The sequence below is a fragment of the Durio zibethinus genome, chromosome 18 (assembly GCF_047325235.1).
Source record: "Durio zibethinus cultivar Kanyao isolate XHJ-2024 chromosome 18, ASM4732523v1, whole genome shotgun sequence".
In the NCBI taxonomy this organism is placed as follows: Eukaryota; Viridiplantae; Streptophyta; class Magnoliopsida; order Malvales; family Malvaceae; genus Durio; species Durio zibethinus.
Window position 1 is genome coordinate 1631906 of NC_143179.1, and position 66221 is coordinate 1698126.

The 66221-nt window shown below is 28.3% G+C and overlaps 4 protein-coding genes across 6 annotated transcripts; 2 read left to right on the top strand and 2 right to left on the bottom strand.

Moving 5' to 3' along the window:
* Positions 1–6122: 6122 nt before the first annotated feature.
* Positions 6123–8487, bottom strand: LOC111300173 (uncharacterized). Its single transcript, XM_022895827.2, has 3 exons — positions 8369–8487; positions 6447–6724; positions 6123–6333 (listed from the first exon to the last, which is right to left on the bottom strand). The coding sequence occupies exons 1-3, from the start codon at positions 8450–8452 to the stop codon at positions 6264–6266; spliced, it is 432 nt and encodes a 143-aa protein (XP_022751562.2). The 5' UTR covers positions 8453–8487; the 3' UTR covers positions 6123–6263.
* Positions 8488–25464: 16977 nt separating this feature from the next.
* LOC149513598 (uncharacterized) lies at positions 25465–25878 on the bottom strand. The gene has a single exon (XM_089747807.1). The coding sequence runs from the start codon at positions 25876–25878 to the stop codon at positions 25465–25467; it is 414 nt and encodes a 137-aa protein (XP_089603933.1).
* A 1801-nt stretch (positions 25879–27679) lies between these two features.
* LOC111298912 (Alkaline-phosphatase-like family protein) lies at positions 27680–35091 on the top strand. Of its 3 annotated transcripts, none has more exons than XM_022893668.2 (18): positions 27680–28265; positions 28355–28444; positions 28816–28935; positions 29053–29136; positions 29470–29547; positions 29908–30033; positions 30120–30197; positions 30566–30607; positions 30704–30759; positions 31588–31735; positions 31999–32440; positions 32538–32629; positions 32781–33330; positions 33513–33648; positions 33873–33914; positions 34158–34323; positions 34593–34676; positions 34771–35091. In XM_022893668.2, the coding sequence occupies exons 1-18, from the start codon at positions 27888–27890 to the stop codon at positions 34864–34866; spliced, it is 2808 nt and encodes a 935-aa protein (XP_022749403.1). In that variant the 5' UTR covers positions 27680–27887; the 3' UTR covers positions 34867–35091. The 3 variants fall into 3 exon arrangements, with proteins under 3 accessions (XP_022749403.1, XP_022749404.1, XP_089603074.1); XM_022893669.2 differs by having other exon boundaries at positions 30572–30607; XM_089746948.1 differs by lacking the exon at positions 27680–28265 and having other exon boundaries at positions 28373–28446.
* Positions 35092–57965: 22874 nt separating this feature from the next.
* On the top strand, positions 57966–58784 carry LOC111300234 (auxin-responsive protein SAUR71-like). The gene has a single exon (XM_022895874.2). It carries the CDS (start codon positions 58192–58194, stop codon positions 58615–58617), a length of 426 nt encoding a protein of 141 aa, XP_022751609.2. The 5' UTR covers positions 57966–58191; the 3' UTR covers positions 58618–58784.
* Positions 58785–66221: the final 7437 nt, after the last annotated feature.

Consider the following 66221-nt stretch of genomic DNA (forward strand, 5'->3'; position numbering starts at 1 on the left):
AACCAAGATCACTATGAACAAATTAAATATTTTTATGGCTGCAAAGCTAGAATGATAGACTCTCTATAATCAGAAACTTGTTAGAATCAATGAAAAGTTCTATTGTTTGAGATATGTCTTGGTGCAAATACCTCTCAATGCATTCATACATTTTGCATATTTTACCTCATTAAAATGATGTTTTCAAATTAAAATAAAAATTCTTTTGGTTTCACAAAAATAATATGGTGTCTTAATTTTTTTTAAAATTATGGTTCAGAGGTTTAAAGATAGCTCAACCATTGAAACTTCGAAATCAATTTGCTTGCCACATGTATAATACACAGTTACAAGTTAGAGTTATGAAAAACGAGCAGGCAAGCAAGATAGAGAGAATGGAAAAAGCTCAGGAAGATATGTGAAAATGAATGGTTTAAATGCAATAGGAGATGCGAAGACAAATGAAGGAGTTAAGAGAGTTAATGGGAGGCATGGCCAAAGGGAAAGGTGTTGTTGAGGCCTTTACTGCAAGAGAGAAAAATCGACCCCAAGAAAATAACAATGTCAGAGAATAGCCACTTTATCCACTCGGGTATACACCACCCCATGCTCAAGTTCCTCAAGTGATGTATCCACCGCCTATAGGTAGGCTGTCTTATCCCTTTGTGACTAACCAACAACCAAACCAAGGGCAATTTAAACATAACCTAGAAGGTAATCCAATTGATCCAATTCTCATTCCTAATTTAGACGATCCTGGGGAACGAGAAAAATTAAGGGTCCAAGATAGATTGGTTGCGACTCCATTTTTTTTATTTTTCCAAATTCGTCTAGCGGTCCCCAAAATCATTATAACAAATAGGGCTAGGTAAAGCACAATACACATATGTGTATTGTGCTAAGCTAGAAGTTTTTAAGCCATGGGTTAACATAGCACAACCCGTTAAGGGTCAATGCCAACACATGACACGTGGGTTAGTATGACACAATACACAAGTTCAAATGTGTCGTGCCATACTAGCACACAACTATTATAAATGGACTTTTAGCCTTTGAGTGTATTTATGTTATTTTTTATATTCTAACAAAATTATATTTATTTTTTTGATAATTTATATAATAAAATTATATTAAATAAATTTACTTATTAAATATTTAAATTATTGATAGATAGATTATATCTAACTAATTTACGAATCATTCAATGTATGGATTATTTTTATTTATTTAAATTTATGTATAAAAACAAATTAAGATTTTTTCAAAGTTATTTGATCAAAATCTTCAAACTTATAACATATATAAAATATTTTAGTTGTAAAACAAAATGAGGGGCTGGTCATTTGAAAAGATATAAGGAAAAACATGAGGTTGCATCTACCGTTTCTAATAACCCCATATGGACTTTTACCTATCATTTCAAATAAAAATGTAGAAAAACCTAGAATATAAATTTAAACTTAGAAAATTAGAAAAAATTCAAGAAATTCTCCAAATTCTTAGAATAAGCCCAAATAGAAATTAAAATAAAATCCAAACCTAAAAAACCTAAAAGATCAAATAAAAAAATCTTTCAATAATTTCTAGAACTCCTCAGAAGCCAAAATTGAACCAAAAATCCAAATTTAAAATTTAAGTTCAACAATCAATCGGGGACTCAGAAAATTAAAATCCAAAATTTTCAAAACCAAATTCCAGAACATAATGATTCCTCCAAAATAATCAGTAAAATATTGACCCAAAACCCATAATCAAAACCCAAAACTTTCAACATTGAATTCATAGAGAAAAACCCATAAATTAAAACCACCAAATCTCAAAATAAATAAATAAAAAAAACCAAAGCCAAAAAGCTATGATTTTTGGAATTTGTTGGTTTTTCTTCTTACTTTTTGTATATGTTTTGCTGTTTGTTTTTCCCCATGATCACAAATTTGAATCCTTTATATAAGGATTCATACTTCTTTACTTTGAAAAATATCAATTTCACTAAATCTATGATTTCATTGTGATTTTATTTTTTATGAATTGATTCTCTATGATTTGATTTTGCATGAATGAATCCCCAAAATTTCCAAAGATTGAATTCAGAATCAAAGCTGGGTGAAAAATCCCACGTTTTCATTATTTTTTTTAGGTTTTCTTTTTTTTTTTCCTAACCTTGACTTTAACTATTTATTTTTTTACTAAAATAGACCACAAAATTTAAAAAAAAAATCTAAATCTAAATTAAAATTAAAATTAAAAATTAAAATTAAAATCAAATTACAACTCAAAATTAAAATTTTTGTGCTTTTATCCTATTAGGCCCAAAGCTATCCAATCGGGTCCAATTTACAATCGAAGGCTCATTTGAATTCCAAACAATTTTCCTAGACAAAATAAGGTGCTTACAATAAGTATTACTTTATTATATGCATTATAAATATTGATTTTAAAAATAAATATGAACTGTTAATGATGGGATTCTTGAAAAATTCGAGTAATGATTCTTAAATGATCATTAGGTGAAAAAGTTCCTCTTAATATTGTCAAATATTGGAATATTTTTGGGAATATTTTTGGGAATATTTCAATATACAAGGTTCTTATTTATTTTTCAAGCAAAAGATTTTTAAAATAAAATAAAATTAAAAAATGTTTTCATTGCAATAAGAAAATAATGAAAATTATTTTTAAATATCAAAAGTAAGACCACTTTTATCAAAATTATGAGATAACATATGGTTAATTGGTATTATTTTTAAAACGAGCGCTATATGAGTATTAATCCTTCCCTGTACGTAACTGTACTCTCGAACCCATCTTTGATTTTAAAAATCAAAATTCTTTTTTTGACAAACTCTAAACTAGTTTTAGGATTTTATTAAAAACATAAATTTTTTTAATGGCCAATCACACCTAACAAAAAATATTAGTGGTGACTCCTCTGTTTTGAGATTTTTTAAATTTTCATCTAATGGTCCCAAAACTTGTTAGACAATACTGTTAAATCATATGTGTCATAACATATAGATCTAAAAATCTATAGTTAGACTTAACAAATGGATTGAGTCACCACAAATCTTTTTTAACTAGGTGTGATTGACCACTTAAGGAATCTATTGTTTTAAGAAGTTCCTAAGCTTGACGAATTATCCCTAAAAGAATAGGTTCGGGTCTACAAACCAGAACATGGTTCGAAATTTTGGTTACATGTGAGGAAGGTTATAGCACCCCCACATGCCCATCCAAAGGATGGTACCATATTATTTTAAATTTATCCTATGGCCTTGAGTCTAATGGTTTTCAAACTTTTATGCTAAATATTGGAAATAATTCACAAGATTCTTTCAACAATTTAGTAGAATTCTTAAAAATATTTTTTCACCTCAAAAGTATTCAAGGATCCCATTTGTTTCCTTGAAAAGACTTCTTCGTTGGAAAAAAGTTTATTTATTATTCTTTTTTGTTGAAAATATATCTAATTATTCCACCATTTGGGCCAAATTAGAAATATTTTTCTCTTTTTGAATTTCTAAATTTTTCACCATTTGAGTTTATTTAGAAATTCTTTTTTTTTGAAAGAAAATAATATGACAATTATTTTTATTGAAATTTCATTTAAATTACTCCACAATTTGGGACAAATTTAACGAAAATTTCTCACCTAGAAATTTTTTAAAAATTTACTATTTGAAATTTCTAAAAGTCTCATCCTTGGATAATTATCAAATATTTTCAATCCAAATTTTTATTTTTAATTTTTTAATTTTTTTTGTTTGAAAATAATATTAATTATTATTATTGAAACTTTATATAAATTATTTCACAATTTGGGACAAATTTAGACAAAATTTTTCACCTAAGAATTTTATAAAAATTTATCATTTGAAATTTCTATAAATTCCATCATTAGATAATTAAGATTTATTTCCAAAATTTATTTTATTAAGTTTTACACTTTTTATTTTTTCAAAATTTAATCATGTAAAAATACTATAAGAATAAATAAAATAAATTAATAAAAAATACCAAACAGGAAAACGACTTAGCTTAGCGATTAAAAGGCTTAACTCAACTGCAGGAAGAAAAGCTGGAATAGCTTAAAAAACGACTCGGCTTAGCTCAGCTTGAAACAAAAATTAGAAAAAATCATCGAAATTTGAGAATTTTTCAGATATTTTCGAAAAAAATTTTTTTTTTAGAACCCCAAAAAATCTTTGAAAAATCTTTTTGACTGCTTTATCTAATTTCTGTCTCTCTCCTTGATTTTTTTTGTTTGTTTGTGTAATCTGTGTGGGTATGTATTTATAAGGTTCTGAATCTGAGAATTCCAATCCAAAAAAGAATCTCAATTTTCTTTGAATTTCAAATTTAAATCCAACTCCAACTTTACAAACTAATTCCAACAATTTCATACAAACTCAACTACCTTTTTTTTATTTTTTATTTTTTTTATTAGCAAAAATCAAAAGTAGATCAGATTTGGGTGTCTACAATATGTTTTTAAAATATTTCTTTTTATAAAAATATTTTAATATCTAGTTTATCAAAATTTTCTTTTAGAATTTCGCTTACTTCTCATAATGAACTAGTTGGCAAAATCTTAGTCATATGTGTATTACTTAGCATTGGATAAATGATATGTTTGTATTTTTTTAAAATTAAGATTGTAATTTTAATATCTTTATTCAGTGGATTCTATTATCCATCTACGTGAATGTAGACCTTTTATTGAATCACATAAATTATGCGTTTTTTATTTCATTTTGTGTTTATTATCTCTTACTTGTTATTTTTAATAATAATAAATGAATTTTTAAAAAAAAAATTAAAATTTCTAAAATATATTAATAGACTTTTGTTTGACCCATCTCGACAAGAAAATAATAACCCATAAAGATTATAGGTTACTATATGCTCTGCTAGATCATACTCTTAGTTTTTATGAACCATGTCAACATAGCACATGAAAAATTAATACTGAATAAATATGATTTATTAATATATAAATTAATATTTAAATGGGCCCATTTCACACCTCTCAGTACTAATAATATAAAAATGTGAAGTAATTTCCTACAATAGCTACCAGAGTGAATTAAAGTTGATGAATAAAGTAGTGAACATAAAATGCAAATTCTTTTTTTTTTTTTTAGAATTAAACTTTCCAAACCATTTAATTCACTATTCACTACCTGAAACTAAACACACCATCAGAAAATTTTCTCTCTAATTCTTGCTTTTTTTTTTCTTTAATCAATTGTTGTCTGCTTATTGTGTTCTATGGATGGATTTATATAAGGATTAAGTCCCGAATATAATAGGATTGCAATTTTGAAAGGAGTTAAATTTTGCATTTGAAAAAAAAATTATCTTATCAATCCAAATTTCAATTAAAAAAAGTGTTTAATTCGAAACTCTTTCTTTCAAAATTTAAAAGCTATCTAATTCGATTTCTTTTAATTTTTGAATTTTAATTTTAATTTCTTTTTGTTTATCTGTTCTGTTTTTCTATTTTTGTTTTCTTTTAAATAATAACAATATTCAATCAAAATGGTAAAACAAACAAAATAAATAATTAAAATAAAATATAAAAAGAAAAGAAGGATAAATGGGTTTTGGGTTGCAAACCCAAACCAAGATCCATTAATAAGCGAGGGCCATACCAAGCTCAATATAGTATGACCCAAATAATTTAAAAAAACCCCAAAATAAATGGAGTGTATATAGTCCATTACTGTAAATGTAACGTTACTGCAAATGTGATGAAATTGAACTTGTGGCCGTCGCTACAACTCTTTTTAACTCAAAAAAAGATAAAAAAAAAAAAAAAAGAAGGACCCATATTGTTGCGATCAAAAAGAGTTACCACGAAATTTACAAAAGTTATTTTTATTTGAAATTGTCATAGATCGAATTATGGACTTTGAAACATCTAACAGTTTAGCACTTTTCTCAAAATCCATATGGCTGTTGGCAAATTTGCAAAAAACTCTTTTCTTCTACGCTATAGAACTTGGATTCTCAAAACCACCAAAAATGGTATTAGGGTTCAATACATTTCTACCATTAATTAGTTATATGGCAACATATATATAGTAAAACACTCAGTTAATTTATACAATATTTTTTAAAGAAAACATCCAAAAAATTTAAAATTCAAATTACGACATCCGTAACATTTTCTCATATCTTCGAATTGTAGCATTCTTTATATAAAAACCCACACACATAAAGTTCATCGTTGTTATATGTAGAGTGCACATTCACTTTATTTATAGGGCATCAAACACGAGCCCTTATTTATGAGAACTTGCTCCACAATTTTCCACTGAAGCTTCTATCTTGTTTTGCATTATTATAAGTTCACTGCAATAAGAGCAAATTAAGACAAAGAAAAAGAAAAGAAAATGTATTTTTATTAGTAACCAAAAGTTTCAAAATTAATATGTAAAGGAGAAAGAAATTAATTATAAACCAACCGCAATGCTTGAGTGAGCTTCGCTGCTATAGTGAAGTCTTGGTCTTCTCTTGCCTTGAAGATCTGAAACATGAGAACAAGGCGGCTTTGGGTGTTGGCACTTTGTTGTATTATGAGGTTAGTCTCATTTCGAAGTTGCTCGCATTCCAATTCAATTGCTTCACATTGTTCTTTGACATGCCTTTGTCCCTCTTTGATCTCTTTTTGTTCTTCACTCCTCTTTTCCATCTCTACTCTTAACTTTCTCATGATGGCATTTAGTTTTTTCATTCTTTTTCTCTTATAATTTCAATACAAAACAAAATAGCATGTAAGAATAAAAACAATACCTAAATTTCTCTTTTACATGATAACAAATAACAATATTCTTGAAGCTCGTTGTTGTAACTTGGAAGTTCTTAAATTTTCACAGGTTCAATTGGTCTGTTTCTCAAACTAATATTAAAAGTCGTTCCCACATGAAGATAAAATGAAGGATTATAAAATAATCTAACTGCCCCTTCTCCAAGCACAAGTTTTTGACCTTGTAAGTGCAGGTCAGTCTACACATAAACTGAATTATTATTTCGATAGGCATAAGTTATTTTTTATACATTAAGTTTTTAATTATTTGTAAATATATCCTCAACAGGGTATGTTTTAATTCTTTAATTTCCTTGTATAAAAACTGTATTAGATAAATTTTCAAATAAAATTACTAATCAAATTACAAACGAACAAATAATTGGAGCTACAGAAGTAAATAGGACGTGCTATCTGCCAGGCCGATAGGGTTGACACGACTCTTGCCGAGGCATGGATATGTTTTTTCTTTTCTTTTTAAAGCTCCAGGTAGACTTGAAAATATTATTATATTAATAAATAATTTATATTTATTAAATTAAATTAAATATATATTAAAAAATTATTTTAATATTTTAATAATAAACTTAATTCAAACGAAACAAAACTAGGTTAAGTAGGATTCAAGCTCAGATTTGAATTTTTAAAATGTTAACCGGATCCAATTCAATATCCGATTCATAAGTACCTTTGCATTAGCTTATTAACACTCCTAACCTGAGCCTGTTTTAAATTAAAAGTTTAAATTTGTAATGAATTATACGCGTGTACGTTTAGTTTCATTGGTCCTCTTGACATTCAAAGCTGGAATTATGTTGAGATTTTTGCGAATTAAAGAAGCTCCTTTAATGTTCTGTAAATCACCTTGGACAAAACTCAAAGCTCTAGTGATTGAGTCCGAGTCAAAAGTGGCATTATCTTGGGTTTTTAATGTTGATTCTTGGCCTTGGAAGGAGTGGCATAACTTCAATGAAATGGAGAAGACTTAGTGTGAAATTGGAAGGATCAAGTTTGTACATATTTCAGGGAAGCACACTCTTTTGCATAGAGGTGTTAACAGAACTTATATGTTTTATCAAAAATGGATTTAAATATAAAGTTATAATGTTTATTTACACTTTAAAAGTTGAAAAATAAGAAAATTTTAAAAAAATTTATCTGAATACTCTCAATTTTTTTTATACATCTTTTTTATTGGTAAAATTAGTAAATTCATTGACATTTTTTCATTTATATTATAAGTAAGCATTTCTGAAAAAAATTCTAAAGCAACTGCAGTATTTTTTGCTTGGTTTTAGATGTTTTACTCGCTTGTTATGCGTCCCAATTATATTGTTTCTAATATCAAATCTGATCATAACCCGAGAAGAGTTGAATCACCACTAGTTCCGTAACATGGAACTTAAACCAGTTATTCTCGAAAACTTGAACTGAAGTTTTTAGTAATAATAAGAAACTTTAAACCTGATTTCATATAATCTTTTGTCGATCAAGTTTATCTTTGATATGAAATGGGATACTGTAAATAACTTCAACAAAACCTATAAAAATAAAATAACATAACAGCTAAGTTTGAAATACCTGATGTTTTCTCTGTGACAAGCTATGATGCACTTTTGCAGTTGCCAAAGGAGATTTTCTCTTGCTCAATGCCATAGCATTCATTTTATTTCTTTTTCCCACTGTTACTTTACCTTGCGCACTGGGAAATAAGTATATAATTTATCAAGCATTTGCCAATATATATAGAATTCAATGTTTATATGGATCGGATTACACTTGGTTGGTGGTCATTCAAATGTCTTGTTCAGAACGATTAGATCTGTCAGATATTCAAGAGACTTGAAATTTTAGAAATATATATTAAAGTCTTTAAAAATGCATGAAAATTTTATTATTTTTAAATAATTTTAAAATTAAAATTGAATAAAAATAATTTTTATTAATAAAAGTCATGTTTAGGGCTCGGCTTACGTACAGGTCTAGTTCAATCCGATTATCTCCTTATTAGCTAATTTCTTTTATTTTATATTTGAAACTATGAAAAATTAAATCTTAATTATTAAAATTTAAAATTCAAATTTTGCCAGATCAAATACTGTTGGTAAAAAAATCAACAGCAACAAAAAAAAAAAAAAAACCATGTATTAATACTCTTGGCTAACATTAAAAAAGCTAATTGATTGGCCTAAATTTGAAAAGAAAAATGTTAATCAGTGCTTATTAAGATGATATTTATAGAAAAGATTTATCAATGTTGTATTGGTTTTTTTAATTTAGTCATAATAATATATTAAATAAAAAAACTTAACAATTAAACATTTGATTCAATATTTAATAAAAAATTTAATTCAATAATAAATGCACATATTTCGTTAATCAACAAGCAAGTTTGAATTCTTATTCCTCCTAATTCTTAAATAAATTATATAAAAAAAAATCTTAGGATAAAGCTTCCAACACGGGCACCACGACCCAATTGAAAAGGTAAAGCTTCCAACACGGACATCATCATTAATTTTTTTTCAACTTGGCTTGCTACCATCCAGAGAACAATGTCGAAAGACATCGTAAGACTTTCGGTTCGACATCGTAAGTTTTGCTGTTGTTAATGCAAGTCAACTAAGAGAAACGCTCGATTCTTAATTCGTTCTATGAATGAAACCTTTTTTTTTTTTTTTTTTTTTTAATTTTAAACCTTATCTTTATGTCGTATCTTCAGACCTAATTTGCAATAATTTTTTTATGTATTCAGTCACTTTTATTTGAAAAATATTTAATTGTATTAACTTTATGTCTTTTAAAATTTTTAATTTTTTTTTATGAAAATTTTTTTAAATAGATTTTCTTTTAAAAAAAATTATCAAATGCATAAAAAATTTTAATTTTTTTTTATAAAAAAAATTTGGAGATAAATATACTATTTAGTCCTTTCAATCAAGATAAAATATACTGTACCTGACAGCATAAGATAAATGACTACAAATTGTGCATTTAAAATGATCTCAATAAGTTACCACCGATAAAACTCAAATTCAAGATCTTTTTATTGAGAAAAATAATCTTAACCAATTAATTCAATCATTTATTGATAAAATTTTAATTTTCAATAATTTATCAAATATATTCTCAAATTAACCTTACTCTGTTACGTGTACCAAACATATAAAGATATAAAATTTGATATTTTAATTTTAAAGTTCGAATTATAAAATCATAGCAATAAGATTTAGGAGGAAAAAGATAACTACATGTCATTATAACCTCCCACTTTTATTTTTAATTTATGGAAATTTACAATAGACATTAATATATCAATTTTGTTAGTGCGAAACAAATTTTTATTAAAAATATTTATTTAAAAAAAACTTACATATTTAATTTATCTAATAAGAATTTTCATTTTATAGATTTTAATTTCAATTTTGGTTTTTATTTAATCAATTTTAATAAAAAATTTTATAAAGTTTATCTAAAAAATTTCATGTAATTTTTTTCCCGTCAACTTAATTTTTTTATATTTCTAACAGTAAAAAAACGTTGGTATATTAAATCTCTTTGAAACAGTGTGCTATAGGCCCCATAACTTTCTCCACAATTTTCTTTGATTTTTTTTTAAAAATTTTTATTTTATCCTTTAACTCTCCCATCTCTATTTACCAACCTTATGTTAAAAGTAAATTACACGATTAATCATCTCGATCCTACAAATTTTAACAATCTGTTTAATATTCATAATATCTGATCTAATTAAAAGCAAATTCTTTCTTTTCATGTTCCTTTATTTTTCTTAGCAAGATCAATGTGAAATCAATGAAGGGACAAATAGTCTTCATGGAGATACCTAATTTTCTGAATTTAATATGTTTAAATTAAAATATCTTCTGTCAACCATGTGCAAGAACGAACACTTCAAAGGTTAAATTTTAAATTTCTATTTATTTAAAATTCTATTTTGAAAGTGTTCGATTTGAATATTAAAATGTTGTGGAATTTATGTGACCAAAAAATTAATAAAAAGTCTGGAAATTTAATTTAAAAAATAAAAATTATGAACTGAGAGAGAGAGAGAGAGCGTTAATTATAAGTTTTAGTAACTAAAAAAAAAAAAAAAAGTTTCGACATCTAGAATTTAAAAAATACGCAGATAGTACAAGGATATAAATTTATTTTCAACTTAAGGGAAAAAAAAAAAAACCTGAAAACTTAGGTACTGTTTTTACTCATTATGATTAGATTACAATGTTTCGTCAGGCACAACAAACATGCATAGCAATACTTTTAAATAAGTAATTATAATTATTGTCTTTAATGACGATCTAAATCCCGCTAACAAAGAGATTAAACTGAAAATTGTCATTATATCATGATTCAATATTAAATTTTGCCTTTATATTTCAATTTTATTTAATTTTATCACTGTAATCAATATTGAATTTCGTTGATTTTTAAACCGAATTGAAATATTTCATGAAATACTTGTTAATAAAAATGAAAATTTTGCCATTTCAGTTTCTTTAAATTAAAAAAAAAAAAAACGGAATTGGAATATTCACGAAATATTCTATTAATGTAAATAGTAAATTTTCTACAATTCAGTTATTTTATCTAAAATAAATAAAATTAAAAATAATGACTCATTATACAATAATAGCAAACTATGTTTTTTATTCCGTAAGTCTGAGGTCAATTGTATGAAAGGTCAAAAAAAAATTATATTAGATCATAGTTTTAAATTTTTTTGTGCCAATCTTTTTTATAAAAAATAATTTTTTAATCTATTTTTTGAACTTTTACATCTTTTTTCATTACTTGCATTCATGTCGTTCGTGGTCTACCTCAAAAAGTTTTAGTCTTTCTCAAATTCAAAAACTTATTTCTCTTAACTGATGCATAGATAGACCTATATTTCACTTGTCCCAACAACCTCAAACAGTCTTCTCTCATCTTTTCCTCAATTTGGACTAACCCTAATTTTTCTCGAATTTTTTCATTTCTAATTTTATTTCTTCTAGTTTTACCACACATCTATCTAAGCATTCTTATCTTAATTACGCTTATTTTCTTCTCATGTTGTTTCTTAATAGCCCAACACTTAGTCTCATATAATAATGCAGACTTAATAGCCCAACACTTAATCTCATATAATAATGCAGACTTTACAGTTATTTTATACAACTTTGCCTTTAACTTTAAAAGCATGTTATGATTACATAACAAACCTGACACACTTTGCTACCTCACTCATCTTACTTGAATTTTATAATTTTACATCCCTTTCTTTCTCAGCATTACTATGAATAATTGATCCCAAATATAAAAAATAATTACTTTTTGGTACTACCTCACCACCTAACTTAATCACATTAGCAGTCATTTTCATATTACTTCTAAACTTACATTACATATATTTAGCTTTAAATCTACTCATCTCTTTTTCTTTTTTTATTTTTTTTATTTTATTTTGTTTTTTTTTTAAATCAAACAAAGCTCTTCTAAACATAGGCTCAACGACTTTGAGAAAAATAAATGCTTCTTGAAATAGAGGCACCACAACTTCGAAAAATAAAATTCTCCTTTAAACAGAGGCACCATAACTTTTGAAAAATAAAATGTTCCTCTAAATAGAGGTACCACAACTTTGGAAAATAAATTGCTCATCTAAACAGAGACACTATAACTTTTGAAAAATAAATTGCTCCTCTAAACAGAGGCACCACAACTTTCGAAAAATAAATTGCTTCTTGACGATCATATCCAGAGGAGTCGTAGATAAGATTTGAAGGATTCACAATTTAAGTTTGAAAATGAAAGGTTCAGATTCGTAAGTACCTTTTAGCTTCACAAGAATTCACTGAAATTTGATTATCAAATTTTTAGTTTATCAAGATTCACATTTGTAAATTACAAGATTTGCATCCAACATTTAAAGATTCTTATTTGAATTTTGAAGATTCACATCCAAAAATTAAAAGCTTCTTATTCGAGTCCAAAGGCTCACATTTGACAAATTTTAGGGTTCACATCCAAAAAGTTTAAAGCTTTTCGTTTGAATTTTGGATATTCACATCCAAAAGTTTAAAACTTTTCATTCTAGTTTGAAGATTCACATTTGACGAACTTTAGGATTTCACATCTCAAAAATTCTCATTTGAGTTTGAAGATTCACATTTGACAAATTTTAGGTTTCACACCTTAAAGATTCTCATATGAAATTTAAATATTCTTTTTTGAGAACTCAAAAATTCTCATCAAAAGATTTTCAGTGACTCAAAATTATGCATACAATGAATGTCATGATCAATGATGCAAATGCAACAATCTAGATTCTCACAATACCATATTATTAACCATGATTTACATGCAAATGCATAGCCAAACCAAAATTTCAAATATTCTCTACAATGCAAACGTAATGCATGTAATACGGGTGTCCATATCATGAAATTCTAATATGGTAACATGGTTCTTAAGACTCCACCATCTCATATTTTTTCCTTGTTCAGTTTTTTAATACTTTGGAATAAGCTTCATTAGCTGATCATTATTATTTTCATCACTTGAACACCATCTATAGGCTTATCAGTACTAACAATTTCAGCATAAGTCTCATCCATTGCCCCATGTCATTTAATCACAACTCACAAACTCTTCAGTACTAGTAATTTCAAAATAAATTTTATCCATTAACCCACATTATTTTCACCACCATTCATGGGCTTCTCAGGATTAGCCATTTTAGAATAAATTTTATCCCCTGATCCATATTATGTTAATCACCTGATCATTATTGACAGGCTATGTCGATCAATTCATCCATATATTCATCATTTGGTCATATCATCTTTTTAAATTTTGTCTTTTTTTCATCACCAGATTCATCATTTAGCCACATCACGTGCCTTTTTAAATCATTTTTTTTAAGTTTATACCATCTCTTCATTTTTTTCCTTATTATCTTGGATTTCTTTTCAAAAGAATGTAAGAATCTTTTAAGCACATCATCATTTTTTAAATTATGATAAATATAATGCATTCATACATTTTTTCGATTTATTTTGGAGATGCAACAATAAGAGAACACAAGGTGAATTACGAGAGAGGTAATCAATAAAAAGTGAGTCTGGTACAAAAATAATTAGGCAAAGGAGCAAATTCAAAGCATGACTTTGGGAATGGTATTGAACAAATAGAGTAATAATATCCAAATAATGAATACTCAAATAATTCTTAACATTAATCCATAATTTTTTTTCAAAAACTCATTCCATTGACTTTTAAGATCATTTTTGAGCTTATTGAATTTTATTTTAGCTTTGAAAGATCTTTAGATGTCTTTGACCTCCTTCCATATTAGAGCTGTCCGTCAAACTTTCAACTTTTCTACCCAAATCACCCTTTCTTTCTTTTTTTTCTTTTTTTATTTTTTTTTATTTTTTATTTTTTTATTTTTTTATTTTTTTTTATTTTTTTCATCTTTTTTCATCTATTAGTGATATCTCTCACACTTCAATCTTTAAAGCAATACAGCACGATTCCATTGTTTCATCACGAACATGCCTTAATCCAACATATGATCATTCAATTCGAGTATCCACACTTGATCCAAATGAACTTTTAAAGGTTATAATGTAGGTCATGGTGAGGGATCATGAAAGAAATGGATAGAATAGGCTCAAAACATATGTTTAAAGGGTTCAAAACCAAAAGATCAGTTTTATCATTCGAAACAACTCGACATTTTACCCCATATCATTTCACTATTTTTTCTTTTTTCACTAATCTTATTCTTCACACAAAGACTCTCATTACTTTGTCCAAATCATGTATGGCATTCATTTTTTTCTCTTTTTTTTTTTCATTTTGCTTTTCTTTTTTTTAGACCTTTTGTGATCTTTTACCATTTTTTTTTCAAAAATTGTTTCTCAGTGTGAAGGATGATCATTGGTCGGGATTCTTTTAGAAAAAAAAAATCATAAAAAGCTCAAAAGAGTAGCAATGATGGTTTTTCAAATTGTGAAAAAAGATGACCATTTTTTATCTCAAATGTGAATGCTTTCCTTAAAGATCATCTATTGAACAAAAATATGCTTATAGATCTTCGTATATCTTCAAGATATATCTATTTCACATATGCTAGTAGCTGACTTTTTTTTGCTTAAATAATCTCTTCAAATCAATGTGAATGAGTTCTCAAAATTACATTCCAGGATTATTGTTATCATTGTCTAAACATTCACCATATGAAATTTGAAAATGGGAATGAAAAGTTATGAAAGGTGACAAAGCATAAAACAATGGTTGAATGAAAGAGAAAATGTAATGAAATGCATTGACTTGTCTTTTATTAAAATGATAACAAATGAAATCTTATTGCCTAAAAAAAATCATAGCATTACTCTAAAAGAAATTCTAAAATGACAAGCAACTTTCAACCAGCCTAAACATCTTTTTCAAAATTATGCCCTTGTGCAATCAGGTGAAGGATCTTTATCAACATATTACCCCCTGATTCATTGTAGCTCTCCAGGCCCTTTTGGATCAACGTGTTCTTAATTCTCACTCAGAGTATTGACATTATAATTAGGCAATAGATTACCACTAACATTAAGTGTTGTTGCTCTTCTTTTATCAAAACTTATTATTCCATCCTTGATCAACCATTGCACCTTATGCTTTAAAATAGTATAATTTTTAGTGGAATTACTAGTAATTTCATAGTGGTAGTCACAGTGAGCTATAGAATCATACCATTTAGGATAAGATGGCTTGAGTGATTCCAAATGACTAGGGGTAATTAAGTGATTATTGTAGAGCTCTCGGTATAACTCCGTATAAGTCATGAGAATTGGATCAAATACGAGTTTTTCTCGAGTTGTTCATTGCTTTCGTGAGTCACTTATTGAGTTAGCAGGACGAATCTGAGGTTTTGTAAGAGGTTAGATGTTAAGGTTGTATATAAGAGCTTGGGGCCTAAAAATGGGCTATTAAGTTAATAGATAAGGTGGTTGTGGGGCTAACTGGTATGGGTAGGATGAGGCATTATTCACAGCCAAATAGTATGAGGAGTAACCTTGTGGATATGATTGATATCCCTTGAACTGTCTGTCAAAGCTCATAGCTTAAACTTTAGTCTTTTTTTTCTCTGATGCCTTCTTGGTTTCTCTTTCTTTTAACTTATCATTTTTAATGGCATTCTTAATGATTTCACCTGAGATCACCATATCAACAAAATTCTTTGTTGTATTCCCTATCATCTTTTCATAATAGAGAGATTTTAGGGTACTGACGAACAACACTGTAATCTCTTTCTTAATAAAAAAAGACCGCATCTGAAAAGCAATATCTCTTCACCTTTGGGCATATTCTTTAAAGGATTCATTTATCTTTTTTTTCATATTTTGTAAAGATAAATGATCAGAAGCTAAATCCATGATATGTCGATATTGACTAATAAAGTCATAGGTTATATCGTTATAAGAACGGATGTGGGTTCTATCTAGCTGGACATACCATCTAGCAACAGAGCTCGTAAAGCTGTCTTGAAACACATGCATCAATAATTTCTCATTATTAGCATGGACAGTCATCTTTCGATAATACATGATAACGTGAGTCTTTGGGCATTTTGTCTCATCGTACTTTTCAAACTTTGGAACCTTGAATTTTTTAGGATAATCATATCTAGGACTAAATAGAGCCCAACAGCATCCATAGAGCCATAAAAACTAATTCCTTCCACTGCTCGCAGCTTCTTTTTCAGCATACTAATCTTTTTGTCAACTTTTGATTCCCTTAGTGACTCACACCCTTTTGATTTTAACTTTTTGTTCTCTTTTGGATCGTCCAAATTAGGGACCTGAACTAGTTCTACTGCCTTTTTCTATAAAGATATGATTTACATAACTCTGATGTTAGCCAGAGTTTGAAGCTGATGGCATTCTAGGGTATGTGTGCCCTACAAGATAAGTAAACTACTATGGTAGTGGACCTTGTGTGGACTGAGCTTGAAGCAACCCAAAACCAAAAGGGTATAGCAAGTCATCCACCTTTTGTGATAGATGGTCTTATTGACAGTACTTTTTTCTATACCTTTCCCCTTGTTTATTTTGTTCAAAGCCTCCAAAATCCTATTCAACTCTCATTCTAGCTTCTCTTGAGCTTTTTCTATCCTCTCAAGATGATTGAAATTTTTTTATTTCATTTATTTGGCTCGAGCCCTTGTATTATATTAGTGAGTAAGGTTGCTTGGTGGAGCTATCATTGAACCTTTAGCATCATGATTAAAAATGCTATGCTATGCTTTTATGTATGATATGTTGATGCATAAATGAAATCTACATTTTCATGGATGAAATCTAATATGACAATGATGCAGATGCACAATGTTACATATGACAATAAAAATGATGCATGACATGATAATGTAAATGCACAAAGTCAAACAATCAAAATGATTATATAAACACAACTTATTTTTTCTTGTGTTCTAGCTTCGGGGTATATCTATCATTGGATAGGAATGGTTCTATCTTAGGGTTGGCCTCTTAAATGTACACTATATGTTGGGTTAGGTGATTTTGACCACTAAAGGTTCTCAAATTATTCCTTACATCATCATCCATCACAGACTGGTACGACAATCCAAACTTCACCCATCACAGGCTACCAACAGAAAGGATTCAATTTGAGTTAGAGTATTTCGCTAGCAACTGTGGAGGCATTAGAACCTCATGAAAGCAAAGGTACTTTACTCCCTCCTAGAGGGACGAAACTCGGGTGTAGAGCTCATGTTATGCATATGCATATGAATGATATAGTTTGTAACATAAATAAATAAAATGAATGAAAAAGAAAGAAAAAGAAAAAATTCTTACAAAGAATTCAATTTTATTAAGTTTTTTGGATAACACAAATTTATTTGTTAGCCTGACTCTTTACTATCCCCAATGGAGTTGTCAAACTATCATAACATTTAGATTCGAAGACCTATCGCTAAACATTAACTTAAGGAGTCGCCACCAATCTTTTTGTTAAAGTGTGATTGGCCACCTAACTGAATCTGTCTTTTTTTTAAAGAGAAATCTTAAGTTTGGCTTAAGTATCTTTAAAAGGTAGATTCAATGTCTACGAAACTAGAACTAGGTTCGGGAGTACGGTTACGTGTAAGAAAGGTTATAGTACCCTCACATCGCCTATAAAAAATGGTACCAACTTGATTTCGTATTATCCATTAGCCTTAAAAACTTTACCGAGTAATTAATTATTAAAAATTATTTTTAATTGACTCCAATACTTTTGGTAGAAAATTAAAAAAAATTTCTCACCTCAAAAGTATATAAGAAAACTACTGTTTCACTTGTAGAGGATCCATCATCGGATTATTTTAAAAAATAAAAAATAAAAAAAAAATGATATTCGACTTTTGATATAGATCTTTTTTTTATTTTTTTAAGAAACAAACTCATGCTTTTATACAAGAAAAATCGATACTTTCAACTTTTTCTTAAAAATATATTTTTTAAAATTTTTTATTTTTAAAGAAAATTGATAGTTTTAACTTTTCTTTAAAAATATTTTGTTTTGAAAATTTTATTTTCAAGAAAAATTGATACTTTCAACTTTTTCTTAAAAATATTTCTTTTGAAAATTTTATTTTCAAGAAAAAATGATACTTTCAAGTTTTCTTTAAAAATATATTTTTTTAATATTTTATTTTCAAGAAAAATTGATACTTTCAATTTTTCCTTAAAAATATTTTTTTTTGAAAATTTTATTTTTAAGAAAAATTGATACTTTCAATTTTTCCTTAAAAATATTTTTTTTTGAAAATTTTATTTTTAAGAAAAATTGATACTTTCAACTTTTCCTTAAAAATATTTTTTTTGAAAATTTTATTTTGAAAGAAAATTGATACTTTCAACTTTTCCTTAAAAATAATTTTTTTTACAATTTTTTATTTTCAAGAAAAATTGATGCTATCAACTTTTTCTTAAAAATATTTTTTTTTTTGAAAGTTTTATTTTAAGAAAATCATTGAAAAATTAAGGAATGCTCACTTGAATAAATAAATAATCTCAATTTAATCAATAAATAAATAAGCAATAATAATAATAATAATAATAATAATAATAATAATAATAATAAATGAAAAGAAAAAACCTTGACGCGGCTCAAGTCCGCAACTAAATCGGCTTGGCTGCAGGCACAAACAATGGTTCGAAGGTGTTGCTTAGGGATGCAAATCAGCTCGATTAAAGGGTTGGCTGGAAGCGGGTCAGTCAAACGAGTTGGCGCTCGGGTCGGATCACCAGCTAGAAAATACGCGGATCCTGAGATTTACTTAGATGAAAAATTATGTCGTTTTCGATGGGTATATAAGGTTAACTCTCAGCTTTTTCAGTAGAATTCTTCTTTCCCCTCTCTCTTTTCCCCCTTCTTTTCTCTTCCTCTCTCTCTACCTGAATGAACTTTGGTTGAATCTTTCACCGAATTTTGAAAAACATCGTTGAAATTTGGGTTGGGTCGTCGAAAGTTTGTCAAAAAATTTAATCGATGCTGGAATCTGTGTCGAATTTTGGGAAGCTTGCCGAAAAGTTCAATCGATGTCGAAAAAATAGCTAGGAAATTCAACCAATGTCAAAAAATTTTGTCAAAATCTGGAAATTTTTCAAAAAAAAAATTTCTAAAAAAAATCTGCCAAAAAAAAATCCTAAAATTTTTAAATTGCCTTTGCTCTCATAAACACCTTTTTTAGCTTCTGTTTTTTACGTTTTCCTCTGTTTGCTTTCTGTGTTTTTTTTTTGTGTGCTTTCAAGCCTATATTTATAGGGTCTCAAATTCAAGAACCCTAAACAGAATGGGATTTTAATCTTTTTTGGGTTTTACTTTTGAGTTTTAATCCAACTTAAAATTCCTCAACCTAGTCCTACCTAAATTTAACCCCCTATTTTTTTTTATTTTTCCCATTTTTTCTTTTTTTATTATTTTTTATTTTTAACAAAAATCAAATGTAGGCCCCGGACAAATTGAGTTGTCTACAACAGTTTTGAAATAATAAAAACTTTAAATGTATTTTTAAATTAAATTTTTCCTCAATTTTTATGTATCTCAAATCAAAAGATTGTTTCAAAAATTATTTATTTGAGTTTAAATACAAGTCCATTTGATATTTAAAGAAAATTTATTTTTTTTGGACTTAATGAAATTCTAACTTTATTGGGTTTTAGAAAAAAATTTCCTATTTGTTTTACTTGAAAACGCAAGTTCAAATTGATATTCAAAGAAAATTTATTTTCTTTGCACTCTATACAATTTTAGAATTGCTTTTAAGAAAAAAAAAATATTCAATGTACTTTGCTTGACTAGAGATTTCGTTCTTGAAAAAAATGAACTGAGCTCTAATATTTTGTCTAAGAAATCAAATTTTGGAGAAAATAAAATTAAAAAATATATATTTCCAACATTAAACTATATTTTAACAAGGTTCATTTAATACAAACTTTTCAAGTTCATTTTTTTATTAAATAAAACCTATTCTTTTGTATTGATTTTGAAATTAAAATGAATTAATCCAACATTTTAGTTACAAATAGTCATTCTTGTACTTCAAAATTATTTAAATTTCCAATATTTTTGTCAATATTTTGTACTAAATTCCTTTCTTAAAAATACAAAGTTTCAAGTGAACAATATTGGGCAAATGATTTTTAGACAAAACTCAACCATTTCCAAGGATTAAATTTGTTTTTGAAAAAGGATTATTAATCTTCTCATAGAAAGAATCAATCCTTTTGAAGATAGAAAGGTCCTAAGTGCTACTAAGGGATCAATCCCTTAAAATGTTATATACTTAAAATTAGTCCATAGCTCAAAGGGATCAATTACCTTAAGAAATGAATCAATCATTTTTCTAATAGAATGTTCGATTTGGTTATAAAGTTGAAAGTGATCAATCACTACATAAAACAAATTGATACGTTAGCCTTCTAACATTCAAAAAATTGAATCGCAATTTGAAGGGATTGATTCTATCTCCTTATTTCATACATCCTAAAACAACTAGTTTCTTAAAAGCAACTAATGAATCTTTTCTCCAATAATTCAATCCCAACGACTTCAAAATGTTTTTAACTATAAAATAGGTCCTTCCAACATTATTAAGAGAACACGACACGATCCCAAGAGCATTTATTCAATTTCTTTAAACAATTTAATAGCTTTTGAAGTGTTTAGTGCTTCAATTTTTTCAATTTTTGTATCCAATCATTATTCATTTTTCCTTTGTCTCTTATTGTACTAAATTAGCAAATACTCAAACTTTGGAGAGGTATTTTTAACTTGCAAAAATCACTTGTAAAATGTAAAGCTTATTTGGTATCTAGGAGTGAGGTATCCTCTTGAATATTTTTATGAGTTTTGGTAAAAACTCACATTAGGGTTTAAAGGTAAGATTTAGGAGTTATACTTTAGCTTTTGGAAGTTAGAGATTATGAATGTTACAACTTAGCCTCCAAAATGTACTTTGTAAGATTGAAGTTATAGTGGATTGAACTCTTTGGTAAAAAAAAGCTAAATGTATGTTTGGATAGATATTAGTAAATGAAAGGAAAAGAAAGAAAAGGAAAGAAAAGAAAGATTTTTTAAAGAAAAAAAATACATGCACACTTTGCTTGAATAGCTAAAATTAATAAATGAAATGAATCTTAAGAACCATTGTTTGGTTAAGAAGTGGAAAGGAAAAAAATGATTCATTATAATTTTTTTATTTATAACTTTTTGTAAAATATTATATAATATATCAAATTAATTTTTTAATATTAAGCTGAACAATAAAATAATGTATAATGATTTTAATTATAAGAAACCAAATATCTTTTAAAAACTTATTATAAGATTAATTTTATAGAATATACTACTTGACTTGACAAATGATAAGGCAAACAATATTGATTATGTGACTTAAGACACTAATTTGATCTTTTTTATTGGTACATTAGTTTTTTTTTTATGATTATATGTATTGATTTATGGGGTGAAATACACAAACCCCTATATAAAATAGAATAAGATACAAATCACCTTCTGGTTTCAAAATGTTATTTTACCCCATTTGACAGTTAAATGGAGTTAGTCTATTAATCTAATTAGTCTCAATGCCACATCAGCTACATTTTGCCACTTTAACCCAATTTTCTTTTATTAAACCTTTTATTTATTTAGCTTAATCATTAAAATAAGAAAAGATAGAACCGAAAAATCTAATACCCTTACTAGTTTCACTGCCATAACGATTTTTCATCCATGGGAAACTCGATCACTAAACTTGGAAAAAATTTTCAAAGTTGCCACAAATCTTTTTTCTTATAGGATATGATTAGCCACCCAAAAATATCATCTTTTAATAAAAATCTTAAACTTAATTAAGATTTACTAAAAGAAGTTTAGATTTGTGAAATCAAGGTTGGGTTTGAAAGTACGATTTCAAGTGAAGAAGGTATTAACACTCTCACGTTGCTCATTCAAAAAATGGTACCAATTAAACATGTGTAATCCTTTAATTTTGAATATATGGTCTTTTTATATTTAAATTTAATTTTCTTAAATTTATTTATAAAAAACATTTTTTGTTGTGAAATTAATGTTACTATTATTATTTTGTATTCTATAAATTTTTTAACACTTTGATGGAATTTATAGAAAATTTTTATTTAAAAAATATTTCGAGAAAATTGACTATTCACAAAATTCTCAAAATCTTGCCATAAGATATTTTAGTTATTTAATAAAATGATTTTATGAACATCTCGACTCTTTGATAAGTTTTCAAAATTTATTAAATAAATTTTAACATTATCCTGATTCTTCGACGAAATCCTAAAAATTTTAAATAAATTTTAGAATTATCCTAACTTTCTAACAAGATCCTAAATAAAATATTTTTTTATGATAATTAAGGGATTTGATTAACTAATTATTTAATTTTTATTATGATTATTTTTTGTTATTATTTATTGTTTGTTGTTTTTATCTTTTTATTATATTATTTTAAAAAACTTTTAGATTATCTCAACTCACGGTAAAATCTAAAAATATTAATCTTTTACTTGTATTAAAGAAAATCAAATTCTTTTAATTTTTTTTAAAATTATATATTTTTTTAAAAAAAATCAAAATATCAATTATTATTATTGTTTCATTTTAATTTTTTATTATTTTATATTGTTTAAATAAACCTTTATTCTAGTAAAAATAATTTTGGATTATTCCAACTCTATGGTGAAATCTAAAAAATTATTTTTATTTGCAATAATTAAAGTAAACCAAACTTTTTAAAAATTATATTTAACAGATTCATTTAAATAAGTTATCATTTTTTATTTTATTTATCTTTTTTATAATTTTATTATTATTTTCTAGCAAAAATTATTTTTAAATTATCCCAACACCTTGGTGAAATTTAAATAACATTTTTTCTTGTGATAAATTTTTTTAAATAGTTATTATTATTATTAATTTTTTTTCATATTATATTTTTTAGGTCCATATTTTATTTTAGTTCTGTTTTTCATTTTATTTATTTATTTCTAAAAGAATTATTACTAGTAATAATATAAAATAACAATAATATCATAAAAATAAAATAAAAATCAACACAAAATTAAAAAAATCAAAATCAAAACAGAAAATAAAAAGAAAAGGAAAGGAAAAACCTACCAAATGTGTCGGGTTGGAGCGCAGGTTAATGTGTGAATCCTACACAAGTTTAGGCGCTAGTTAGACACCCAAAACAGTTATTTTGGAGGCCTATAAATAGGCCTTTTTCTTTTTTTTAAAAAAAATTTTCCTTTATTCCCTTTCTCTTTACCCTTCAAAGCCTCTCTCTCTAAAAATTTATCTTTTTCACCGACTGTCGTGGCAACCCAAATTTTGATAGCTCGTCATCGTATATCGGTGGTCGGAATCTTCAATGGTCTCAAAAAATTTAAAATTTCTCAAATTCCAACGATGTACTCAGATTTTGGTCATCGAAAACTTCAAAGGTCACTAAAAGATTCAAAGCTTTTTAGAATCTGATGAACCAAAATTTTTTAAAAAAATTTTTAAAAAATCCCAAATTAATCCTTTTTGTTTTAAACACTTTTTCAAAACTAGAGTTGTAAAAAAAAAAAAAAAAACTCCAACCTCCTAGATTGAGAATTCCATTCTTAGAAGGTCTTTTCTTGTTTTTAAATTTTTTTTTTGTGTTTACTGTTGATTCCTCTGTCAAAGAGGATTGTGATTTTTGATATTTTTTGCTTGTGTGTGTTTCTTGTCTTTTTTTTTTTTTTTTTGGGGAAAAACCCCTAGACTTCCTTTGGTGTTGTTTTTTTCAATTTTTCCTTTTTCCTTTTTATTGTATTTCCCTCTTTTTTCTCTCTTTTTATGTTTTACAAAAATTAGTTCTATTTATGGAGCTTTTGGAATTCAAATTCCAGATTCCTTAAGATCTTTTTGTGAAAAAATTTGAAGATCTATCTGATGACTTTGATGATCAATTTTATACTACCAAGTTAAGTAATGTCTAAAAAAACAAAAAAAATTTTGGTAGCTTGATTTCAGCTACTAAAGTTGAAACCAAAAATTTTCTTTGACTTTTTTTTTACTTTTTTATTTTTTTAAAAGATTAATTAATTAATTAATTAATTAATAATAATAATAATAATAATAATAATAATAAAATTATATTTAAGTTAAAATAAAATTAGACAAAATTAGTACCTACACTCACTACAAGTTAAAACCCTTCTTTTTCTCTCTCATTAAATTCAATCTTTCTCTTTTAAAAACAAAATCTGGAAATCTATTCCTTCTCTTACTTGCTAGGGTTGAAGGAGTAAAATTTCATTAATAAGATTTCAGCATTAACATAACATCGAGGTACTGCTATATTTCTTTTTTTTTTAATTTAAAAAATTATTGATGAATTCTAACAAACATAGAAAAAAAATCACTACAAGTATTATGTAAATATTGTATTCATGGTGTTTACTCTATCTTTTTATGGGATGGGAATTAACTTAAATACAAAAAACATGTTGTTCATGGTGGCATCAACGAGATGGGGAACAAAACCAAAGTAGTGTGACAAATATGCAATTTTTAAACCAAATATATTTTAAAATCCAAAAGTTTTTGTCAATTTTTTAGATTTATATCAATCCCTAATCCAAATATGCAGTTTTGTAAAGGGTTTTGATTTGGATATGCTTTGTTATGTTATAATTTTTTCTTAGTTTGTTTTAGGAACACACATGATGAAGTTGGTGCTAGTTAATTCTAAAGATAACAGAACAAGAAAAAAATATAGTAGAAGAAGGGGGAAAAAGAAGAAGAACAAGAGATGAGCAGTAAAGAGAAGGGATGTTAATTCAGTTCTCCAGAATAACAGTATCTCTTTCCTCATTCTGTTTTTTAGCTAGTAACCAGGCAGTTGCTACATTCTTGGAATCTCTGATGACACGGTACATTCTCTTTCCTCCTCCTAACGGTATTGATGGCTATGCATAATAGATGGGCCAAGCTCAACTTAAGCCTTACAAAAAAAAAAGTCCAATGGTAATAAAAAGTAACCCAAATCCATATTCAATTATTTTTGGTCTACAACAGTACTCCTTCCATGGAGATGATCCTGGTCCTCAAGGTTCAAATGCAAGAAACTTCTTTTGCAATTCAAACAACATCTCCCAAGTAGCATCTTCAGGAAAAGAATTGGTCCATTCAACTAAGACTTCAGTAACGGCTCTGTTTCCCCTCTTAACCATTCTTCTAGCCAAGATCTTAGTTGGCTCCTTCATCATTGATCCATCATCATCCACAGCAGGTAAACTGGATTGCACCATTAATCTGCCAACATGTTTCTTTAATTGTGAAACATGAAATGTGAGGTGGATTTTGGAATTACTAGGCAACTGTAACCTATATGCAATCTGACCGATCTTCTCCAAGACACTATAGGGTCCAAAATATTTATCAACAAGTTTGTTACAGCTCCCGTTCTTCACTGTTTGCTGTCTATAAGGCTGTAACTTGACATGTACCAGATCTCCCATCTCGAACTCCCTATCACTCTTTTTTTTTTAGCCATGCTCTTCATCCTTATTTGAGCTCTGGACAAGTAGAACTTCATCATTTAAATTACAAACTATCTAGCTTGCAAGCTCCTATCTACTGTTTTTACAATTGAATCTCCTGCTAAGTATGGCAAATAGAATGGAGGAGGTTACCCATACACCACTTCATAAGGAATGGAGTTAATAGCTGAATGATGGCTGGTATTATACCACCATTTTGCCAAAGACAGCCATGTAGTCCATTCTCTAGGAGTTTCACCCACCATGCATATCAAGTAAGCATTAGAACAACAGGTGTGAGGTAAACATCAGAACAAAAGAGTTGGGTGTAAAGTTTGCTATCTCAAAGGCAAAGAATGCCATTTTTTAGTTCAGTCAAAATGTGGAAGAGGAGGAGACAATAAAAAGGAATACGTTCTTAAACATAGACAATCAAGTAAAGTAGTTATGCCCAGAGGAAGGTTGGCTGAAAGTGAACTGTGATGGAGCCTTTTGTCAAAAAACTGGAAACCTAGGTATTGGGATGGTTATAAGGAATGATAGGGGTTAGTTTGTTGGAGGTGCAGGGAAGATTCTACTCTCTCAACAGAAGCAATAACGCTTAAAACAGGGGTGGAAATGATTGTTGAAAATAAGTTTCAAAAGGTAATAATAGAGATAGATTCAAAAGTTCTATTTAAAAACTTAAACATGGTAAAGGAAATGCAAAATTTGAGGCTTAGGCCTATACTACAGGATGTTATGCAGTTATGAGAAGATATACAGGAAAAGAAGTTTGCATTGATTAAGGGACAAGCCAATAAGGCTGCAAATTAGGTAGCCAGACAGTCAAAAATAGGTTGGCTTAGGCAACCTTCATCACCATTGGTTGGGATTTTGAGTAGAGATGGGCTACCAACGCCTCATTAACTAATATAGAAGAGATAATTGGTGGATTAAAGTTTCTTTAAGCAGATCTTATGTTCACAATTGTCTACTGTTGCTTGTATAAAGGATGTTTGTAAACAGTTGCTATCCATAATATCGTTACTTTCACGGAAAAAAAATTTGAAGGAATTTGAGGGAACGGAATCCCTTTTTCAAATTTTTATGATACCCAAACAAGGAAAAAGTTTCTCCATTTTCTTTCTTTAATTTTCTTTCCCACCCATTATCCTAATCTAAATATAGTGTAAAGAAGATGATATAAGTGTCTTTGGAGAAGTATGTATTTTTATAAATTATTGTATTTGATTTTTTTATTTTTTTTATTTAATCTCAAATTTAGTTATGTTTAAATTTTCATAAATATTTTTTATAGTTTTATTTTCCTATAAATATTTATTGAAATTTAATTTAAAAAATTATGGAATCAAAACAATTCATTAACTTTTTAATTATTTTTTTGAGCTAACAAATATCATATTTATCGAGAGTATTTCAATTATGATTCTGTGTATTACAATATTATAATTAATCAACCGTAAAAAAAAAATTATATAAAATTTTATCATTTAAAAATATGAATATTACATAATTTTTTATAAACTTTATATAATATTAAATTATAATTAATTAACTATACTATAATAATTATAAATTATATCCTCGCTATATTCAATTATTTAATCTTCATTTCTCAAAACATAAACATGGTTAATTTGACAAGAAGAGTAAAGTTCTAATTTAAAAAAAAAAAAAGGTAATCATAAAAAAGTTTCGAATAGAGTAGGCTACGACAGGTTCAACAGGTCACAAGAACCAAAACCTAAACCCCAACTTACACAAACTAAAAACATCCGAAAGATTTAGCCCAAACAACGAAAAGCTGAAAGAACTTCTAGCCGCTGCCAGCTACCGCTACTGCCGTCGTCATCACCAACCTCCTTTCTTCTCATCGCAGTTTCCCTCAGCCGCCGCCGGCCTTTTTTCCATCATCGTTTCCTCCTCTTTTTATTCCCAGCATTACTTTCTTTTCAAATCAGCTGCGTCAAAAGTAAAAAGGAACAATGCGGGGATGGTGGAGACTAGGAAAATGGACGGTCCTGATTATGTTCCTTCACATCATAGCCATTTTAATCTTTACCAAAGGCTTTCTCTTAACCCGAACTGAACTTCCCCATTCCAGCAACTGCTCCGATCTTTCTGAATCTCCTTGCCTTTCTTCTTCTTCTTGTTGGACCAAGCCTGTCGTTGACCGTCTCATCATCATCGTTCTCGACGCGCTGCGTTTTGATTTCGTAGCTCCAAGTTCCTTTTTTGAACAAAAACACCCTTGGATGGACAAATTGAAAGTGTTACAGAGAGTGGCTTTAGAGAAGCCTTCCTCAGCTAAGATTTTTAAAGCTGTTGCTGATCCCCCAACTACCAGTTTGCAACGTTTGAAGGTTTCTTCTTCTTCTTTTTTTTTTTTACATTGTTATTTTTTTTCTTCTGGAAATAGCCATTAATGAATTTTCTTTTATTGATGGTTCAGGGATTGACAACAGGGGCACTCCCTACTTTTATTGATGTTGGGAATAGCTTTGGTGCTCCTGCAATTGTTGAAGATAATTTCATTAATCAGGTGTGCGTTTTCCAATTCCTCTCTCTCTTTATTTTATGCCCATTTGTTTCATCGTTACTCTTTTTGCTTATGAAAGTAAAAAACAAAAGGTGGGCTTTGAATATAAATGCGCATTTCTTTCTTTTTTTTTTTTTTTAATTATATGATTCTGCCTTTATATAGAACAATTATGTTGGAACAGTCTTGGATTTTAGTTTTTTTTTTTCTTCAACTTAATTAGTCGATTATTGTTTTACACTTTGACTTTCTACCTTTTTCCTTTCCTTTTAGGGAGGCAAAATTTAAGTAGCAAAAGTAATAACCAAATGAAATACTAAATATGTTAATGTTGTTTGTCATTCTAATGTTGGTTTTGTTTATTCTTTATTCAGTTGATTCAAAATGGGAAGAGAGTAGTAATGATGGGAGACGACACATGGACACAATTGTTTCCAAATCATTTTAACAAATCTTATCCTTACCCTTCTTTTAATGTTAAAGATCTTGATACGGTATGCAATGTTTTTAAATGGTCAATTCATTATGACACACTCTATTTGTATTCTAATTGCTGTGATATATTGTATTCTAATTGCTGCGATATATGACACCTTTTTTCTTTTATTCAGGTAGATAATGGATGCATTGAGCACCTTCTTCCGTCACTGGATGAACAAGACTGGGATGTCCTTATTGCGCATTTTCTTGGTGTGGTATGATTAAATGCTTTATTTGAATTGATATTAGATAGTCGTATACTTGCACTTTTTTTTTTCTAATTCTTTGTGCGGAGCTATTTTCCTCTACCTTATTGCCTGCTCGAGCTAAGTGTTATGTTATTCTTACTGAAATCTAAGTCAATATTAAAATTGATATTAAAATTGGAATATATCAAGTGTTGCCAAATGATATGTTCTCATTGTTTGATTCAACTTTTGATTCAAATGTCTTGATTGAAAGCTGCTGTAGATGCTTCTCATGTTTCTAAAATTACAGTTTAAGTGGCTATGTTGCAAATTTGGATTTTATGAACTTTTATGTGTCAGGATCATGCAGGGCACATCTATGGTGTTGATTCCACTCCAATGATTGAAAAGTTGGAGCAGTACAATGCAATTTTAGAGGTAATTTCTTGAAGTAATAGAACTGAGTGCTGCGTTCAAATTATTTACTATTATTGGCATCTTGCTTCCGTGAATTATCCATCCTTCTTTATTCTATAAAGTCTTTTGACTTCACTTCTACGAGATTTTTTTGATAATAAACATTCCCAACCCAAACCTACCTGTTGTGCAAAATTTTCTATTGAGAACTTATTTTTGCAATTATTATGCTTGTTTTATTTTTCAAGATGCTTGACGTGGAACATATTTTTGTAGGCAAGAAACTTATGTTTACTTTCATTTTTATCCCTCTGTTGTTTCCTAAGAGTCCATTTATTTTTTAATCTTATATGTTTCTGCCTGACGTCTTGTTGGCTTCAGAAAGTAATTGAAGTACTCCAAAAGCAGTCTGGACCTGGCAAGTTACATGAGAATACTTTACTTCTTGTAATGGGTGACCATGGGCAAACCTTAAATGGGGATCATGGAGGAGGAAGTGCTGAGGAGGTCTGATGCTTATCCTGATCTGTACTAGATAGAAATTTTATTTTATTATTTGGTTTTTCAGTCTTTTAACTCGAACCATCATGCAGGTTGAAACATCAATATTTGCTATGAGTTTTAAAGATTTGCCTTCTGTGCCATCTGAATTTGATTCTTCATCTTGTAAGGTAGATTTTGGTATTTCCTGTCTCTTTCAATTTTGCGTATATATATATATATATATATATATATATTGTTAGCTTCTAGGTAGAGTTGAGATGTTATCCTTTTTCTTAGGCTGCTTTTCTCTGGCTTGTTGATAACCATGGAAAAAGGGAAGGAGAAAATGACATAAGACATTAACATTAGAGAAAGCCTTAGCTGTAATTTTTTATCAGGGGTCTTGACTATAATTTTATATTAGGATTCTGCAAACCTCATCATTTATTAAGAGACAAAACTTTGTGAGGTGTTAACAATTTTATAAAGTTTTAGACCATTTATGTATCATTCTAATGAGCCAGAGTTTTTTTCTTTTCTCATTTTCATCCTTCAGTTGCAGGCTAACAATAATATATGCATCAGCTCCATTCAACAGGTTAGAATGGTCTTTTATTACTTTTTGCAGTCTCTGATCACTTGCCTTTGATTCTTTTCTTTTAAAACAAAATTTAAGTCACGTCGCCTCTTGCAGCTGGATTTTGCAGTAACAGTGTCGTCACTGCTTGGTGTCCCCTTTCCTTTTGGAAGGTGCCGTGTAAGCATTCTTTCAATTATCCTCTATATTTTTTAGATTTTTTCCCTGTTTTTGTCAGCATTTGTTGTTTTATTATGTTTTAACATTTAATTTCTTGGACTTCTTTTAGAGTCATTTTATGACCCCTAAATATATGAATCTTGTCCGTTGTGTTGGAATAATATTATGTAAAATACCCTCGGGATTGACCTTCTATATATGTCCCAAAAAGGCAAGGTATTTTTCTTTCTGCTGTTTTCCTCTGATACATTGTCTTTATTGCTACCTCAGCATGTTAGTGGAATGCCCCTGATGTTTAATTTTCTATTGGCTAATTAACTAAATGCAATTATCAATTTTTTGTACAGAAAATTTCAGGAAAAAGCTGTTACTCATCTCTTCATAAAAATTAGGCAAAAAACTTACGCATCTTTTTCCGAAGACAGTCTTTTTTTCTTTTGCATCCTCGGGATTTTATCATTGCAGGAGACAGTGGCTATGAGTGGAACAAAAGAAGGCTTCCAGTGCAACAAACTTCTATTTCACATGAAGTTGCCTTCTGTCAACACATTTTTGTTGTTTTTTTTTTTCCCTTAAAAGATAGATTGCGGAAACTGATTGTTTTTGACAATGGCTTTTCATCTTGCTTATGCTTTATGATATTTGGGAGCTGTGAAGTCTCTGTATACTTAAATGCATGTCTTGATTTATGGTTACATCCTATTGACATCAAGTATGCTCATCTGCATTGGGTTGTAATGTTCTTTTTACTTTTCATAGTTCCAACAAATTTTCCATCAAAAGTGCCATGCTATTGATTCACTTCCCCACTCTTTTTGCAGCATTGGACGTGTTAATCCTGAGTTATATGCTCTAGCTGTGGGTACATGGAACTTGGAGGACAATGAAATGGGTAAGGCTCAGGATCAAATAAAGTTGGAAGAATGGATGCAAAATTATGTTAATGTCCTCTGCATCAATTCATGGCAGGTATTGTTTTTTTTCTTGGGTCTTGGTCTTGGGCTTATGGGCATCAACCTAAATGAGAAGTTTGTACACTATATTTTTCTTTAAAAAAACAAGTACAATTTTTTATTAACTATACATTGCTTGATAAGATAACAGTAGCAATCAGAAATATAGGGATTATGATAAGACATAGCTGAAGGTACAACATGATATATTATTTGTTAGAGGCACTCTTCTTGGTCACTCTATTCGTTTCCACTCTCATATAAATTCTTCTTGTGCAGGTGAAAAGATATATTGATGTCTATTCGGCTTTATCAGTTATTGGATTTTCCTCTGAAGACATATTCCACATATCAGATTTATATGCCAAAGCAGAGGAGAATTGGTTATATACTAAGAATTTATTGTTGTACAAAAATGAAAGTTACAATGCATCATTGCCAGATCTTAAAAGGCAAATAGTTGCCTATTTTAATTTTCTTTCTTATGTTGCTGAGCTAGCTCGCTCAAAGTGGACTGAGTTTAATTTAAAGATGATGGGCACTGGTATTGGGATTATGTTATTATCATTATATATTCATTTCCTTGCCATTAAGAAGGTGAATAAGTCATATGGTGTCTCTCTTCTTTCATCCAAAGGTTCTGGAATTTCCTTTGGGTTAATGTTTGCTTCCTTTATAGTGGTGATACGTGCATGCAGCCTACTTTCAAATAGTTTCATTTGTAAGTTCCTGAATCTAATATTTGGTTATTACATGCAAGCACTTTTCATTCTTGTTGCTGACATTCACACTATCTTTTCTTTCTTACTTGAGATCAGTGGGAGAGGGGAAAGTTGCAAATTTCCTTTTGGCCACAACTGGCATCATAACATTACGTTATTCTTTCATAAAGAAGGAGATGCTACTTGAAGTGAGTATTGCACTCCTTGAATGTTAAATAAGTTTTAAGTACACACTCATATCCCTCTTTTCTCTCCCTCTTTTCCCTGTGCTGTAAATCTGTAAGAAATCAATTTAAGAAAATTACTTTCATGTTGCTAATTTGTCTTGAATGTACCCAGGCAACTATTTTTCTTCTTTCCACATTCATTCTTAGGATTGCCATTGAAGCTGGGCTGTCTAAGCAAGCTGCCACTTCTCAGTTCCTGAATGTATCCTCTGCATGGATGCTTGGGATTTCTATAAGCCAACCGGTGTGGACATATATGGCTGAAACTGTTCCAATTCTTGCATTAATAATATTAGGATACTTTCTTTACAAGGCCATTTCTAGCTGCTGTTGTTGGGGAATTCCGGAGTATGTTATCATGGGAACAATTTTATGCTATTTGCTCATAGCATTGCATTGGGCCACTGAAAGCAACGTACTGGATCTGGCCCTTCTGCTTAAAGGAATTGAAAAAAATTACATCCCTCGGACAATTTATGCTATTGGACTTATTCAGCTGTCATTGTTGGCATTTGTTCTGCTCTTCAGCAATAAGGAAACGTCGAACTACAAGGGAAGCTTGTTTGTTAAAATGATACCTATTTTATCTGCATGCAGTTCAACCGTTATTATTCTCCTGGGAAAACAAGGTCCCTTGGTTGCATTAGGATCCATAGTAGCAGGTGCTTTTTGCTTGCTGTAGTATTTACCTGGGCTGCACATTTGGTTTTGATTTATTTTTTGCCTTGCCAGACTATGGAGTTCTATTTGACTGGATAAAGATTATCAGATTTTTTATTTTCATGACCTTGTACCAGTGCATGCTTCTAAATGATGACTTACATTTTAGCATTCCTTTTTACAGGTTATTGCATAATGAGGCTTGAAGGAATAGAGCAGCATACTGTTGATGGAGCTCCAGGAATTTCAATTTTGGATCCTCTACCTATTGTGCAGTGGAATCTGTTAGCTGTGTGTCTGTTTTTTGCAACTGGTCACTGGTAAGATGAATGTAACTCCATGTGTGCCAAACATGTTTGGTATTGACATTCTTGGGTTCATTAGTTGGCTAATTCTGTTCTTATGTTAGAGGTAGATCCTTCTTCGAGTGGTCGATTTACTTTTTCCCTAATTTTATTGTTACTGTGTGTGTGATGTGTATCCATGTAAAGAACTTTACTAGTAGAAGCAACTGTTCCTGAATCTGTAATAAATCTTTCTTCAGGTGTGCTTTTGATGGCCTGCGATATGGTGCTGCATTTATTGGGTGAGTCTTTTATTATGTGTGAATTTTTTGCATCTTCCATCCCAGAACTAACCTGCCAACAAAATTCTTTAAAGAATAAGCAACTTGGCTTCGATGATCGCTTTTATATCTTTCTTGGTCACAAAATTCATAGGTGGCTGATTTCCCATTATAGTATGCGGCATTCTTTTTAATAGAATCATGCAACGATGTATAGCTTTTTTACCAAAGAGATGTATTTATTGACCCTCCTTACATTTTCAGGTTTGATGAGTTCATTCTTGTACGACAAGCTATCCTTCTTGCAATTGATACATTTGGATTTTCTCATATCCTTTCTGTATTTGGGCTGCCACTTTTTGTTGCATGCCCATCTCTGTTCAATCAGACCGGCCGCAGTCGAAGTGTCTCTTCTATGAAGTTATTTCGGGTAAGTCTTTTTACTAAGGTTACTATATTCCTAAAGATGTGTCTGGTATATAGGGATGCAATGAGACAAAGATGAGTAAATTGTCTTTATTTTTAGCACATGATTTTGATGTATGCACTCAATTCTCATCTTATTTTAGGAAATTATATCTATGCGAAATTATTAAATCTTACTCCTTTGTACAGAATTGGGTATATCTGATTGCTATCCCAATTAATTCTTTATGCTGATCAGAAGCAAATGATAATGATTGTTCGTTCTTGTTTTAGATACTTATGATGTACGGACTCATTACGGCTACTACAGCCACTGCCACTATACTTTGCGTCGCCGTCCAAAGGCGGCATCTAATGGTACAAAAGACTTTTCGTTGTAACGTTGTTCCTATTAATACCAATCTGACCATATTTGACACCCAAGAAAATCTGCCTTTTTCTTTCCATGCAGGTGTGGGGATTATTTGCTCCCAAGTTTGTTTTTGATGTGGTGGGGCTTATTCTTACTGATGTCCTCATTTTTTGGGCATTCATTTACTATTTTTAGTGCCGAGGATCGTATTGGTACGCAAGGTTCAGAAACGAAGTGCAGCATTTTGACGCATCCCTTCTGTACTATTCAGTTTCTTATAAACTTTTTTCAATTTTTTTTTTTTTTTATACAAAGAGATCGTAGTTTGATGATGGTAGTACTGAAATTTAAATTTTAGACTTTGAGGTCACATCTTTCAACTTCTGATCAACAATCAATCAATCTAGCAAACTTATCAAAGCATACTACCCAATTTTTCATTATATCTTCTCCACACAGGATGACTCAAAATGACATAAATCATTGACAAAACATAGGGCATTCCAGTTTCCCTTGTGGAAGCTTCCAAGCTTCTAGAAGCTCCAATAAGGAAGGAGAAGTTCGGACATAGAGATGAAGCAAATTCAACTACGTCATCAGTTTTGAGCAACTTGACAAGCTCTTTGGTAGCATCTGAAAACAATTTGATTTCAATAGAATTAATCTTAATGCAATAATTATTTCAGTTTTAGTTTCACGGGACGATTTGAAAACAGTTTTAGAAACTCTTCCTTCCCCTCGAACTCAGTTCGAGTATCATTATCACCTTCGATTACTGCAACTAAATAATACCAAAATAAATAAATAATGAAAATTATTCAATCCAAATTTCATTATTAGGGTTTAAAGGGTTTGATGTGTAACATCCTATGGAGCTAAGGAAGAATGCTCGTAGGTATAAATGTTTGGTTTTAGATTATTAAAAATTAAGTAAGAATGCTTATAGTTAGATATGTTTGAATTGTAATTGTTTGAGTTTGAGAATATTTGTTAAAATTGATATAATTGTAATTTTTTATAATAGATGAATATTTTCTCTCATTTATAAAGACATGTAAAGGTATTTAACCATATTAATTCTCGGTTTTTATGTGTATAATTTTTTATTTTTTTTATTTTTTTTTCTTTAGATGATGATTGTGGGTTTGATTTAACAATCGTTTCACTAAATTCAATTAAATCTTGAATAATTCAATTATTTTTAGAATATTAAATAAAATTATTCAATAATCAAATATTTAAATAATCTCTTTTGATAATAAGCAAAAATACTTTTTTATCACCAACTAAATTATCCAATAAATTCATATCGATCAATTAATTAACCAAACTGTGCACATCCCTATCCAATACAACATTGTCAACTATTGAACTTGCTTATTTCTTTAAATTATATCTAGCTCTAACTATTAAATTTAGGATATGACGAAAGAAAAAACTATTAAATTTAGGAGGTTCAAACTTTTTGTTTATTTGTTGCACATCACTATTAGAATTTTGTTTATTATCAACGGAATTTTGTTATCGTTAATTATCAACGAATTATTGACAGAATTTAAAAAAAAAAAAATTTTACCGACAAAATTAAATCCGTTGGTAATCCATAGCTAAAAGTGTAGCATGAATTGCCGTTAATTTTACCAACAGATTTTTTTATTGATAAATCTATCACTAAAAAGTATTGACGGATTTATCGACATAAAAATTTATTGATAAAAAAAATTTAATAGTATCGATTGAAATTCCATTGTTAAAACTGTCGGTAAAAATTAATTTTTTTTTTTAAAATTTAATATTACCAACAAACCAAAAGAATTTCAAATCCTCCCTTAGGCAATTCAAAATTTTCCCCAATTTCTTTCCTAAATCCCTAATTCCTTTTCCCCTCCCCTTTCCCACTCTCCCATTCTCCCTTCCCCCTTCCTCCTCTGCCTCTCCTTACCACCTTACCATTCTCTCTCTCCATCCAAGTGCGTCGGCTGACTTCAGTATTGCCCCTCCCTCTTTGAATTCAATATCTTTGAAAAGCACTAATTTCATAAATCCATTGTTTAATCTTGACAACGTTTTGTCTTCCTCTGTAATATATAGCCTAAAAATCTTATTCTTGACTCTTATGGAGATTTAAAGGTTTCTGGCTTTGGATTGAGTGTGTTGCCCTAGCAAGTAAACATATTAACTTCTATTTAGGTTCTATACAGTAGAGAGTTCTGTCTCTCATAATTCATTCATACCCATGAGCAGGGGGTTAGACTTCTCTATAAAACGGAATACAATATAATTTTCAACAATTTGTATATTTCTTCTAATAACATTTTTAACATATTGTGATATATAAATCAATTTAAAAACTGCACTGATAGAATGGAATCAATCATCAGACAATTTAGATACTAAATATGATTGCATAAATTCATTTGCTACAAAATAGGTAAGATTATTTTTTTGATGCTTAGTGTTATTGAAAGGCATAGAAGCATAGAATGTTAGTTTGTATAGATGTAATAAGTTTAAAATATTATATAAATATTTTACAGTAAAGAAGTTTTCATTTCATTGGCTCGATCTATTGAAAAAGATCAAGGTTTCATGATTATGATTAAAAACTCTAAGACTAGATACTCAAGAAAACCTAGAATAAGATTGGCATGTGAATGAAATGAAAATTATAGTCAGCTTAAAAATAAGGGCAATGTATAAGAAAAGCAACGTAAGAGAATGGGAATAAAAAAGTGTGGTTGCCCATTTGAGTTACATGAGATTAAGTTGATAATGGATGATGAATAGGGCATGAAAGTAGTTTATGGATTTCACACTCATCTACCAATAAAAAGAACATTCATTTGTAGGTCGATTAATTGAAAAAAAAAAGATTAGTTATTGATATGTCAAATAGTATGGTCAGATCCAAAAACATATTGTTAACTATAAAACAACATGATTAGAAGAATGTCAGCACTATAAAGATAATATATAATGAACATCAAAGACACAAATATGTTGAGAAAGTTGATAAATCACAAATGCAATAAGTAATGAAGAAGTTGAGTGATTGTTAATACTTAAAGTGGTATAGGACTGACGAGTCAAGTGACTGTGTAGAAGACTTGTTTTTGGCTCATCTTACTGGTTTAGAGCTATTGCAAGTCTTCCCAAATGTCCTGATTATAGAGTGCACTTATAAAATGAATAGGTACCGTATGCCACTGCTTGCAATTATTGGTATGATTTTTATTGAGATGATATTTTCTGTTGCATTTGTATACAAGAAAACTGAGGATTCTAAGAATTACATTAGGGCACTGGATTAGTTAAAAGATTTTATGCCTACTGATAAATTTTTAATGTTATTGTTACTGATAGAGAGTTAGCATTAATGAATGCCATAGAGGTAGTGTTTTCGATAACGATCAATCTTCTTTATAGATTACATATCAATAGAAATATGCTTGCCAATTGTAAGAAGTTTTTTTAGTGAAAGGAGAAATATGAGGTATTCATGTTCGGTTGGAGTGTACTGGTATATTTATCAACTTATGATGAGTACAAAGGTATACAAACTTGTTAGAAAATGATTAACCAACTTATTCAAGTGCATTAAAGTATGTAAAAGATCAATGGTTTGCAAAGTATAAGGGCAAGTTTATTGTTGCTTGAACGGATAAAATAATTCATTTTGAAAATGTTACAATAAATAGATATGAGTTATGTTGCTTCGTTAAGATTATTTATGGCTTTTAGTGTTTCATATCAAATCATTAATATACCTTTATTATTTCGTTTAGGGTTGATAATGCACTTCGAAATTAAAAAGGCACCTTGGATCATCTCAAAGGGTTTTTGAATCATCATGAAAGATAGTCAATGCACTTATTAAGCTCCAACATATAGAGATCAAGGTTTCATTTGAGCAAAATCTTACCTTTGTCAAGTATAATTTCAAGCCTTCATTGTTCAAAGAGTTACAAGGTATGGTATCTAAGAGCGCACTGAATATAATATTAATAAAGGTAAAGTGAGCTAATCATTTTAGGAATGATGCAAATACTTATGGTTGCATGATCAGAAGGATGCATAGATTACCTTGTGCTTATGAAATTGTAGAGCATATAAGGGTAGGAAGTTCAGTTTTTTTATTTAGAGTGTATTTGTATTGGAAGGAGTTGGATTTAATGAAAAGTCAAGACAATGCAATATCTGAAGAGCTAACCATCCAATTTGAGGTTGATCAAATTATAAAATACTTCAATAAATGTGATGAGTTTAGTAAGTTGGCCATGAAAAAAAATTGTGAGAACTTGGTGATCTATCCACAATTGCCTTAATGCCACTATTAGAGATGGCTAAGCCAAAAGGTAGCAAAGCAATAAATTCAAATACCTTTACACAACATGACTCGTCACACTGAAAGATTATGTTATCAACTCAAGATAGTACATCACCTTCAACCATTATAAATTCAATGAAACCAATGACACAGATCGCTAAACTTCCTATTCACCGACCCAATGATAAACTAAAAATATTTATATGGTTTGCTAATGGAGTTATATCTATATATACAAAGCATCATTAAAGTTGAGGCGGATGGACATTATGATTTTGTTTTATTGCTAGATTGTTTAGATTAGAAATACATGGTTGGGTATAGGTGCAACAAGATTTAATTGAAAAGTTTAATCAATTTCAAGGTGATTATATGAGTTTATATGGATCTATAAAGAGTGTTGAGGAATTGTTATAAACTTTATCATGTTTTGACACTTTTGCCTCATACGATAAGTGGATGACCCTACCCAATATGGGTCATTTGATTGCCTCCTGATATAACATCATGCTAGTTCACATTAGTTTGACATATCTCTCTATTAGATCTATACCACTTGCACTATTGGAGCACAGATAAGTTATGATTGGATTTGTTAATGATTATTATTTTATGCCAATATTGTTAATTAGTGTTGTTATTTATTATTTATATTTATTATTCCTATTTTATGCAGGTGTTAATGACATTACATAAATAACATTCATATTTTATGCAAGTGTTAATGAAACTATTATCACCAATGCCTCCTATTGCATGCAACTGGTGTAAGATTCAACATGATTGTGCTTAAGGGTGAAAGATTCCTTATATACCTCGTATTGTAGATTTCAAGTTATTATTTAGTACAAATTCTAATATGGTGACTTAAGAAACAAAACACATTGATTTTTTTTGTAATAATTGTTAACAGTTTATATTAATGTTTATGGTTTATATTTATTTATGTTTTATATGTTGAATATGTTATCCAATGAATAATTGTTTTTATTGCACATGTTATCTAATAGGATGTATATATTGAACAGGTTATAATATACTAAATATTTTATAAATATAAACAAAATGAACTAAATATAAAATTAGTATATAAACATAATTAGCTAAATATAAAATTAGTCTTAGTACAGTCCCTTATCCCTTGGCCTCTCCCTCTGCTTCTTGACTTGAAGATATACATTTGGTGGAAGAGTAAGCTTTACTATCTATGTGGAACTTTTTGAAAAGGTCGATACTATCGTCTCTACAAAGGGTGAACAAGGCGAGGATGATGCTATGGTCAATCTATTCATGGTGAGGATGATGCGGACACAAGCAGGCTAGAAGGTGCTGATATCAATGAGATTGGGGATAGCATAGGCACGAACAGGCTAGAAAGTGCCAATATTGATAAGAATATGGATGGAGTAGGTATAGATGGCCTGGTTGATCTAGGCTATCTAAATGCTTGAACTGATGATATAAGAGTCAATGTCGATTTAGATTGACTATTGTTGCCTACAGTAGTACGATCAAATCGATTTAATATGGCTCATACTTTGATAAAATGCATCTTTCTAATAATTAATACTCTAATTAAATCTGCTAGCTGATACATGATCAACGAAAGATTAAGCAATCGAGTTTTACTACAAAATTATTAATAAGGTTATTAGTATTGATATAATATAATTAAAATTAACCAATTAACAAAAAAATCATAAAACAATAAAATTTATAACTTACTGAATCACTAATATAAGTAGTATCTACTGGTTAAGGCTGGAATTCGGATTGATGCTCTAGATTTTGAATTTGATGGTGTGAAATTGCCGTGAACTAGGCATCATAGTCAAATAAATACTCTTTTAGTCTCTGACATCTCCGACCTCGACATTTAACTGACACAACGTATATATCTCATTATCCCAATACTGGTGTAAGAAGTTATAGCCAATATCGTACTAGTTGAACGATGCTTCTTAATCAGCATAAGATAGGGCAAACAGTCTTGGCAAAATAGTTTGTACAAAACAGAATTATCATAGAACTCTTTTCGGATGATATGACTCTATGATTGTCATGCATTTGTGAAAAAAGAAATATTGTGCAATGGATGTGGCTTCTGTCTATCGACGTATAGTTCCCAGTACATGTCGGATATTGTCAACCCATCCAAGTGCTCTTGTAAGGCTTGCAGTGTATCAACATAAGCACGACCCTTCCATCATTGAGCAAGTAGTAAATCGACTGAATATGTCAAAATGGCAACTAAGCCTAATAATAGAAAGTGCTTTTAAATCAATGCCTATATTAAATACATAAGTAATATTTAATTAGATAATCACATAAATTAGTAATAATAAAAAAATTAAATAATTAAATAATTAAATACATACTTGAATAAGATTCAAATATCCAACCATGTGATGCATGTATGCCTTACTCGCAATGCCAAGTTACCCATACAAGTTAGGCAAGCTATCCCCCAAGCATTGCTACTTGTGGCAGTAAGGTCAGCTAGTAGGGATAAGTATGCTACTGAGACTCTCGTCACTATCTTGTCATTGAATAATGTACACCCTAGCAAATATAGTGGATAAGCTCAGGATACATAAGTAATGGCTTTATCATCTAATGCATCAATGACATACTTGAAGGTATCCTGTAGCCAATAGAATCAAACAGAAGATCCATTTGTCTGCTCTGTCTCTGCTCTAGCCTCTTCATAAGAAACTCTAAGCAAACTCATCAGTATTGTGTTTGCCTCCGTCATCATCAAATGATTCACTAAAATCATGGTCCCAATTATCGATATGTGTAGAAAAGATGATATATTGTCCAAAAGAGAAAAAAGAGAAAAATGGTTTGTTTTGGAAACAAAAAAAAAAAAAAACAAAAAAGTAAAAAAGGGCTTTCCAGCAACAGAAAAAAGGTTAAGGAAGCAAGAAGAAGACAAAAAAAAAAGAGGGTCAGGAAGAGGGCTGGAAGAGCAACAAGGTGTGGGAAAGGCAAATGAGGGAATCAACAAGGAAGAAAAATATAATCTTCGTCAAAAAGGGAACAGCTTGCTCAAACAGGTAAAAACCTTCACCTCTCTTAACTAGTTCATTTAACTTCAAAGTTGACATACTTTAAAAAAAACAAAAACTAAAAGAATAAAGTAGTGTTTTATTTTGTCATATCTGCTTCACTTACACCCTAGAAAAAATGAAAAGAGTTTGAAGGCTTAAGCTTTTAAAATAAAACAGAGAAACTATGAAAACTAGTAAAGTAATATGCAAAAACAAAGAATAAAAAGGTTGGTTACCTTGGCTCGCACCTCTTTTTGAATATATCAGGAGCTTCATACCCCCTTTTAGAACAATGCCAATCCTACAGTAAAGATTAATCCTTTTTCTGTTCGTTTTCTAAAAAAAATAGCTATTTTCACAAGTGATGGCTTCATATTCCCTTTCTTTCTTTTCATGTATAAAGTTTCCGTATCGTGTTGACTTGTCTAATTCTTTTCTTGTTATGCTGAGCCATCATGGGTATGAACAAGGCGTCTTTAATCTCCAACATGGGGTCTGTGTATAGAAGCCTAATGCTCCCTTATTCTTGGAGCCTGTCATTTCATTCGTCCGTTGAAGATTAGAGCTTTACAGGTTCTTGGGTCTACTGCATGGGAGTTGTTTGTAGGGGAAGGGAAAAGCTTGAAACTTTAGGTGTTTGCAGCTTTTGGCTATAGCATGACTGTGTAAAAAAAAAAAAAAAAAGAACCTCCTTTTTTTCAGTCTGATTTTCTAGCCCCAGTTTCGGTTTTGTTTCATCTTCGGGCGTTAATCCAATTCCCGCTCTCATAAACGTTGATTTATTTTGGGTACGTATCCTGCCTAAGCCCTCACGTGTTCATGGTTCTCTTGCATGGCTGGTACTTGTGGGGAAGGTAGAGAAGACTTTACCTGTTTGTTGTCTCTTCACATGAGTGTTTTTTACGAGGGGAAGGAAATTCAATGCCTTGCCTTCTATTTATGGAACCTACTGCCATGTTTTCCGTTTCGGGCTTGATGAATATTGGATATGGGCGGTTCAACAAACTGCCCATGTGCATCTCTTTTGTCTTGCTTAAGTTCAATTTGCAATTTTAATTTCATGCATTTTAATTTCCTTGTTGATTGGATTCTTGCGCTTGTGTTTATTTGATGCTATCTTTCATACTTTCATTTATTTTGATGCATTTTATTTTTCATACACTTTAGCTTTGTACAAAACAAAATAATAATAAAAATGTAAATCCTTGATGATAAAATTTTAAGAATGTCAGGGTAATGATTTTTTAAAATCTCTTTGTAAAATTATTTTTCTAAAAATACTATCAAAGAAATGAAGTATTTAGAAAAATATTTAATACAAAAAATTTTGCGTGCATATATAATTTAATGACAATAAAAGGAAAAATTAAAACATATTTTTTGGTAATGATTAATTAATATAATGATATATGAATATTACTTGTGACGATCAATAATAATAATAATAATAATAAATTTAAATATAAATAAAAAAAGGATAGTAAATGAAATATTTGAGATAAGATTCTAAGGAAGATTGAGTAAAAATTCTTAAGAAATCTCTAAGTGAGAAAATTCTTCTAAAAATATCACATAGTATTGGAGTATTTAGAAAAAAATTTTAATAAAAAAATTTTCTTTACATTGTTCCCTTAAAATTTTTTAATAATGATAATTATATGATTGAGACAAAATTAAAATGAGCAATGAAAATTATAATAAGGAAAACAAGTAATATGTTTTTAATATATATATATATATCTAATATGTAATAAAAATATAATAAAATAAAAATGAAATAAAAAAAATATGAAAAATATATATGTATAATAAAAAAAAAAGAGAGAGATTTTTCGTATGCCTATTATATTTGTTATTGGCATTACATAATTTTGAAAGTAATAAGAGTTTCCAGTGCTTGGACTTTTGGAAGTCAAAGTAATAATTTTCGAGAATTCTTTAGGTGAAAAAAATTCTTTTAAAAATATTGCCAAAGAGTTGGAATATTTAGAATGATTTTCAATATAAAAAATTCTCGTTTACTTTTTACTTCTAAAAATGAACTTTTATCTAATGCAATAGCATTACAAATTAATCTATGTGCATCATATTTTGTATATACCAATTATAAAAGCAAACGAAATCTTCGATGATGAGATCCAAAAAAAAAAATTGAGTAGTGATTTTTTAAGAATTTTTAAGTAAAAAAATTTATTTAAAATATCACCAATATATCGGAGCATTTATAATAATTTTAAATAAAGATTTATTATTTTTTATAAATAGCATAAGAAATGAATTTTTAAAAAATATTATTCGATTTTAAATTATAGATATCACATTTTACAATATGCTTGGTAAATATAAATATGAATTACTAAGGATAGTTTTTTTTAAATTTCGAGTAGCGATTTTTAAGAACTCCTTAGATAAGAAAGTTTCTTTTAATATTGCCAGAATATTAGAATATTTTTAGGGATTTTTAAATATGCAAGGTTCTTTTTTTTTTTTAAGTGAACACTTAAAAATAAAAAAATGTTTTTTACAATAAAGAAAATTAATTTTTAAATACCAAAATTAAGATCATTTTAGTCAAAATTAAAGAATAACACATAATTGATTGATACATTTTTCAATGACTGTTGTGGGGGTGCTAATCATTCCTTATACATAATCGACGCCTAAACCCAAACTATTTTCGTAAACCAAAAAATTACCTTTTTAGTAAATTTTAATTAATGTTAAAATTTTATTAAAATGGTAAGTTTTAACAAGTGATCAATCACACCTAACTAAAAAAAATTGATAGTAACTCCTCTTTTTTGTCTTTTTTAAAATTTATCTAACGGTCCACAAAACTGCTATAACACCAATACTATCATGTTGTTTATGGTACGATAGGTGTAGTCGATGAGTGACAACAACCCTGACTAGATAACATGTGCTCAAATCTTGTTATATGCATCATTTAGATGCCATTGATGTAACTTCAACCCATGGCTAACCAATTTCAACATATCTCGATCTTGTAATAATAACAACAACAAAAACAACAAAAATAATATCAACAACATAAACAATAACATCAATAACTAAAACCAAGGCATTCTAAAGACAAAAATAAACACCATTTGTATTATATAATTTGAGTAATTACTTGGTCATTCTAAATTTGAAATGCAACATGAGATCCGAAACTTAAAATAATTTAGGTATCAATCGAACCTCCAAGAAAGAACTCCACTTGAGAATGTCATCTATTGTATGGTCCTCAAGCCCATCTTCCCCGACTCGCCATGTTCTCTCAGAGGCAATTGGATGCCTCCAACTTAAGCCAAGATCAGCTTTAGTACCTCTGCCTCAGGTAAGAATACATTTTCCTCATGTACGAGCCATATTTGTAATAAAAAATAACTCATTGAAAACATGCAAACTCTCGAGTTTGGATAGAATCGATCCTTCTTGCATAGGGAATCGATTTTCTTTATATAGAAAATAGGCTTGTGATTTCGAGTTTTTTGAAAATCCATTTATGATAAGCTTAAATTCTATAAATTTTTATTTCATAAATTCTAACCTATTTTTACATGCATTTAAACAAAATCAAATGAAATAAATCTCAAAATCTTACATGTAATCAATAAAAAACTAAAACAATAGAGAATTCGAGGTTAATTTGTTGGATTTGGGGTTCTGAAGAGAGAAAAAAAGAAGGAAAATATTAAGGGTACGAAGGGAAAATGTTAAAGGATAAGGTGTAATTAGTAAAAATAAAAATTTTAATTTTGTATTTGAAATTTATTAAGTAATGAGATATTAAAAGAATATTTTGGAGTGTATTTAAAATTCCCCCTAAGAAATCAGAGAGCAATAAATGCTTTTTGACTACTTCAATACTTAGAACTGCGAACCATATCCAAGCAAAAAATCTAGAAAGCCATGCTGACAGCTGAGCAGACTTTCACAAATCACAACCTCCATAACCCAAGTGGGGGGGCACCATGACCCAATCTTTATGAATGAATTAGACGGGTGCGAACCTACTTAGTGGCTCACTCAATATTTGCAAATTTGTGGGCCAATTGAAAAAGAAGATGTTTGCACAGACAGATCTTGACAAATTCAACAAATACTAAACACTGTCCGTAGTGGGACATGTACTGTTGGAATGTCAAGGCTTGGACTCAATCATAGTCTGTAATTTTCCTTTTCTCTCAATTTTTTGTCTGTTAATTTCACGTGGTTGCTTGGACTCGAAGGTTTAATATTTGATTTTTTTTTTTATCGATTTTGGTCAGTGGTTTGACTACATTTTTCCAATTCTAGAAGAAAAACAAATTGAAAAAAAAAAAGAAATCTGACAAAAATATAAAATTTATTAAAAGATATACTATATAATTTGGTTAAATTTAAATGCATAATGGTTTATTCATAAAATGTAAAGTCCAATACTATAAAAGATTTTTACCCGCATCCAAATCAAATTTTAATCAAATTTTAATTGTAATTGGGTAGGCATGAGTGTCATAATATATACAAGTATACAAATAATATAAGAAATTATAAATGCAAATAGCGTTTCACAAAATCTAACAATATTAGGGCTATTTTACATAGTCGTTTTTAAATTATGGGAAAAAAGTAACTAATTTGATTGTGAGATTAAAATGGACTCAAAATTTTCTATTTAGAGTAGAATATGCTTCTAGGAAATAATTCTCAAACAAAAAAGAAAGAGCTTTCAATTGACAAATAAAAAAAAAAGAAAATTATCTTTATCTTATAAATATTGTTTCAATTTGATTTTTTAATGGTAAATGTTTTATTTTGAATTTATTTTTTTAATGCATTATTAATTAAAATATAAAAATATTTTTCAAAAATCTTGAATTAAAAAGTTTTTAAATATTTTTTTTAACCTTTGGATTAATTAAGATTTGATCATGAGTTTGAAAAAATTTATATGTATAATATTTTTTAATTAAATAAATAAAAAATATATATATTTCAAAATAGATTAAAAATTAAAAATTTTAAAAAATCATTATCAATGGATTAAAAGCCCATATTTTTAACCATCAATTATTACATTAATTAGGAAAAAATTCATTATAAATAAAATCTTAACAAGCATTTTATTTCTTTAACACACATGTTTGCAAAATCAATTCAAGAAACGATTACTAAAGGCTTTTTTGGTTTGATTTGTATTGTGAATCCGCGTTTCCATGCGTTTATTGGGGTTGTATTGGGTGGGCGCCTGGAGTTGGGTGGGGAATCAGACTGTTTCTTTTCTTTTATTTTCTGTACCACTGACCGTACGGCATCGTGGAAAGCCATCCTTGCTGACTTTGATAGTTTCTTCCTACGCTTCTCTCTTTGTCTTTTACGTGGATCCCACTCACTCGTTAAAAGAAGGAAAAATAAATGAAGTGAAAAAAAAAAAAGGCGTGAAGAAATAAATAAATAGCATGATAAAAATTAAACATTTTTTCTTTTTATTTTCTCTTAAATTTTCATTTATCTTCTCTCTTATATGGTTTTTTTGTTCAATTTTTAAAATACAAAGCCATAGATCAATCATGTAAGTTTCATACTTTTTTTAAAAATTATAGTAACTTATCATTTATTGTTACAAATTTTTTTAAAAAAATGTAAAGAAAAATAGAAATGGTAGAAAATGTTTAAAACTTTTTAATTTTTTAATTTTCAACCATTTTAAAAAAATATACAAAATCCTAAAAAAATTTTATGAAATATGCAAAATCCTAAACATTTTTAGTTTTTTATGAAAGTAATATTATAATTTAAAAAATACTAATTTATTGATCAAACCTTAAGTATGTGATATTTTTAAATTATTCTAAATTCTGATTTCAAAAGAAATTATTTGAAAAGCAAGGAAAAATGAAGAAAGACAAAATAAATATGAGATAAATAAGAGCAATTATTCCATATTTCTCATTTTTCGTTTTTGTAATTGTTTCTTATTCTTATTTTTCTATTACCTTCACTAAATAACCCAAAATATTTTTACTCAATAAAAAAAAATACCAACTCATTAAATATATAAATTTTTTTGTCAAGATATGCTTGTTTATTCTTTTTGTGAAATTATTCCAAACTAGATATCCTTGAACTCAATTATAAAAAAAAAAAAAAAAAAAATTCTCAACTCAAATTTAGCTTTGCTATTATTATCTTAATCACTAATTAAATGTTCAAGTTAAGAATGATAACGATTTGAATTAAATTTGATTTATTTTTAAAAAAAATACATAAAATTATAAATTTTTAAAATTTAATCGAATTCGAAACGAATTTTCTTACAATTTAAATTAAACTGAAATGAATTGATTCAGTTTAATTCAATGAATTTTTAATTTTTAATTTTTATATATTATTTCAATATGAGTTTTGATATATTTAAATAGATTTAGGTATAAATAATTATTTTTATTTTATAAAAATTTAAAAAATATATAAAAATTAATAAAAATATATAATTTGACTCGATTCAATTTTTTTAATTTTTCACTTATTGATCCAAAATTTAATTTGAACCTAATATATATATATATATAATTTAAATTTAATTTAAATCAAATAAAAAAATTAATCCAATTGAACTAAATATTATAATTTCGAATCAATTTTTATTTTTTTTATTTTTTCTCACCCGTAATCTAAATTTCTTTTTACTTTTTTTCTATATGTACTTTTTTTACACTTATACTTTTATTTTTAGATAAGACACAAATTTATCATTTTAGTTATGAAAGTGGCTCCAAATTAACATTAATCATTCAAGTGGAGTAATTTTATCACCACACTTCTGATTTTGGATCAAATTTAATCAAGATATAACAATTGGAGAATATTTTATAGAATATTTACTTAGAAGCTATTCTAAAATTCAAAAAATAATTTTACCATCACATTCATAATTTTGGAGCAAATTAATCGTGATACTTCTGATTTTGAATAAACAATATCATCATTTGACATGATATTTAATAAAAAAAATTCCATAATAAAAAAGAAAAAAAGGAAATAAAATAAAAATTTAGATTTTAACTTTTTGTCTACTTTTTCTGCCATATTATTTTCAAAATTATGTTTTACTTAATTATAAAACAACTTTTAACAAAATATTTTTATAGAGAGTATTTCTCAACTATTTCCTCTTGATTAAATTTAATTCAAAGTTAAAAATATAATGATAAATTTGCTCCAAAATTAAAAGAACATTAATAAAATTGCATCAATTCAAAGATTAATCAATGATTTGAATTACTCATGTAAATGAAGTACCATATTCTTTTATTTTTTATGTTTGACACTCCTTACTTTCTTGATAAAAATTTGTTGAGACAAATTTTTGTTTTTTGAAAAAAATAAAATAATTAGCCATAGTGTTTTATATAGAACAATGAAGCTCAAGAAAAGAAGAATGAAAAAAAAAAGTGGAATTGTCTGTTCTAGCTAGATGGGGACACACTTGGTTTTGGCTTGCAAGGAAGAAATTAATTCATGTAGCTTTCATGTATGCATGAGCAAATGTCAAATTACAAAGCGTCACTCTTTTAATTAAAACAAGCAAAGAAATTTTTATAAATTAAAATGATAGCCCTTTTTAACTCTCATAAGAATCCAAAGGCTACCCTTTGAATTTGCACTAAAATCAAAAGCTATTAAACAAAAAATAATTGATAACCTTTGAAATCTCCTAGATATATAATTGATCAGTGGCTCTTAATTAGAATTGCATTGCAATTATAAACTACCCAGTAAAAAAAATAATTGATAACACTTTTTAAATTTGACTATATTACAAAAATTATTCCTTGAAATTCAAAAGTTTCACACTTATAAAGAGAACTCTTAGTGCACGATTCTACTAATTAATTAAGAAGTTAAGCCTTTGTCCATCAATTGGATAAGCAAAGTTGTAATCACCACATCAATATAATTTGACCCTTTGGTTACATACCTAGGCACCATAATTATTCATGGGTAAGACCAAGCATATATATAATGTCAACATGTTATACACCTATTCAAATTTGATTGGATTTGATAATTTAGGTTTCAAATTATATTGAAGTTTGTTCAAATAATAATTTTTTTCTAAAAATATTAATAAAAATGATATTTTTATTTAATGTCAAATATTTTGTTGTTTTTCTTTTATTAAGTTTTAAAATATTGATATCTTAACATATTTTCTAATATTTACACCACAATATTAAAAAAAAAAGTTTGAACCCAATTAAACATTTAGGCATTATTAGTTAATCATAATCATTTAATCCAATTGAAATTGAGCCTCAATGGATGTCAATGTCATATGATTGCAACTGAGCAACTAAACAATTTCATTTAGTTAATCAAATACACCAAAAATTACCTAAATTTGAAAGAATTTTAGTGCTTTTTTTTATATAAAAACATATCATTATTTTTAAAATGTTTTTTTCTTCTTAGCATGCAATCATGTGAGGCTACTTTAAAGATCACAACTGCTCTGCTCTACTGCTTTGCAGTGTGAACGTGTAGAATTTGCATCAATGATTGAGCAATGGCTTTCAAAGTTTCACAAATATTAATTGCAGTGCACGTAATTCAAACATTTAAAAAATAATTTTTTAATTTGAAATTTTATTTTGTAATATTAATTTTTAATTCGCATCAACGATTCTACCACTAATATTTTAACACCCAAATTAAATGGCTTCCAAATCAATACAGGTGGTACAGTTGGCTAGTTTTTATTAAGGCCACACAATATTGTGTGAATGCTTTTTTTTTTTTTTTTAATTTTAAAATATCTTCTCTCCGAGTAAGATTATCAAATAAGAATTAAGAATTAAACGTTCTGAAATTCTTAATTAAAATATATTTTAATCAATTGTGTCATGACTTTAATGTGTTAGATCTTACTCAAGACTTCCTCTCTCTTTATGATTATTTTTTATGTAGATATTATAGTCGTAATCAAACAACTATTTCTTTTTTCCTATCCCAATGCTTTTGCTTTTTTTTTTTTAAATATAATTTGAGATCTATTGAAAATTTAAGAGAGGATATACTTTTATTCCTTTTTAAAATATATGTTTTAATTTTGATTTCTTCTATGAAGAGCATTATTCATTTTGATTGTTTTAATTAGTAGATTCCTCTATATTAACTTATTAAGCATCAATATTAAGTTTTTTATTATTATTATTAATAAAATCACCGTTAACTAATTTTTTTTTTAATTTTTAATTTACCATTGAATCTTTTAGTCTTATTCTTATTTTGCTGAAGATAACATTTAACTAGAAAAAAAATATTACCTGAATAAACTTTTTCAATGTCATGCTAACTAATTCAAAGATATTGTTTGAACTATTATTATTATGCTATATAAATTTGTTTAATTTATTGCAAACCTAACAAATTTTACTTCGTTGTGACTGTCCTTTAACTGCCATACCTTTTTTTTTTTTTTTACTTCCTAAACTACCAAAACTTAAATTATAAATTTATGATCAATTTATTATTTTTATCTTAAAATGAACACACCAAATAGTTAAAACTTGAAACTCCAATTTAAAAGTATAGGTAAATGCCAGTGATAAAAAAAAAAAAAAAGGCTTTAGCAGCTTTAATCTTTAGATCCAAGGTAAGAATTCATATATAACCTCTGGTGAGACAAAAAAAATAATTGGGCTAAGGAAATTAACCGTAAAATGTGGATTAAGTTTGATCCAATTTAATTAATTAATAGTTAATTGGGATAAATTTTAATTAATTAACTGAAAGTATCATATGGTAAATCCGAACCGTTGAAGGCTCAAAATGTTTGGGTTAATGGATAGATTACGTGGTAAAGGATCCATAACCGTATGAACCAAATTCAATTGGAAATTTGGAATAAAACTTAGAGAGTCCAAGCCAGATGAAATTCTATGGAAGTGGTAAGTTATGGATCATGATTATACAATTCGTGTTAGGAGGGAAATCAACAAATCAGTCGAGTCAAGGCTAAATTTGAGGAATAATTGAGATTTCAGTGAAACTCCTAAAATCATGTAAAACTGCAACAAATAAATTAGTGTGGGAGAAAGTTTAGCTATAGTGGAGATTTTCCACCTTTCATCTGAAGCAATCATTAGCAATTTAGCACTTAGGCAGAGATATTTGGCTTAAAGGTAAAGAATTCAGAAACGGTTGACAAAGATATTTAACAAGCAGTTTCGTGGAGTGGTTCAATCCTTGTGAATCCAAGTTCAATTTTTATTAGAAGAACTTCGAAAATAAAATTTTTATAAATATTTTCATTGTTTATTAAAATAAGGGGAAAAACTATAAAAAAGGGATGGGATAAAAGAACTGAAGGCATGCTAAATCATATATGTTTGATTAATTATTTAATAACTAACTTTGCATCACACTTGTTAATCAAATTGAAAATTTCTTTTTAAATGTGGTTTGTAAATTAACCCAAGCCGGCCTACGCTAGGGTTGGGTCATGGCTCGTAAATTTTATGCCAGGTCCGTACCTAAGGAAATGGGTGAGCAACCCTATTTTGGCTACAAAATCGAAGTAAGTTAACCACTATTAAATCAAGTAAAACCAGAAAATTCCAACCTACTTCTAACTATATATAGCTGCTTATTAACTTGGCTTTTTGACTTTTTCCCCATCTTTGATAATAATTAAGGCAAAATGTTGCCCCAAACTTAATTACAGTGTTGGTATTTATCTTTTTTAATCTCGATTAATCATTCATTTTTCTTATAATTATTCATTAGAATCATCAGGAATGCATCCCAATTGATAATGTACTATCAAATTACATAAAAACCTTAACTATTTCATCTATGCACCGATGACTTATGAGGCATTTATCATGCCATAAGCAATAGGTATGTACATAATAATTTCTGACTTCAATTATATTTGTGTGCACACACACACACAAAACATTCACTATTTTCATCATTAAGATTTTGCATATTACATAAAAAAAAATTGAAATTATGTTATTAATTATTCCATCTCGTATTTTTGTGAAAGTTTGACATGGAGTAGAGATTAAGAAAGAAACAATGATTTCAATGTATTTTATATTAAAATTTTAAATTTCTTATTTTTGTGATTTGAGAAATTGATTTTTTTTTTATTTATAGGCCAAAAATAGAAGAAAAAAAAACATATAATACATTAAAATAGGAGTATTAAATGTGTTTGAAGATAGAAACAATAGACAAAAAATGTGACAAAGAGAGTGTGACACAAACAATCGTCCTTAATAGTACTTGTATTTTAGAACATAAATGAGTTGGTGATAATTTAAAACCATATAGTCAAATATTTTGTATGGTGAAATTTATTAAAAAAAAAAAAAAATAAGGGATGACGTTGGAGTGTTGTACCTCAGTTTTTTGTTGCTTTACGCTTTGCCGTAGCGTGGTGAAAATGGCAATCAAGTAACCGATCAGTGCCTTTGTTGGCCAACAAAGTAGAGGGTAATGATCAACAACATAAATATCCTTATTAAGCTGTTTGAATATCAAAATTATTCAATTTTTATTATTATTATTTTTGGTCTTCTTGTTTATAATTGAGGGTTGAATTCAAGATTTTTAATCTTTAATTGAGCTGATTTCGATATCATTAAATAGTGGTGGATCTAAATTTTTTCAGAAATATCTATTTATAATATATTAAAAAAAGTATTTATATATTTATTAATTTTATTGATGAAAAAAATATTTAAAGAAAAATTTTAGAAATGTTCAAAAAAAATTTTTCAAATTTTTTTATTTTCAAATCTTAAAAAATATTAAAAACACTTTGCTTATATATGTGTCCACATCAACCACTAAACTAACAATTCATTAATAAAATTATTCAACTTTGAATTGGTTGATAATAGCATAACTAAAGTGTTCACATTGTTTTCCTTCCCCTGCGATCTCATCAAATAACGTTGTTTGACCCCAAAAAAAACTTTTAGAAAATTGTAATTTTAGTGCAATTGATAACTAAACATGTAGAAGCAAAGGTATGAGTTTTAAAAGTAAGGTTTATTGTATGAAAATTTTTTTTATATATCCGCGTTTATGAATTTTTAAAAACTACAAGCATATTATAGAATTATATATCACCCGTCCTTTTAATTAGTATATTTTAGTTTATTAATTTTCTTAATTATAGCATAATATATATGTGACAATCTTATAAACTTACTCTTGGGGATTAAAATTTAATAGTTGCTAAATAAAATAATTTTTCTTTTTATTAAAATGTCATGTTAAATGAAATATCTTCTTGGCCTACTCTCTTCCTTATTTCAAACAGTAATATTTAAGATATAAAAGTAAATTTTTTTTTCTCCCCTTTTTCTTACGGACTTGATAGACACGGTACATTTTCTTTTTGGTCTTGGTCTTGGTCATATTTTCTAAACCATGATCATAATTTTGGCTCAATTAAGGTCCGAATTAATCGTTTGGACCACCTAAATTAAAATATCCTCTAAAACTTTAACAAATCTTAATTTGCCAACTAGTTTTCACATTTATAAGGAAAATTCTAGATTTGACATAAGATAAAGTGTTCATAAATCCATAAATGTCACTTTTATTTCACTTTTGCAATCCAACATTATCTCACCGACTTTTATCATCACCTTTTAAAAGAAGATAAAAAGTGAAGATTTTCCTGTTTGATTATAGTTTTTCATAATAATTATAAAATGAAGATTAAAAAGCTATAGCTCATTCAAATTTATTTTCTAAGTTGAGAAAAATTTTTGGACCAAATACTCAACCGTTCAAACTAAACACTATGGTATGAAAATTTTAAGATGGACTTATGAAACTGAAAAAAAAAATAAAAAACAAAAATTATAGTATCGAAAAAAATTATGCTTTATTAAATTCAAAATTTAATTCAATTAATTTATATTATTTAATATATCTTAGGTATAATTTTATTTTTTATTTTTAAATTATGATATCTTTTGGTAAAATAAAAACATCTCTCATTGTATGTTATATGTAATTGAACGAAATTTTAAAATATTTTTTAAAAAATATAGTAAAAAATAAGATTTGTGGATTACACAAATCACACGAAATTAACAATAGTAAAAAAAGAAAGATCAAAGCAAATGTGAGGGCCGTGGTGTAGATAACCTAGTTGCTTAAGATTCCAAAAATATTCCTTCTTTTTCATTGCCCTTCTTTATATAAACCGCAGCATCATCCCCATTCTCAAATATATGTACGTGGATTACACGAGCATTTAATAAGCAAATTTCATTAGACAGTGTTGGTCACGCAAGTAAAAATGATGAAAAAAAAGTAACACGTAGGCAAGAGATAAAACGGGCCACGTTAATACGAGTTGGTTGAGTAGATAAAGCTTAAATATTTTTACTTATGTTTAAATATTTCATAAATTTAATGTAATTTTTTAAAAATCTATCACCTATCTAAATTTTAAATTAAAAAAATTTCTTTCACTTTAAATTTTTTAAAATTAGATTTAATAATTTAAAATATAATATAATAATATGACAAAAATATGATATAAAAATTAAATAAAAAAATAATACGATTTAAAATTTTAATAATAAATTTAATAAAATTAAATATATATATATTAATTGTGACATATTAATTTTAATATAAAAAATATTTAAATATTTAAATTTTAATATTTTATATTATAAATATACATGAATCTTTAAATCTATTTAAAACTACCAAAACGGGACACAAAATTAACATACATTTTACCTAAATTTTATTTTACTGCAGTTTTGCAATCATTCAAGTAGTGTAAAACGTTGGTACGAATTTTAAATTATAATTAATAAACCGGACTGCAACGGACTACGGAAAAGGGAGCATTCTTCCGGTGATTGTGCTGCCCTACAATTTACCTTGACTTCCTTTGATAAAGATCTAAATGCCAATGAACATGGTGCATTGAATTTGTAACAAGAAATAACAGTTAAAATAGTGGCATTACTTGTCAAATTAAACATTTACTATTATCATAGTAAAAAATTGTGGATTTAAATGTTTTTATATTAATTTAATGTATTCAAAGTTTTTTTTTTTTTAAATATGTTTTATAAAAATCAAATCTTGATTGATAAAGAAAAACAATTAAATCTATTTCTCATCTGGAAAAACTCTTGTGAACGCAGATTTTGTTAGGAGCTGCTTTTTGTATATTAAGGCATAAAGTAAGTCAAGTCGAATTGAAAGTTTCAGTCTCGACCCTTCAAATAATCAAAATTGACTAATTTTCTACTGATCCAATCTCAAACAAGTCAAAGTACAGTGGAATGATCACACACATATCAATGTTATTTGTAAACATACAAATAATGTAAATATTCTTTTTCTTAAAAAAAATAAAATTTAAAAGAGATTCAAACAAAGAATATTCCTAACTATATTCGATAATATTAGATATGAAATGATATAAAATAATATAAATGTGAAATATTTAAAATTTTAATAAAATTTATATATAAATTTAAAACAATTTTTTTTTATGTTTAATATATCTATATAAATTATAATATAATAATTTTTATATTTTACTTGTACTCAATATGAAATAAATATAATATAAATATATTATTTATCAAATTTACTCAAATATATTACCAAAAAATGTTATAACTATCAAGTTATGACAAAAATATTAAAATTTATATCAAGATTGATCAATTTAAGGTTGGTAACGGATTGAGTTGGGACAAATTTTTGCTTGTCCCAAACCCAACTTAATTTTATTTTTATAAAACTTGAACCCGATCAAAAAATTTTTTAAATTTTTTTCATACCCAAACCCGACTCGACCCAATATTATATAAATCATATCCGATCCGTCTCAACTCAAAATTAATAAAATATTATTTTTTAAATATAAAATAATACTTTTTAAAATATAAATATAAAAATATATATAAATAAAGAATTAAAAAATAATTTTTATATAATATCCGGTCTAATCAGATCGGGTTTGCTTAAAACATGAATCCAACCTGATCACGAGTTTTTTTTAACATTATCTGACTTAACTCGAAATCTGATTTAAAAAAAAATCGACTCTATGAAATCGAATCGGATAGGAACCTAATAAGAGTAAGTTGGGCCGTCAACCTTATTGATCATTGATAATGATGGAGTTTATAAATAGTTGGAATTGAATTAGATAACCTTATCAATTAAACCAGCCAAATTACACTTGCTAATTAAGCTGATTTTAGAAAGTATAATTGGCATCTTGAAGCATCTAGTTTCAACTCAATTCAGTGTATTTGTGATAGTAACCACTATTTTTTTTGTCTAATTATTGTTGAATAAATTAACTTTATGTATTAAAGATTATTTTATTATAATGACGCATCTTACTCTATCCCCCCTACAATGGGTATTGATTGAATATATAAAATTACTATTGAAAAATCATAGAGAGAGCACATAGGAAAGTCATGATAATATATATATATATATATGTTGCATCATAAATCATTAATACATTATACTAAAACAAGTGATTTGTTAATATTAATTATTTTAATATAATTTTTGAATGATATTAAAATTACAATAAATTCTAATTTTAAACTCGACATGTCTAATTAATTTATAAATATTATTAAAATTAAAAATATAATTTACAAAAATAATTTACAAAATATAATATTCTTAATAAACGAGTTGTAACTAAAACATAATTTACAAAATCCAATCCCAATGGAGCCAAGCCTTCGAGTTCAACTGGCTCATCACCACACAAAAAAAAAAAAAGTAGCAAAACAAATTAATAAAAAAAGCAAAAGAATAGTTCGATTTGCGCTGGCTGTTCTGTAAAAAAAAAAAAAAAAAAGGTAATAAAAAAATGTGAGGAATTGTACCTGCCAAGTACTCCGACCTGTACCCTTGCCTCGCTGCTATCAGCACCTTGCTTTGTAATTTCCTTTCCTCTCTTTATATAAATATATGTACACATTCCCCTCATTTTCCCAACCTTCCTAATCCCAGCTCCCTTTTCCCCTCCTTTTCCTTCTTTTCAACGAACAAATCAAATAAAAAACAAGACATTCCAAGATTTCTTTTCTTTTCGTAAAGCACCAAATGAAGCAACTCATCCGCCGTTTCTCCCGTGTCGCCGACGCCTCCTCCCAGTACAGCCTCCTCCGCTCCGACAACTCCACGCGCCATCGTACCGCCAGGCGTCGAACTGAATCTTTCCGCGCCGCGATCTCCTCGTTGAAAAAGCCGGCATCCCGGTCGGTCCCAGATGGTCACGTGCCGGTTTACGTTGGTGAAGAGATGGAGCGGTTTGTGGTGAACGCGGAGTTGCTGAACCACCCCGTTTTCGTTGGTTTGCTTAATAGGTCGGCTCAGGTGTATGGCTATGAGCAAAAAGGGGTGCTTCATATTCCGTGCCACGTGCTGGTTTTTGAACGGGTTATGGAAGCTTTGAGACTAGGGGTTGGGTCACGTGACCTCCAGGATCTGCTTCGTTCTTTCTCCGACGACTGTTTTTTCGATTTCTAGGAAGAGAAACAGGAACAAACGAGGTTTTTTGTTCTTTTTGTTTTTTTTTTTTGGTGTAAATATAGAATATTAAAGGAAAAGTGAAGAAATTTAGGGTTTTTTGCGTGTAGTCCTCAAGTGTAAAGAGGACTTAACAGAAATGGAAGAAATGTTTTTTTTTTGCCCTATATATTTTATAATTTTTTTTCTGTTTGGTAGCTTAGAAAATCATGTTGAAAGAAAAGTGAGACAAAGGAAAGTTTGAGGTTCCGGCATCAATCATTTATGTGCAAAGCTGTTGTAAAATGCTGTAATTTTTCTGTTTGTTCTGAAAGGGAAAAATTGAAAATAAAGTCTTTTGTTTTATTTTCTCTGGATATCAAGAAAATCCAATGACTCTAAAAGCGGAACGAGGTTCTTAGTTCATGTGTCAAAAATAGATGAATTTTTGGAATTTTGAAACTCGAATTTCTGTTTCTGATTCTGATTCTCAGCGGAAGAGTGACTGTGTTGGGGTAGATATGTAATTTGGCGGAACAGTCGGTGGTTGTTTTTTTACTTCGATGTAATAGGTGGCGGTGGCAGGAGTATTTCTGGGAGGATATAAATTTGGGATACAGACGTCACTATTGAAGTATTTTTTGGGTATTCAATTAACTGAAAGGGGCCAAAGGATTTTATATATCATTTAGTAAATTTACACTCATTTGCAGTTCGTTTCTTTTTTTCTTCTTCTTCTTTTTTCTTTTTTTCCTAAGAAAAAAAATCCTAAATCTTTAAAACAAATTACCAAATTTTGAAATATTTATTAAATTTTATAAAAATAGATAGCTAAATGAAAAACAAAATTGAAAGAGATAATGAGCAGCTTAACAAAATAATTCGTTTAAAACTCATTTTGAATTGAAAATTTAATATTTACAAAAATGAATATTCATAATGAATATTGCGTTATCAAATATGCACATCTGAAATCAATATTTCATTACCAGATATGTATATTCGATAATACAATATGATATTCAGATATACATTTTCAAAAATCATATTGCATTACTGAAAATACATGCAATAAGCATTCCAAATATGTATATCTGAATATCATATTGCATTTTAGTAACGTAATATAATTTTCAAAAATGCAAATATGATGAAGTAATATTCATTTTGGATATCCATTTCAGTAAACATAAAAAATTGTTCCTGTATGCATATCTAGTAATGGTATTATTACTTCCACTTCTTAATGATATTATTATAAATTTTAACATCTTGTAACATGTAGATCAATTTAAAAACTACACTGATAAAGTAAAATCAATTACTAAAAAATTTAAATACCAAATATGATTGCATGAATTCATTTACAAAGGAAGAGGTAAGATTATGTTTTTGAGGTAGTGTGTTATGGAAGGCATAAAATGTTAGTTTATATAAACATAATGAGTTAAATATGTTGTGCAAGTGTTTTGTAGTAGAGAAGTTTTGATTTCATAGGTTAGGTAGGTTGAAAAAGATAATGATTTTATAATTGTGATTAAAAACTCTGAATAGGGAAACCCAAGAAAACTTAGAATAAGAATGGCATATGAACGAAATAGAAAATACATGTAGCAAAAGTATAAGGGTAAGATCGAAAGAATGCAACATAAGGAAACGGGAATGAAACAATGTGGTTGCCTATTTGAATTACATGGGATTTAGTTGGTAATGGATGATCAGTGGAGCATGAAAGTAGTTTTTAGGTTTCACAATAATCAAGTAGTAAAACAATTATATGGACATTCATTTATAGGTTGATTATTTGAAATAGAAAAGAAAATAGTGGTTGATATGTCTAACAATATGGTTAGACCCAAGAACTTATTATTGACCATAAAATAACATGATAAGAAGAATGTTAATACTATAAAAACATTATACAATGAATGTTAAAGATACATATATGTTGAAAAAATTGATAGATCATAAATGCAACAACTTATGAAGAAGTTGACCGATTGTAATTACTTAGAGTTTCATAAGACTAATGTGTCAAGTGACCATATAAGAGACTTATTCAGGACTCATTCTATTGGTATAGATTTGTTGCAGGCTTTTTTAATTGTCCTGATTATAAATTGCTCCTATAAAACAAATCGACACTGTCTTTCATTGCTTGAAATTATTGGTATGATTTTCACTGAGATGATATTTTTTGTTTCATTTGTATCCATGAAGTCGAGCATTCTGAGAACTACAATAAGGCACTAGATAAGTTAAAAAATTTGATAGCTTTTGATATATTTTTTGCTATTATTGTTACTGATAGATAATAAGAATTGATGAATACAATAGAGGTTGTGTTTCCCAATACAGTAAATCTTCTGTGTAAATAACATATCTCAAAAAACGTATTTGTAAATTGTAATAAGCTTTTTGAGAAAAAGGAAAAATATGAGGTATTCATGTCAGGTTAGAGTGTCCTTATTTTTTTTACCAATGATGAATATGAAAGGTATCTAAGTTCACTGAAAATTGATTACTAGACTTATTCAAGTGCAATCAAGTATGTGAAAGAATAATAGTTGACAAAGTATAAGGACATATAGATTCATTGCTGCTTAGACGAATAAAGTAATGCACTTTGGTAATGTTACAACAAATAAGTATAATTTATGTTGCATTTTTTATATTATTTATGGTTTAGGGTTTCATAACAAAATATTAATATACCTTTATTAATTCATTTAGGGTTGATAGTGCAAATATAAAATTGAAGAGGTACTTTGGATCATCTTAAAGTGATTTTGAATCATCATGAAGATAATTAACACCCTTATTGAGCTCTAATATACAAAGATCAAGGCTTCATTTGAGAGAAGTTTTAAGATTGTTAAGCATAATTACAAGCCTTTATTGTTTAAAGAGTTTTGAGGTTCGGTATTTATGAGTGCACTCAATATGATATTGATGGAGGCTAAATGATCTAATCATGTTAGGTTTGACAAGAATGCTTATGGTTGCATATCAGAAACACATATGGATTACCTTGTGCTCATAAAATTATAAAGCATATAAGGTTGAAAAGTCTAATTTTTTTATTTGAAGTGCATTCTTAATGGAAGAAGTTGGACTTGATAAAAAGCCAAGTTAATGATGTTTCTAAAGAGTTAACAATTGTGTCAGAGGTTGACCAAATCATAAAATGCTTCAAAAAATGTGATGAGTTCGGTAATTTAGTCGTGAAAAAAAAATTGTGAGAATTTGGTGATTCATTAACAATTGCTTTAATTCCACCACTAGAGATGGTTAAGACAAAAGATCACGAAGCTATAAAAGCATATACATCTACACGACATAACCTATCACGTTGAAAGATTGTATTAACTACTCAAGATAGTGTATCACCACCAACTACTACAAACTCAACGAAAGTGAAACACAAATCATTAAACTTCCTATTTAGCGTCTCAATGATAAAAGAATAATATGATATTTAGATGGTTTACTAGTAGAATTACATCCGTATATACAAAGTATCATTGATGTTAAGGTAGATGGACATTATGATTTTCATTCTATTGATGGGTTGTTTTGATTGAGATTAGATGTTTTGATCAGTTTAATTAGTTTTATAGTGAATATATAACTTTGTATGAATTCTTGGAATGTGTTAAGGAATTGTTAGAAACCTTATCATGTTTCAATACTTATGCCTTATATTATAAGTAGATGACCTTATTTGATATGAATAATTTGATTACCTTACGATATAATGACGTGCTAATCCATATCAGTTTAAGATAGTTCTTGACATATCACCCTATTAAATTAGTACCACATGTACCATTAGAGCATAGGATCATTATGATTAAATTTGTTAATGATTATCATTTTGTGTAAATACTGATAATTAGTGTTGATACTTACCATATATATTATTGATAATGAAATTATATTTATTATTTTTTTTGTCGATGTTAATGAAGTCATTCTCATCAAGTCTAATTGCATGCAATTGGTGTACGATTTGTTATAATTATGGTCGAGGATGGGAAATTTCATGTATACCTTATATAAAATATTTCAAATTATTGTTTAGTACAAATTTTGATATGGCCACTCAAGAAACAATACACATTGATTGAGTATTTACAATATTTGTTTAGTAGATTAATGTATAGGTTAATAGTTTACATTAATGTTATGTATATAATGAACATGTTATCTAATGGGATATGTTATATTGATGTTTTATAAATATTGTATATATTGGCATTATCTAAGGTTGTATATATTGAATAGGTTATCTAATTGATGTTTTCTAAATATAACTTTACTAAATACAAATAATAAAGTTAGAAAATCACTACTCTACCCATAATGTCAATACCTTACTCCTTCGACCTTTGGAATTGAATATATACACATCATGGATGAGTGAGCTTTTTTATCATCGATGCAGTCAGTGGAGAGCTCTCTAGCGAGGTTGATATTATCATTGATTTAGTATAGGGAGAACTTATGGGCAAGGTTGATGTTGTCATCATTGTAGGGAGTAGAGACAAAGTGAGCATGAACGGTCTGGGTAGTGCATGCTTGGGTATGCATTTTTACTTTCAATAAGAATTTTGAGATGTAAGAGTGAAATAACTTGAAAAAGTGCTACATTGATATTACGATTTTCACTCATAAAGTATGCCCACCTATATATTAAAGTGAAGAAAGAAAGTTAAAAGCTTTAGTCTGATTTTTTTTTGTTATGGAGTTACTTATATTCAATAGTAAGGGATTCTCTAGTAGCTTTAAGAGTTGAAGTTGAAAAGGCATGAAAGAAGATAGTCACTACTCTTTTCTTCTTTGTTTTTAAAGGCATGGGCTTGTTTAGTGCCACAACTCTATTCTATTTTATTTAATAAGGGAATTAGTTGCCCTAAGGTTTTTGTTTGGAATCATTTATGTATAATAGAACAACTCTCTGTCTGTCACTGCCATAGTTGACCCAGTATCAACCCTCTTTTCTAGATTCTCACTTCTATGGGTCAAATCACTTTGCTCGTGAGTTATCTCCTTAATTACACTCTTTTCAACTTTGTTATCCAAACATACATCTTGAGTAATAGTAATCTCTTCTGGTTTTGCGATGTCTAGATTTGGCATTTTTGGCTTTTGTTGTTTAAGGTCCTCTAGAAGCGCATTTTGAAAGTTATTTAACATGAGTTATAAGAGTACGAATGCATTTTTCTTTTTGAAAAAAAAAGTTTAAATGTCTAATTGATTGCCAGGTTTATGGATTTTTTTTATGTTCTAATTACATACATTATAATTCCATACATAAACATAACTTTTAATCATTTTTTCCTAAACTGTACCAAGAGAAAACTTTTTGACATTTCTAAATGGTATTATTTAACTACATCTATCCTAATGAGCCATACTTGAAATGCATTTCCTCTAGCTCTTAAAAAAGCATCATATGGCTAGGTTAAGCAAGTTAATCATCCTAAAATTAGGATTCATTTCTTGTTGCAAATATTCACTTGTAGCATACCATAACTCAATAGATTGGTGTAATTTTTCTACCTTGTGTATATTCCCAAAATGATGGTGAAAACTTTGTTGTTCACCATTTTGGACTGGCTATATTTAGAAGGTATCGTTAAAAGATCATTAATTCATAATAAAATGGATATAACAATGACTTTTTGGAAACCTAAAGTTTTTACTTGATCCAGGATGTGTGATGTATCTACCATTCTGAAATGATCTATTAATCTACTAAGCTTTTCTATTTCAACAGCTAAACTCGATAATTTTTCATTTTTTATTGCTCTTTAAACATGTTTGAACCTTACACATTAAGCTGCTAAGCTTGTTTACCAACCTTTACACATTTTTCATCTTTATTCCATCATGAATCATAAGGGAAAAATGGATGTTTCATACTATCTAAAACTTTAGTGTTCAACAAGATGAGGTTATGGTCACTGCTTATAACAAGAAGATTAAAGTCAAATAGTAATTACTCTAATTAATATTAATTAAGACTCTATCTAACCTTTTCTTCACATTGAAAGAACCTTCTCGTTTCTAAAACCTAATGAAATGATGAACAACAAAACCTACATCCAATAATCCACATTTATATAAAAAATTTTTGAAGTTTGAAAAATGAGCAGCTAATTAGTGACATCCCCCTTTTTATCATTTGGTAAAATAAGATTTTTCAGGTCCTCAAGTACTACCAAATAATGGGATTGGGGATGAAACAGGCACTAGAGGGTTGGGTGGTGTATGTGTCAATGAGATTAGGAATAGAATGGGTACAGGTGGCCAAGATGGTGCATGTGTCAATGCCGATTGTCTAGATTAAACGGGTAAAAATAGTTTAAATGCCTAAAATGATGGTGTAAGAATCGATGTTTGATGCGATATTATCGATTTAGACTAACTGGTACTAGTTGTTACAGTTGATTACCCAAAAAATATAACATGTGCTTTAATAACTGCGTCTCTTCATACATGTATTCCATTAGACAAAACATGCTCAAGAATAAATAAAGTGATCAAACTCTACTACAAAATATTAATAAGGTAATCAATATAAATAACATTAATTAAAATTAACAAATTAATCAATAACCATAAACTTATAAAATTTATAACTTATAGTATCATTGATAGGCACCCTATCGACCTTTTGAGACTAAAATCTGGATTTACATTCTTAATTTTGAATTTTGTAATGTGAAATTAATGCAAACCAAGCATCATAATCGATGAACACTCGTTCGATCTCTAACAACTTTAGCTTTGACTTTCAGCTAGTACAATATGCATATTCTATCTCTCTTAGTACTGGTTCAGAAAGTTATATACAACATTGTACATGTTGGACGATAAATCTTGCAAAGCTAAGGATGGGGCCAAAAGGGTTAGAAGAATGGTTTGTACAAATCCAATCTATTATAGAACCCTCTTGGGATGATATGGCTCTACGATAACCCTGCACTTGATACATCTCGTAAAAAAATGTAATATCATATATTGGTTCTTCTTATAGTCAATCGACGTATGGTTCCTAATACATATTAGATAACATCAACACATTTAACTACTTTAGAAAGGCTTATAACGTATCAGTATAAGCATGAACATTCTATAATCAAACACATGGTTGACTATTTATGTATGTTAATATGCCTATCAGGCTTATTGATGAAAAGTGCTCGTAAATCAACACCTACATAAAATACATGAGTAATAATTAATCACATATTCATTTAATAATAAATAAATCAAATAAGTATAATATATTATGATTAATCATAAATAAATACATGTAGAAGTGTCATATAGCAAACGATCTTATGCACATTGGCTTTGCTTGTAATGCCAAACTACCTATACAAATATGTTAGGCAAGTTATCCCCCAAGCATATCTATCAGTGGCATTGAGGCCGCTCAGTAGGGTTAAATACCTTACCAATATTTTTGTCACATTTTTATTAACGAATAATGTACACCCTAGCAGACGGAGTAGACAACCCAGGATGCATACTCTATCGTATAATCATTTAATGTATCTGTTACATTTTAAAAAGTATTCCAAAACCACTGCGACTAAACATCAGGTCTACGA

Bases quoted from the DNA above. Each gene is read 5' to 3' on its own strand.
- LOC111298912 (XM_022893668.2), top strand. From the start codon at position 27,888: ATGCGGGGATGGTGGAGACTAGGAAAATGGACGGTCCTGATTATGTTC. The intron at 30,034-30,119 runs GTCTGATGCTTA...ACCATCATGCAG, and splicing joins GAGGAGGAAGTGCTGAGGAG to GTTGAAACATCAATATTTGC. The intron at 34,324-34,592 runs GTAAGTCTTTTT...TTCTTGTTTTAG, and splicing joins CTTCTATGAAGTTATTTCGG to ATACTTATGATGTACGGACT.
- LOC149513598 (XM_089747807.1), bottom strand. From the start codon at position 25,878: ATGGGAGATCTGGTACATGTCAAGTTACAGCCTTATAGACAGCAAACA.
- LOC111300173 (XM_022895827.2), bottom strand. From the start codon at position 8,452: ATGAATGCTATGGCATTGAGCAAGAGAAAATCTCCTTTGGCAACTGCA. The intron at 6,725-8,368 runs GTATTTCAAACT...TGAAATTATAAG, and splicing joins TGTCACAGAGAAAACATCAG to AGAAAAAGAATGAAAAAACT. The intron at 6,334-6,446 runs GTTGGTTTATAA...CTCTTATTGCAG, and splicing joins AAGCTCACTCAAGCATTGCG to TGAACTTATAATAATGCAAA.
- LOC111300234 (XM_022895874.2), top strand. From the start codon at position 58,192: ATGAAGCAACTCATCCGCCGTTTCTCCCGTGTCGCCGACGCCTCCTCC.